Source organism: Lichenostomus cassidix, chromosome 1, assembly GCF_008360975.1.
Source record: "Lichenostomus cassidix isolate B80296 chromosome 1, HeHo_3.0, whole genome shotgun sequence".
Classification (NCBI taxonomy): Eukaryota; Metazoa; Chordata; class Aves; order Passeriformes; family Meliphagidae; genus Lichenostomus; species Lichenostomus cassidix.
Window position 1 is genome coordinate 99503934 of NC_139479.1, and position 71700 is coordinate 99575633.

The window sequence follows — 71700 nt, forward strand, 5'->3', positions numbered from 1 at the left end:
GTTAATGGATGGATACAGCCACAGTCTATGTGTGCAGTCTGCAAAGCCAAAGAGGGTTGTTTGTTCAACATCCACTTGCTTCCCATGGGGCATAAGTGCTAATGGAAAGCCCCAGCTCTGGTTTGTTGTCACACTGGTGTGACCAGTTCTGTTTTCTGAAAATCCCATGAAAAATGGTGAATGATGTTGTCTTCTGCCGATGAAAATGGTAATAATTTTGACCCACAGAAGCAGTAGAAAAGGTAATGACTGCTAAACTTTTAGATTTAGGTCACTGGTTCAGCACCCAGGGCCTGTGGAAAAACCCCACATGCACACCTTGGCAGCTCCCTACCTCCCAGGTGCCTCAAAAGCACCCGTTCTTTGCCACTAGACCCACGTCCCAATGTGTACATGAGGAGCAGGAGACAAAAAACTGCAGCATTTCAACAATGGACTTCCCTGATCCTCAAAACACTTAGATCACAATATGTCACAATATTTAAATATGTGCTGAAATAGTTTGGCATATCAGGGCCTGGGGGCTTGTCTGTGCACAGAAGTGTCTCAGATTAAAGGTTTGAAGTGGTTTTAAACTTCCCAAGGCTCTTTCCTATAAGCATGTGGATAGTCCAGAACATATTTATCCTATATCCTTTATGTATGCATCCTTCTGGTTTCTTACTCTTTGTCCCACCTTTTCACTTCTATCTCCTATGTCCTTCTGTCCTGATAAACACATGGACAAGCAGCTCTCATGTGCACTGCAATGAGTAGATATTGTACTCCAATGCCATTTTTTTAATGATTCCCCAGCATGTCAGACATGGTTTAGTGGTCGAGCTGGCAGTGCTAAGATCACTCCATGATCTTACAGGGATTTTCTAACCTTAATGATCCTATGATTTTGAGTCTTAACTAACTGTTAGAGCTCAAGAAAATGATGTAGATTGGAACCATCTCCTTCTTTCCATATTCCTCCTCCACATCATCATGTTTTGCCCGTCACCTCTCAACACCAATATTAGGACCATGAAGATCTGCTGGTAGGACTCATCTAGCTGTGTTGTTTGCACAGTTCTGAGCACAGCAGGCACCTACTGCATAATCATCAGTATTATAACTACTGTGACTTACTACTTCTACTCCTATTGACTAATAACAACTGCATTTTCCCTACTGCCCTTAAAAGATTAATGTGATTTCAAAAAAGGCTATTTATACAGAGATCAGAGCATTTATACAGCAAGTCGGACTGCAATTTTCCCATGTAATTAAGTCCTCCTTGGAGAACCCTGACAAAACCTCTTCCTTGTAGGTACACATTTTTAGGGGTCAGTGGGATGGGAGGTGGGCCAGGGAAATGGAAGTTTGGAGCAGCTTGAGTACTTCTGGGCAACTGTCACACAAAGAAAAATGGTCATACTGTGCAAAGCTGCTGGCAAAACTGGGTCTTAAACAAATTATATAGTGGCTTTGGGAATTTGGGATTGTGTATACTGGGTTCTTTGCAGTTCACACAGGACCTTTTGCAACTTGTGTGTATGAATGCAATCAGCACAGGGACACATACATTAAAAAATTATCCTATATAAATAGCTGTCCTGAAAATATACCTTAAGGAAACTGTTCTGAGTCTCCTGATCCCAGATCTAAAGGATTTATTATCTTCTTTCCTTTTACCTGAAACCCACAATTAAACCAAATGAAAAAAATTACACCAGTACTTTTTGCAACCAGCATCCATTTTTTCAGAGCCCATTGCTGACATATGTCTTAAATTCAGACTCATGAGGTCTTATGCTCAGAAGCCAGTTGTGCTTTTCTTTTTTACAGGGTTTTTATCTTAATATTTTTTCTTCTATTTTTTTTCTTTTTCTTTTATTTTCCTTCTTTTTACATTTTTGTTTTCTTTGTTCATTCATCCTTTCTCTTTTTTTTCTCCTTTGCATTTGCCTTTTTCCTTTTTATTAATTTTTTTCTTTTTTTATTTTTCTTTTATTCTTTTTATTTTCTCTTCTTTTTTCTTTCTCCCTTTCCCCTTTCTCTTTTTCTTTTCTCCTATTTTCTTTTAATTTTATTTTTCTCTTTTCTCCCTTTTTCTTTTGTCTTCTCATTCTTCTTTCTCTTTTTCCTCTTTTATTGTTTACCTTTCCTCTTTTCTTGTATCCTTTTCTTTTTTCCTTTCCTTCTTTTTCTTTTCTCATTTTATTTTTTTTTATACCACCTTTCCTCCCCCTCCCCCCTTTTTTCCTTTTCTTCTTTTCTTTATATTTTCCTTCCTCTTTCTCTTTTGCTTGCAGGCAATCACCAAGCCTTCAACCCTGAAACCGACCTGAAAGCAAAAACCAGATCTCAACATCTGCCCTTTCTACCGATTACAGACAGGTCAGAGAAGAGGTTGTGGAACCTGCAGGCTGACAGCAAGACGACATGAGCAGGAACTACTGGGCGGTGGTTCCCTACCCTGGCAGGAGAACCAAATCTACTTGACAGCCCAGAGCGTGACAAATATCCTTGTCCTTTTCCCGGGCAGCGGTCGCTCAGCTCTGAGCGCGGAGCACTTCGGGAACGGTCACGTTCCGGCGAAAACACCAGCTCGCTATTTTTGTTGCTAATCATTGCTAATCATGAACTGCTCATTAGAATAATGAGTCCCGCCGGGTCCCCGCCATCCTCGGGGGCCGCGGCCGAGTACCCCGCTCGCCCGGCCCTGCTCCTGAGGGGCTGTCCGGGGATGGAGCGCAGGGAGGGGGATGCGCGGAGCCCCGCGGAGCCCCGGCCATTCCCGCGGTGGCATCCGCGGGGCGCGGAGCCTTTTGTTATGCTAATTCGAGCTGACATCACTCCGCATCTCAAAGCCGAGGGGGACCGCATATAAGGCGGCTCCGGAGGCCACCCCGCCAGAGCGGCTCCGGTCCCCGCGCAGCGCGTCCCGGGCGGAGGTAAGCGGGGACGGCCGCGGGGGTGCGAGCCGCTGCCGGGAGCAGTGGAAAGGGGACAGCGGCTCGGCGGAGCCCCTCGAAACGCTGAAGGTGCGGGGCTGACCAAGAACAGGGGTTTGCAAGGCGTGGAGAGAGTTTTAAGGAGAAGGGATGCATCCCGGGGGAATGCATGGGAGGAGGGAGACCCCAGGGGGTTCTACGGAGAGAGGATTCTTAGAGGCTGCAAAGCAGACCTAGGAGATGCCAGGAAGAGAGGCGGCTTGGAGACTGCAAGGGAGAAGGGAGACCCGGAGGATTGCAAGGAAAAGGGAGACACAGAAGGATGCATAGGGAGAACCGGGGGAATGCAAGGGAGAAAGGAGACTTGGAGACTGCGAGGGAGAGGGGAGTACCAGCAGCTGGAATCAGCTCCACCACCCTCTATTCCTTTTCCCTGCTCCCAGTCCTCACTGCAGTTCATTTAGAGATGTGTTACCCCTAAACCAGGCTGTTGTACTCCTGGAGAAGGCTGGAGGCTGGCAGCAGGGTCAGGTAGATGTCTTTCCTTCTTGGGTGGGAAAACTGGAAAAATGTGGCTGGATACTCACAGGTTTATATACAGTTAAAATTTCCTATTCCCATCCCTGAGTCCAGAGTCTTGGAGGTGTCCGATGGGAGTGTTTTCTGTGTGCCAGAGTGGGCTGGCTGCAAACAGCCTTGAAGCGAAAAGAGCTTTGAGTCAGAAATATCTCCTCTCTTTAGGAGTCCACAGGCCACATGCTGTTGGTTTGATCCGTGACCCAGAACTCTCCAGAGCTGTAAACATCACATCTGCCCCAAAATGTGTCTCTCCCCTCTCCTTGCAAATTGCTCTTGCAAATGTGACCTGTGCTGGACTGAGTGGAAAAAGGCATTATTACCTCTCCAAATAATAGGGGTGCAATTGCAGCCAAGCTCGCAGTTCTTTGGGTGGGTATGGGGGAATTAGATCAATTCTCTTCCTCTCCAGGGGTTGGAAAAAACCCAACTGTGACTTTTTCAGGGCAGGGGGGGAAAGTAGAGAATGGTGTTGGCTGGTCAGGTTTAGTGAGAGCATTTTAGACCATCTGAGACATTTTACACCTGATTCTTGCATTGTCCAGTGGTTCACGGGAGTGAGATAAGGGATCTGAAATATCTAAATAGACACTGAAAGGCATGGGCACTATTAGGAGCAGAAGGTTTCCAGTGTGCTTCTGGAGGGGTGGGAAGAAGAGGGCTCCCAATGATTAAAAGATACAGAAATACTCTGTAGCAAGAAGTATGTATGCCTGGATGCTCGTGGGAGCACTGCCTTCAAGGAACACATCAAGCCCAAATCCAAGCAGGCATTAAAGAAAAACAATCCATGGCAGTGAAATCCTGCCTCCCTTGTAGGCAGTCAGTTTTGTCTCAGACTTCAAGAGAGTGGGGAACTCACCCACAGGGGTTATTAAAATCCTTTGTAATAACAGCATTTCTCTAGTAACCCTTTACACCAGGAGCCGGGGTTGGGATAGCCAAAAAGCAGCCTGGATGGAAAAATATGCTGCAGATGGCAGAGAAAACACCCAGAAACATTCATTCCCCCCCAGCCCAGTTGCTCCCCAAATGGGGATATTGAGGCAGAAAGCTGCAGGTGAGCAAATCTAGAGCTGAGAATCAGGTAGGATACTCTTTTTCCAGGGTAAGAGGTTTCGCAAAGTGAAGGTGACTGGTCCAGGCATTCCCAGTCCCTTCCCAAACCCCTTTGAGGGGGTTATGTGGGGGGATGCACAGTTACAGGTTGGGTATACCGGCGTGCTGTACGATGGGCTGTGGGACTCGAGAGATGCAATGTGGTGGGCAGGTTTTTCTGTTTATTATTGTCTTTCTCATGGGGTGGGAAACCACTGCAAAGATCACAAGAAGCAGCTCAGAGCGGTGTCTGAGGGGAATAAATAAAGGGAAATCCATTTACTGCTATTAATACTGCTGCTGAAATAAGCAAGCCATGCCCTGGAGACAGAGAGGACCCCTCTAAGGATTTAAGTCCTGCATCTGGCTTGATTATTTGTTTGGCCTGAAGAAGGAAAAAACAACAAAAAGAAAAGGGGTGGGGAGGAAATCCTTGAGAGTTTTTTTTGTCTCCTGGCTGCTCCCTGGGGACAAAAATGGGATTTTATGTTTACAAAGTTGCAGCCTTTTCCATGAGCTCCAGGTGCCAAGGACTTGGAAGAAGTGAGAGGCAGAGTTAATGAGGTGAGAAGAAAAGCAAAAGGTAAAGAGCAAAGCACATTTGTCGTAACAGATCAGAGAGAAACATCTGCAGGGCATGGGCACCTGCATTAAGCAAGGAAATGCACTTTTTATAGTTTGTCTTCTTTGCAGAAAAAGAGAGAGGAAAAAGAAATCTGGAGAGAGGAAAGGGAGAGATGAATAGCTGAAAATTGGGGCTAGTCTAGAGATCTATTTTTTTTTTTTTCTCATTTTTCCTGAGCAGTTACACAAACTTTTTGGAGAGGGGGAGAAAAAAACTCACTAAAGTGAAGCAGCAAATGAAGTCTTGCCATGTGTAGGGTTAAATGGAAACACACAAGCAGACCATAACTCAGTGTGTAATTCAACCCATACGGTTTGTCTGTCTGTTGACTCAAAAGGTTGTATCAAGGCTCAGCAAGGGAGGGGACTGAGAAGGGATAATCCAAACCTTTTCGTGATTCATAAACCACTCCTTTGCAATTTGGATAATAGATTTCTCTCTCACACTGACTCAGTAAACTCCAGAGTTAACTGTAGCTCAGGCTCTTTCTCTTCTCTCCTTTTAGGTTGTTCATCTCCAAGAACGAGCAATACCCAAACAGAAGGAAAATACATTGCACAAATTATTAGGAAAACTCCTTTTTATTTTTTTTTTTCTTTGGAGAAGCTGATTTCCTTCAGCAAGTGGGAGAAGGCAGAGAAAATGAAGCCAAGTCTACGATTTTTCTTAGCTGGTTTTCTGTTGTTGATTCTGCAGACAGGGCTTTGCTATGGGATAAAATGGATGTAAGTACCTGGCTATATCTATGCATTTTTAATGTCTTTGTAGGAATTGCTGTCTCTTACCCATTTGTACAACTGCTGTTTGAGGCATGCTGTAAAGCTGTTTAAAGAGCAGCAAGCACTGCAGTTCTCCAGGCATTCATTGATTTCAAGTGTGTGTACTGGGGGCTTATGCTAACAATGTATCTCCATCTTCTTTTTAAAATATGCATGATTTATGGTCATTTGGGTTTTTTCTCCTCATTGATACCAAGGGAAAGGCACACACTTGAATGCTCACATGAGCCACCTTATGATCTCTTGCATTAGCTCCTGCCATGCTGGGCAACTCTCCCACCAGGACTACTAGTTGTGCTGAGTAGGAGATGAGAGGAGATAATGCCACCCATCTCCAGGTACAGGGGATGCTTGACAGATAACATGGGGATTTTGTGGACCTTTTAACCTTCAGATTTTGTGAAGGGTGTTAAAAATGAGGTGAGGAGCGGGGAGGAAGGTGAAGAAATACCAGGGATTGTGGTCAAGTCTGGATTGAGTTTCCTTGGAGGTAATGTCACCACAAAGTAAAAACATCACTATCTCACTTCTTTGTTTAAACAAGCAATCAGTTAGTTGCTTACTGCAAAATACACAAACAAGCCACTCCAACACCAGTCTGTTTTCATGTCCTTGATGAGTGATCTGTCTTTTCTACTTGGGTTAGGAGCTGGGCACAAAATAAATAGGGGAATGAGGGTTTGCATCAAATGAGCATCTTCTGTAAAAGAAAAGGCACAATAACATACAATTCCAGGAAGCCTCTGTAGTACATTGAGGCAAGGATCTGTGGGTTAGGTGGGGAAACTGGGACAAGAGGTTCCTGTTTCGTTCCTCCTTTGCCACAGACTTCATGCTATGTCTAATTCCCATTCTTCTGTTCCAGTCATTGTCATTTGAGGCTCTACTCATGCCACCTTTTAGAAAGGCTTAAATTTGGATATCTGCAAATTAAGTATCCTGTTGGAGCCAGTGTTTTTACTGCCCATCATGCAGTCGGGGAAGAGGATCTTCCAGATGGCAATTCACCTTCTCCAAACAGAGACATCCAAGAGTAATGTTAAGTGATATCCTCCGGTGATGCCATGTACTGCAGGGAACTGCTAGAGACTGCACATCTGCCTTTTATATCCATAAAGAGAAGCAGAGTGCATCCCTCCATAGGATGTTTAAATGCATACGGTCAAGTGGGAGGAATAGTCACCTACTTCAGGGTGTCTTTCAAGGTGATGTAGTGGGTGGCATAGAGCCTGTGGCAGGAAGGTTGGAACTAGATGATTTTTAAGGTTCCTTCCAAACCAAACCATTCCATAATCTTTTATTTGCTGTGTCCGTACTCTAAGGACTGTCTTGGAACTAGAGGAGAGTCAGGATCTGATTTTCTCTTCACTGTCTTTGCTTTATATCTTGTAGTAGTCAGCAGAATATAGTTACATAGCCCAGCTGTTTCTTCCTGCCAGCCTCCTCCAGTATTTAGGCTCTCAGCTCTGCCTATATCCAGCACCTTGCACTGGGCAGGCATCTCCTTTCTACAGGACATTTAGCAACATGTCTATGGGACTCCTTTGCAACCCTTATTTCTATGCAGCACAGAAATAAAGCTGTTTTGTGGCACCCTAATTCAGCAGGGCTTTTATGTGTGGAACCATGACTCACTGGAGAGGCTTGCTCTTATGCTTGGCACTGGTGTCCCACTTAGGCAAAGTGCTAAATCATGAGTAAAGGGCTTGGGTTCCTTCAAAGGACAGAAACAAGATGAGCTCCAGAGGGAACCTGATAGTCTGATGATAAGCCATAGACATGAAAAAATGTTGGGAGGCAGGGCAAGGTCCCTAATAGCTTTGCTGAAAAAAGCAGCCTTTTGGGTACTAAGTGGTTAAGCTGCAAGGGTTGCTTTTGGAGATGGGTCAGGGGAGAAGCAGCTGGAAGCAAGATACCACAGTTGCCACACCTCCCCTTCCCAGCAGACATATCCCCCTTATCAAAAAGCGAGTGGGGAAGATGAAAGCTGGAATTAAAGTGGCATTTGAAGCATGAGCTGCATCCAGATGCACCACTGAGCTCCTCTTACACCTGTTTAAAACCTGTCTCCCTGTCCCAAATAGCACTTTGCAACTGGGATGCTGCCAGCTGGGATTTCACAAAATTATATTTGGGTTTTCTTTAATTTGCTGTTTCTCCTCATTCCCCTGCCCTTGTTTTCCTATGGAAACACGGGCCAATTTTCCCTGCTCCCCATCACTGTTTTTCTTTGGGGCTCAGGAACTGTCCTTAGAAATTGCATGGGTAAGTTCTTGGCAAATGGAGTACCTGAGTAATACCTCAGACCTCCAGTGCCAGCCTTGGACTCACATTCTGGGTGCTGTACAGTTGAAATCTGCTCCTTCCCTCTCTTGCTCATGGTTGGAGAAGGGGAAAAAGGACGGGATGAAGAAGGAGGAAAGTGCTATGTGATGTGTTCAGTTGTGGGCTTCTCTTAGCAGTCTGCCCACTGCGTTGTTTTTGTTGGCATGGTGCCAGAGGCAAGCTTCAAAGAGGATTTGGGAGGGGAAGGGAGAGATAAGGAGGTGGGTTTCACCAGCTTGGAAATGAGGGAGAGAGTGATATGAAAGGCGATAGGAAACTCAATTTTGATTCTGTGCGTGATGTAATTGCAGGGGGAGGGGAAGAAGAAAAACACACATTTCAGGCATTTAGGACTGTTCAGTAACACAGGTATCTCCTGTAAATTATTAGAAGCAAGGAGAAGGTGAAAAAACAAGTTATTTATTTTACTTGGTTTATTTTTATGTTCTGTGGTCCAGATCCCCAGCTGTTGTAAATTGATATTCTGTGGTCCAGATCCCCAGCTGTTGTAAATTGATACTGCGCACCACCAAACATCCAGCACGGTGTGTGGACAGTCAGCATCTTGTATACATGCTCTTGCTGATGGAGAAATTCATACCTTGGGCTCTTCCATCTGAGCTCCAGAGAGCTGCTCAGGTGTAAAACCATAGCGTGGCTCCGGATCTTTGCTTGATCAAGGTTGTTGTGGAGAAGTAGCCTTTCTCATCAATGCATATGAAACCCTGAGTTGTATTTTTTCAAACACTTTCCCATCCTTGGAGCAAGGTGGATATGTGGGGAGGTCACATCATTTTGTGGTGCTCAGTGTTGTTGTGTCACAGTGGCTGTGAGGTGAGGCTGCCACAGTGGAGGTGAGGCAGCCATTGGTTCCCATGGAATATGTCTTAGGGCCAATGCATCTAGGAATTCTGTCACCTTCCCTGTCTGCTTTTGCAACCCATTTAGCTTTCCCAGGAGAGCTTGGGTTTGACCAAGCAGGTGCTGGAGCAATTTATTTGGGTGGAACTGAAAAACAGATGAGCACTAGAGGGAGCTGTGTCCAGTTGTGCATGCCCCAGAGGTCTGCAGATGTTGGGATGTCCAGGCAGAGTAGCTTCTGAGACACTTCTGCCTCCACAGGGGTTGGCATCTCCTCTGTCCCTCTGTACTGAGCATCACCTTCACTGCAAGAGTGGTTGTAAACAAGCCAAATGCAGCAAGGAGTCTGGGGTTTTTTGTATGGCTTGCAGAATAAGACCACAACAGCAAGTGCTGGCATTAGGAATACCATCATTTTTAGGTGGAGCTGGGTCATTTTGGAAAGACTCTGCCCGTCCCTGTTGTAATGACCCAATCATGCCCCATATGCTATGGAGCCATTCCCAGTTATTGCTGCACAATTCCTATGGTTAAATCGCAGCCCTTCAGAAGCAAAAGGTGGCTTAGCTACACCTTTTGGTGAACTTAAGCCCACCAAACTTGAGCAGCCCTCCTGCAGCCAGCAGAAAGCAGGGGAGAAAAATGAAAAGATTTTGTGCTTCCTGGCAGCTCCTGCTTTTCTCCTTCAATCAGCAGTGGGAGAGAGCTGGGACGTGGGGATACAGGCGCCTGTGAGGGGACTGTTTGCCTGGCAAGGGACTGCTAGATGAGCTGCTGTGAAAGGACTGCAGGATGGGGATGGCAAGAGGGGAATAGGCTGGGAGTGAGGAAAGGGGGGTACCATGTCTTTGAAGTTTGCTCTTCACTCCATAGGCAGCTCAGGAAAACTTGCAAAGCTCCATGGCCTTCCTCGGTGCTCAGTGAGCCAACTCACTGCTGGCTTCGGCTTCAGCCAAGCTTGGGCTTGAAGTCAAAAGCCTTGTGCCCACTACTGCCAGCACTGAATTTGGCACCATATCTGAAAGCAGCTCTTATTTTAAGCTTTTGCTTCAGGGTAAAAGCTGAAACACACAGAGACACTTTTCTCCCTCTTCCTCCTCTTTCTTCCTTTTTTTTTAACCACATAAATCTTACTTCTCTGTTTGAAAAGGCTTAGCAGAAGCAGGGGAAGCATTTACCAGGGGATGTAGTGTCTTTCCCAGGACACCACATTCCCCTTATTCACCACAGTCCTCAGACTGGGACTGATGTAGGGCAGTGTGGCAGGGGCATGGGCTGCCTCTGACTACCAGGAACTTAGACAAGGTTATTGTAACACTCCTGCAAGCCTTTTCCAGATGAAAACTCGAGGAAATGAGGTTCCTGCAAATTAAAAACCTTAAATGAGATCAAATACTGAAAGAACCCTCAATCTCTGCCTCTCTTTGTTAACATTTACCACATACTTCACTCTCCACAGCCACGTAATTTTGTCTAAATCTCTTTGTTTCACCCAAATCCCTGCAAGATTAAGGGGTTTAGGAATAGGCATTAAAAAGAGTGCCTTTGCAGAAAGTGAAGCTGACAATTTGGAGCAGAAGTTCACGGTTTCACCAGCAGTTCCTTTGTGAGACCTTCCAAGATCATGTCACACAACGGAGGATGGGGAGATGTCTTCAGAGGGAAGATTCTTCCACCCTTTAAAGGTGTTTTAAAGGACACCAATGCTTTGCTGCTCATTTCAAGGAGTTTTTCTCCCTTTGGCTTTATTTGGAGCAGTGTCTTACTCACACTGTACCTTGTAAACCAGATAATGTATGGCTTTCATTGACATCTGCTGAGATCTGAAGGTGCTTCTTCCTAAGCTGCAGCTCCTATGAAAAGTCCTTTCATGGAGCCCATATATGCAGGAATGGGCCCATACCTCTCAAAGGACCTAACACTGCAGAGCATTAATGTTTTCAAATGAATTCATTAGCTGCCTGAGATAATGAAAAGAGTAAATGAATGTTATGCATCGTATTTCCTCTGTAATTATGTTTATGGTTTTCTGTCAGGATCCATAACTTCAACTGAAACACCTGCTGGGCTATTTATAGAGCAGGAGATGTTTGGCTTAGGCCCTATTTATTTAAAGGTGTGGGTCAAATATGTATATTAAAAAAAAAACTGAAACAACCACCCCTCAGCTGTCTGGAGAATGAAGGATGGGGTGGGAGAATTAAGGGAGAAGAGCATGATGTTATCAGGAGGAAACAGTGAAAAATAGTATTTACAGGGTGGATGCAGGTAAAATCCTCTTTTCAGGTGAAGGGTGTGAGTCCACAGAAAGATATTTCTCAGGGATTTTTTTCCCAGGTTGAGGAATGAAGGCTGTTCTGCTAACTATGCTCTTGAGGGCTGCCTCTTCAGGCTGGCCGGCATCCCTTTGGCTCCAGTTCCCCACCAGTGCTGGTGGTCAGTGGAGACTGGGTGAAGACAGGACAGAGACCTGCCACCAAATCCTACCTTGGACCTGGGGGAAGGTGTTTTTCTTTCCATTGCCCCACAAATGGACATTGTTTCCCAAGAATGTCTTTGCAGGCAGTGGGTATCCATTCCCTTAAGCTGCCAGAATTCAGGAAGCAGGGAAGGGTGGTGCATTTCCATGGGGAGGGTTTAGAGTGACATGGGGTGGAGAAGATATTCCTAAATGTAGGATAGAGACTGGGCAAACCTATGTTGTCAGGGCATGGACTAGATGACCTAATAGGCCTCTCCCATTCCTGATCTGTGATTTATAAATGCGCTTTTCAGTCTCAGCAAGTGACTACAGTAACTGAGTTTTCTGTCTCCATTATATTTTACTTTTTCCTCCCAATGCTTGGAGGTGTTTCCAATTATAGGTTCTCACAAGCAAAGGTGTGAAGTTCAGGCCTGAGAGATGTTCAGAAAACACCTTTCTGCATCTTGCAGTTTTACTTTTGGTAGGCTTCCTGGAGCTCAGCTCATTCTATAAGAAGCAGCCATTGGTGCTATTTACTGAGTTCTCTCCAATGGGAACATATTTTTCCCTCTTCTATGAAGCAAATGGCTTTCGTGTTGCATTATAAACTTGCTTCTCTAATGGTGATCACTTCAGGCCATCTATAATAACACAATCTCATTGCATCACATCCCATTTTTTCACACTGAATTTCAGTCTGAATTCAGCTTTCATCTCAATCTGTAGGTGGTTATTTCTGATGTTCATGAATTGTCTGTAATAGTGAGATAGAGGTGCCTCAATGTTGCCTTCTAGGTCCATTAAAGATGCTGAAGACCTCTATAAAGGATCAGAAAATGTGGTGCAGGACCTAGGAGATATATGCATCCTTCTGGATAGCCAGCTAAATCATCCCAAGGCCTCTCAAATGTCACCTGACACCTGATTAGAAAACTGAAAACAGCCTCTCTCAGAGACTTGGAATGTTTCTCATTTGCCTGAAGCCAAGGCTGTGGAGCTCTCTCACTTCTCCTGCTGCGCCCCGCCTCCTTTCCTTGCTGCTGGGACATGCTTTGTTGGAGTATTTATCATTTTTACTCTATTACTGATGAGCTGCTTTGGCCTCTTGCCTGATTTGTATTTCAGCCCATTCCTGGGAATTGCTGATAGGCTTTCTGGGATAAGTTTTCACTGATCCCTGGTGTCAAGTGCTAGGGGTTGGACATATCTCATCCAACTCTGTATTTACACCATCCAGATGTCTGTGTCCCTGCTCCGTGTCTGGGTTTCCTATATAGTGCAGAAAATGAGCTCTTCTAAGTCATGATGGTATCTTACTGTAGGTCTGAAAAGCACAAAAGGCGAACTACTTCCTCAATGTGGCTTTTTGCTTTCCATGGGCTAAAGAAGGCTCCTGAAGGACTACTGCAAGATCCACACTGTAGAGGTTTAGAGGTTAGTCAGATGACAGTCATACTATTCAGAGACTCATGTCTATCTTCAAGGCCATGATCTCTCTGATATACCCAGTATATCACCAACAAGTTTTGTCTCCACCAGCTCAGGTTCACATCTAAGGCAGGATGAGTTGCCTTCTGGAGGGGCCCCTCTCCAAACAGGGAACATTGCATGAACATCTGTATGTAAAGGACCAAGATGAACCGCAGAGCAGAATTTGTGATGATTAAATCATAGAATCATTTAGGTTGGACAAAACCTCTATGATCATTGAGTCCAACCAATAACTTAACACTGCCAAGTCCACCACTTTTCCCTTTCCCTTGAAATTCACTGGCGAGGACTTCTATTTGCAGTATGTTTAATGGACCTCTTAAATATGTGTATGATGTATATATTTATATAGCTAGCTTGGTGGTTTCCCTTCTAAGTTTGCCACTGATTATCAAGTGCCAGAAATGCCAAACTTCAGTCACCTGGGAATTTGTCAGTGCAGACCTACTCAGCCCCAGCAAGGATTGTAGCTTTTCCCTGATGGAAGTGTGGTTGGGGTTTGCAGTTACATGCAGCCCTGAGAGAGCTCCAACTTACACCACATCTGGTTCAAGGCAACCTGAGGGAAATGGTGGAATATAGATATGTTTTCCTGAAAACAGAAGATCAGAGTTAATACTTCCAGAATACTTCCAGAAGTTAATACTTGTTTAGGGCTCAATTTTAGCTCTGTTTCCATCCCATTTAACTCCTGAAGGACATGGATGTTACAGTAATAAACTTAAATGCACCCAGAAATGTGTTTGCTAATAAGCCAAACTAACCAAGATGGCTTGGGATGAACCTGAAAGCCAACACATTTAACAAGGAGAGAAGGAAATTTGTGTTAAAGTTGTGTTGCCAGGATTAGATGCCAGTTATTGATGCAGCCAGCTAGAAAGTTGTTTTATGGGAAGGAATAACTTTTATGACTACCCTAAGAAAGCCATGAAGATGCAAAGAGAGTTACACACCAGGCTTCTGCTGATCATTGTGGGTGCTCAGGGAAGAGCACAGCCCTGTAAGATGCATAGCAGCATTTATTCTTTTTTAACCTGGAAAAGTTGGTAATTGGACACTAGAAGAACCACCACTTTGGAGTGTTGTTCTTTTCTTCCATGGTAACATGTGCTGGTATTCATTAATCCCTTCTCAGATTTGACTGTGGTGCTCTCTCTGCACATACTACCACTGAGCTTTTGCACTATGGATTTTGGAGACCAGAGAAACAGACTTATCTATGTGCAACACTGGAATCAGTGGAGGCCCTTGGCATTAACTCTAAGTGAAAGCATATGTTTTGCAAATTTGGTGATTTTTCCCTAGGCCTCGCAGGGGATTTTCTCCATAATTAATTACATGACATTTAGCATAATCCTTCGAGAGCATGTGAGACAGATGCTGAATGCAAAACACTGATAACACCAACATCACTTCTTTTTTTTTTTTTTTCCAAAATGCCAGAGTTTTGGAGGATCCAGATTTCTTTTATCATGGAACTGATGGGTCATTTTTCACACTTCTTAATTCCTCAGCAAAAAACCTTCCCATAGGATTTACATATCCAGTTGACTTGGCATATGCCCCCAGAGCTTTGTGCAGACTCCCCTAGATAATGGAAAGAATTGCACTTTTCTAGTGGGTGTTTCTTCCCACCTAACTTAAATGCCCACTTTATGTGAAATAAATCACTCTTCATAGTTGCTCATCTTTCTCACCAGCTTTATCTAGGCACCTATTTACAGAAAGCTTCAATGAAGTCAGGTGAACACAGGCCACTGGACTAGGAGTTGAGAAGTGAATATTGACCTGAAGATTAATTTTTTTGTGTGTTTAATGCATTTTTGCATGTGCTCCTCTCCCCAGAGCTCTGTCCAAGACTCCCTCGTCTTTGGCTGTGAATCAAACCCAGCACTGCAAGCAGCTTGAAGGCCTGGTGGTTTCTCAGGTGCAGCTGTGCCGCAGCAACCTGGAGCTAATGCAGACAATAATTCAGGCAGCACGGGAAGTGATAAAGACCTGCCGTAAAACATTTTCAGACATGCGGTGGAACTGCTCTTCAATTGAGCTGGCTCCTAACTACCTGCTGGACTTAGAGAGAGGTAAACAGCCCTGCTGGCTCAGTTAGGACTGGAGTGAGTAGAGGCAGCCAGTGTGTGTGTTTGTGTGTGTGTATGTGTGTGTGCTGGAGACTGGAAGGGTCTTGCTCCTGGGAGGACATGGAGGGACTACAAAGCCTACTTATGTTGTTCTCTGAGACCGTGCTCATCATTAAGATGCCAGTCATTTCCAAGACCTGGTCTATCACAGCTCTTACAAAGCTGACCAGCATTCTGGTCTGCTATCCCACTGAGAGTCATGGGAGGAGCACAAGAGCACAAGGAGGCAGGAGAGTACAGGGAAGGGCTTCTCCACAGGCTCCAAGATCTGCTGATTGCACCACAATGAGCAAGTTGCCTAAATCCATGTAACTCCTTGCCCTGCCAGGATGTTGCCCTATGTTGAAGAGCTCACTTAGGAGATGTGCTCCAAGGTGGTGGTGCCATGGGATGTCTCATCTACAGTGAGTTGGTGTGTGGGCTGCTCTGTGGGACACAGACAGTGTGAGTCTCTTTTTGGGGAATGCTTATCTGGCCCAGGAGGCTAAGCTGAAGTTCTTGTCTCTTTCAGGCACAAGGGAGTCAGCATTTGTGTATGCCCTCTCTGCTGCTGTCATCAGCCACACCATTGCCAGAGCCTGTACCACCGGGGACCTCCCTGGCTGTTCCTGTGGTCCCATCCCAGGTGAGACACCTGGACCTGGGTATCGATGGGGAGGATGTGCAGACAACCTCAACTATGGTCTTATCATGGGGTCCAAATTTTCAGATGCTCCCATGAAGATGAAAAAATCAGGATCACAAGCCAATAAACTGATGCATCTGCACAACAGTGAAGTAGGGAGACAGGTAACAAATCCACGAGAGTTACTGTACTTGTACAATCATCTGTAGTGTTGGTCATTCTGTGAGGTTCAGTGTCTCTATCAGCTCATGAAAGGAGCAGGTTTCTCCCAGATTGCTTTGAACTCCTTTGGCCTGCTGAAAATTGTGGCTGTATAACTCACTCTGTGACTCAGGAAGTCCCAAATGCTATTATCAGCTCTGTTTAACCGTGGGTGGGATGTATCATTGCCACCTGTTGCACAGCCAAGGTTGGCTCTGGTTTGCTTACCCCAGGAGGTGTGGTGAGGATGGGTCCTGTCATGCTCTGCCAAGGGCATTGTGCAGGCGAAGTGCTGTGCAAGCATGGGGGATTATCATCAGCCAGACGCATCCAGCAGCAGCTGCCTCCAGCCATCCCTGCAGCCAGGAGGGAGGCCTTTTTTTCCTCTTTAAACTGCTGTGCTAATGATTATTCTCATATCTGGCACAAGCCGCTTTTAACAGCTTGCATCCAGTGGAGGGATAATGCTTACCATGTGCAGTGCCTGGTGAGCACCGAGGTGCAAATCCCTATAGCAGCCCTCCGTGCAGCTGAAGAAATGGATGGGAGGGCTATAAAACTGACCACTACATCCATCTTTGGGGCTCCAGTGGTTCCATAGACTGCTCCTACTGCCCAGCTTGGTCCTTCCAGGGCTGTGCACGCAAACAAAACTGGGAGCAAGTTAAGCTCATTGGTAGCTGGCTGTGTAGCTACAGGCTGAGTCCACCTTTGCAGAGCACAACCATGCTGAACTTTCCCTCACTTGGTTGCCTTTTTTCTACTATTTCTACACTCTTTGATTTGTTTGGTTGGAGTTTGGGGGTTTTTTAGAATTTAATTTTATTTTTTGTAATGTCTTGAGCTTTTGCTTCAATTGAAAAGGACAAATTTTTGTTTGGGACATTGCACTGCCATGGCTGGTGCATTTAGCCCTTCCTGGCAGCATCCTGCCATGTCCCACCAAAATGAGAATAGTGCAGAATCAAAGTAAAAGGCTATTTTGGCCCCATGACCAGCAGAAAGGCAGGGTGAGAGTGCCCTGACTTCAAAAAAGCCATGACATCTCTCTTACCAAAGCCCAAAGCTGCTGGAGGCTGCAAGTGACGTTAATAGTCTATTTATGGAATGTTTTGATTTTCATCACCTTAGGAATTTAGGGGGTGGAAATGCAGCCCAATACAGATATTTGAACAAAAGTCAAAGCACTCTTCTGTCTTCTGGCTGCAAAGGAGCCCTGGTGAAAATAGTCCTGGGTTGACAGTGATCATCAAGGAGCTGTAGGATCTCATTCCCTTTGTGAAGTAGCTACTCTAGACTGCCTATGCAGAAATGAGAACAGCAATACTTTTCTATAGCAATCCCTGCTAAGGAAGTGCCTTTATTAGCAAGCTTGTGGGATGTTTGGAGGTAAGAGAAAAGGTATCTCCTAACTCCTGCATTCCTTTTTGCAGGTCTTAAAAGCCTCTCTTGAAATGAAATGTAAGTGCCATGGAGTTTCTGGGTCATGCTCAATCAAGACCTGTTGGAAAGGCCTTCAAGAACTGCAAGACATTGCATTGGACCTCAAAAACAAATATTTATCTGCCACCAAGGTCGTTCACCGGCCCATGGGCACACGCAAATACCTTGTGCCAAAGGATATTGATATCAGGCCAGTTAAAGAGACAGAGCTGATTTACCTGCAGAGCTCACCCGATTTCTGCATGAAGAATGAAAAGGTGGGGTCACATGGGACTCAGGACAGGTGAGGACTTCTGCAGTGGGTGCTCACTACACTCTGATCCCAACAGGGGGAGAGGTGCAAGAGGGGAAGGAACATGTGTGAATAAGGGGCAGTTGGGGAGGTGGCACATACATACAGGTAAAGCACATCTCTAACATACAATATGGTCTACCAATGCCTAACCCTGTTAAATGGTGGCTGTGATGAAGACAAGGCTGCTGACTCATTTTCCATTACACAAGTAGGCACATTTCAAAGATGCATTTCAAAATGCATTTCAAAATTCCCTGGGCAGCTCACCTCCATGTAAAGATCAGGCAGCTGCTTTATACTGTGTTGAGTCTCAGTCATTTCTTTCAGTCACTGCTGATTAGAAGAGTTGTTACTCTAAGACTCCTCTAAGTAGGCAGTTGTTCACCCAGTCAGGACCAGTGTTCCTTGATTGCTTTTAAAAAGCCCCAAAAACTACAAAGATTATATTTAAATTTTTTTCTTCCTCTGCATTTTGAAGGTCCAGGTGTGCTTGTAGTGCTTATGAATCTGCAGAGGAATTTCTTTACTGCATTAGTATTAGGGATTTAAGGTCATTATGGTCAAGCCCAGCCTCCACTGGCTGGTCCCCTTTCACAGGCAGTAGACATGCCTGCCTATTCCCACTATCTATTTAATTTCCTCCAAGACAAACTAATTCAACATTTCAACAATCTGAGCATCTCTAGGTGGGCAGACCCATCAGATCTCTCTATAGCAGACCCATCAACAGCCAAATAATTGTGTGTTTCCAGAATTTTCCTAATTTTTGTTAGATGGCTGCAATGGCTGGATTTCAACCTGGCTCAATAGTCTTGCTGGCTTATCTTTCTTTTGATAGTTCTCATAATTCTTCTTTGCTTTTTCTCTTATTTCATGGTGGAAACTCAGACAAGTGGCAAGGAGCACGTGCCTGGCCTTTTTTGTGATGCCTTCCATTCAATGTAGTGGACATAGTGGTATTTGGACCATTGTGGTTCAATGGAGAGATTTTGCTGAAATGAAAAAGTAAATTACCAAAATGCATAAAAGATAAACAATATATGCCTGTGAGGATGTGGCAGCTGGGGACATGGGTTAATGGTGGGCTTGGCGGTGCTGCAGACTTGATGATTTTAGAGGGCTTTTCCAGCCTAAATGATTCTGTGATTCTGCATCAGCATTTAATTGGTGGAGCTGATCAGTAGATAAGACAGCTGAGTGAAACAAGTCCGTTCTTTTTGTCCCCTGATGTTTTATGACAGTTAATATCCTGTATCCTCTGACATCAGTGGCTGGACTGCTCTACAACAGCACTTACCTGACAGCTCTGTGGTGGGAACACACAGGCTGACCTTCATCATCAACCCAGCAGTGGAACAGTAATTATCAAGTGAAGATGTTTATGAGTCACTGAGAATAGCAGGAAAAAAGCATATAATGAAACTGGTTTCTGACGGAAAACATCATCTGAGTGGAAGTGAGGTTTTTGAGGATTTGTATGGATTTTGACATATTTGTTCCTCGAAAAGACCTCTTTGTTGTGCCTCTCTGTTTTGTACGGAAAAAAATTGGTGGTTATTTGGAAATTAGTTTTATAGGAACTGCATTAAATTAACAGGTTGTGCCAAAACAAACTGAAATAATTACAGATTTGCCAAGTAAAACATTTTCCATGAGCTGAAATCCTTTCAAGGGACAGGTAGTTGTGACTTCATCTAATCTTACTTTACAGCAGATTTCAACTTTTTATCCCATCTAGGGATGAAAAATATGTCAAGGTCCTGAATGATTTTTTTTCCTTCTGAGGAAAGGCAAATGTATATTGCAGGCATCCGTTTCTCCCGAGCTGGGCAATAGCTGTGATTGTGGACCTGCCAGATGAGGGTCCACAGGAAGTGAGATCGAGTGAGGATTTAGAAGACCAAGATATTAAGGCAGGAGGGGATGACTTTCAAAAGGAACCTGTCAAGAAATACTCTTCCTTCTCAAATGTGCAAGACAGTGATGGCCATGGGAGGGGAGGAGGATGTGATAGTACTGGGCTGAGCTGCAGGCATCACTCAGGCCAAGTTTCAAGGCTTGTTTTCATTACAATCCATCTGCAGCCTCTTGAAAAGATGCCTAGTGTCTCAAAATTGGCATGTGTAACACAAGGCATAGAAACACCTTTTCTGAACTAAATTAGTAGAGGAAATAAGTGTAAAATACACACAGTGTGTTTGAAGATTGCTTCCTGGGGGGAGCAGGGAAAGGGAGGGGATCTTCCCTAGTCTCCTTCCTCCATGGATGCATTTTTCTCTTTGCAATTTTTCTCTCATGAAGAGAGTGCCTAAATGCATTTTAAATGTGGTGGCTCTGCTGCAGGGCTGCAAAGATAATGCCTAATGGCAGGGATAAGGTAGAAGGAGCAAGAAAGGGATGCTTTTAGAGAAAGGGCATGGCAAAATGTGGTTCATGCTTACTCCAGAAAGACGTAAAAAGGCTCACATGGAAATAATTCAAACATTATTTTGTTTTATGAGTCAAGTCCTGGAGGCATTTGAACATTTTATCTTTGTGCACATCAAAGTTTTCTAGAGGTAGATCTTGCTGTTTCCTAGTAGTCTAGTTTTTAAGGCCTTTTATGGCAATGAAGTAAAATAGGGAGTTTTCTTTTCATGGTCCCTCATTTGGTCTGCTTGCTTTCCCACCACCTTCCTATTTCGTTTCTGACCTTTTTCTGGGTGCAGAGGTCAGTCCATGGGCTGTTACAGTGCAGTCCTGTATCTCCACAGCTCAGGAGACTTTGGTGTGGGCATCTTAAGCATCTTTCCAGCCCTGCTTTCTGTCTCCAAAGGGATTCAGATGGGAGAATATGCCATAAACAACCCTTTCCCCAGTTCCTTGGTTAAAATATTTGTATTGCTGCATTTTCGTGATAAAAAATGAGCAGTTTTGCAGCATATCCAGGAAAAGCCCTTTTCCTCCTACCTCACCCCCAGGTCAGGTGCTTGCTCATAGCTTGCTGGAAACAAAACAGAGGTTGATGGTTAAGTTGCAACACCTTGGATGTATTGGATTTCACTGTATGCTGTAGGGAACAATCCTGCACTGCCAGGTGGGTGGAATCTAATTGGTGATCCCTCTAATGTGAGGGATCATATTATGCAGACTTATTGCATGTTTTTCAGGCAGGAAAGGGAATTGAATTACCTTGTAGATGAACCATGTGAAAATCCACTTGGAAAATGTGCCCCCAGTTACTCAAAAGCCTTTTAGAGCTCTTTCCTGAAAGGATTTCAAAGCCTTCTTCAGAACAAGCCGGAAATGCTTTCTAAGACAGTTTGGACTTTCTTAGCTTGTTAAAACTTAGAAATGGTTTGGAAATCTGCATGCCTCCAAGTGCTTGGGGTGTATCCAGATTTCAAAGTCAGGGAACTAAAGTCAAACCTGAGATTTGAGGCCTCTTTGAAGTGCTCAAAACCTGATTAAGGAGCTGAGTTTTGCAACTGGTATCCAAGTGTCGTGCAAACAAGACTTGCTGCTACTGCATTGACTCCAGCCAAACTCCATGTGCCTATATACCACCATCATACTTTCATAACCCATTAAAAATGGTCTGGAGGAAAGTCTAAAGAAGCTGATCTGTGAAGCTCAAAGTACAACATTCAATAAAACAAATCAACCACTGGGAAAAAATGTAAATGTTCCTCTTGTCAGAGATTTCCTAATCGAAAGCACCTTTTTATCTCCTAACAAAGTAGTTCAGTTGCTCCTGCCTGAAAAATTCACTACTGTCTTTGAGTAAATGAAAAGTAATAACAGATTATAAAAATGAGATCTCTTTGGTGAGAAAAGAAGCAAAAATATGAATCTTCTTTATCAGTAGGGTGCAATTTATCACGTTTCAAAGTCTGTTTAAGGTTCCGTAATGAATCCAACGAAAGAGAAATTCTGCCATGCATGCAAAAGCATCCAGCCCCTGAAGCTTTGCAGAGATAAAATAACTGTTTATTACTGATCTTTCCCAGAGCAGCCTTTGAATCAAGCTGAATGTGGGAAGGAGCACTCTTAGGCTGCCGAAATTGGGCTGCAACAAAAAACATGCTGCAGCTTAGCCGGGTTGATCAGCCACCACTCCTCAACTGACTCACTGTGGCAAGGAATTTGTCCACTTTCTGGTGGCTGCTCCTTGCTCACATATCCTTTCTTTACTGCAATAGAGAATATTAGTCGCACATGTCTTAGACTGATATGCTTTCTTGGATATGAACATACATGAACTTGGCTGAGCATGCATCTGCTGCTCAATTTTCAGTGTTCAGTGGCAGCCCTTGATACCACTTCTTTCCTGCTACCTCAAAAATATGTTCTGCATTGTGTGAGAGTGTAGGGGTTGTTCACCTGGAGAAGAGAAAGCTCTGGGGAGAACTTAGAGCCCCTGTCAGTGCCTGAAGGGGCTCCAAGAGAGCTGGAGAGGGACTTTGGACAAGCGCCTGGAGCGACAGGACAAGGGGAAATGGCTTACCCCTGCGAGAGAACAGGGTTGTGGCTAGCACAGTTTTTCCCATGAGAGGTTTTCTTGTGTTTTGTAAATAAAGATAAAGTTTGGATGTTTTGGAACAGTGTCCCAGAACTTGGACAGTGCAGGCCTGGCCAATCAGGCCTGGGAGAAAGCTTCTGACTGACCAATCTGGGTGACTTTTGAAAACTCTATAAATGTGATGAAATCAAAACAATAAAAGTCATTCCTTCTTGCCACTAAAAACCGATGCATTCATTACTCTGCTAGCTGCTCAACAGCGACACAGGGTTAGATGAGATATTGTGAAGAAATTCTTCCCTGTGAGAGTAGTCACTGAAACAGGTTGTTTAGAAAAGTTGCAGCAGCCCCATCCCTGGAAGTGTTCAAGGCCATATTGGATGGGGCTTGGAAAAACATGGCCTAGTGGAAGGTATCCCTACTCACGGCATGGGGGTTGGAACTGGCTGATCTTGGACTACATTGTCCCTCTGTACTGAGCACTGGTGAGGCTGCACCTTGAGGACTATGTTAGTGTTGGTCCCCTTACTCCAAGGCAGATATTGAGGTGCTGGAGTGTGTCCAGAGAAGGGCTGTTGAGGAATCTGGGATATAAGTTCTATGAGGACTGACTGAGAGTACTAGCATTGTTGAGTCTGGGGAAGAGGCAGCTCAGGAGAGATCTTATCATGCTGTACAACTCCCTGAAAGGAGATTGTAGCCAGGCCGAGCTCCGCCTCTTCTCCCAGGAAACCAGCAACAGGGCAAAAGGAAATGGTTTCAAGTTGCATTGAGGGAGGTTCAGGTTCAAGATTAGAAAGATTTTCTTCAGTGACAGATTGGTTAAGTGTTGCAGTGAACTTAGCCCAGCTGAGCTTGAAAGCTGATATACCTGAAGAAGCCCCCTGGGTCTGAAGAGGGTTTTAGCTCAGGGTGACAGAAAAGTGTTCCCCTAGACACCTTGCAACTAGCCTCCTCAGTATGCATCAGGGGACAAGAGCGTTGGTTTTTGAAGTTCTCCTCTTCTTTATCCTTTTGGAGTTAATAGCTAGAAGGTTCTACTCTGTTCCTTCTACCCGCGGTTTATTATTGGTTTTCAAAGTTCTGTAACCTCCTCCCTTGTACCCCCATTCCCTGGCTTCCCTGTCAATCCTGTATCCTTTGCGTCCCGGTTGGTTCTCCCCTGCAAACTCCTCCCATCCAGCACTCTCTCTTAACCCCACGTTTGCTTCCGCTCTGCTCTCTGCGCCTTTGGATCCAGTCCCAGTCTGCTCCCCTCTGACCCATCCCGACTCCATGGACCCCGCACTGCCCCACTGCACCCTAATAAACCCTGGATTTCTAAAACACAGAGTCTGCATCTCCTGAATCACCTTGTCTCCTGTTCTTCTCTGTCGCGGACACAATCCGCTCCCATGTGCTCGTGGCGCCCTGGCTCCACCTGGTCTGGACTCGCGTGGGAGGTTCGCAGCGGCGACCCTCTTTCATGGGGTTTCTGGGGTCCTGCTGCTTTCCCCAGAGCGAGAAACCTCAGTTAAGCATTGAAACAGGCTGTCCAGGGAAGTCACTAGTGTTTTTTAAAAATGGTGTTTAAAAAATGATTGAACATGGCACTTTGTGATATGGTTTAGTGGTGGTTTGGTGGTATTTAATCCAGGGTTGGACTTGATCTTGGAGGTTTTTCCTGACCCTTATTATTCTATTCTATTCTATTCTATTCTATTCTATTCTATTCTATTCTATTCTATTCTATTCTTCTATTCTAATTATCTTCAAGGTTCCTTTCCAACCCAAACCACTCTGTGATTCTTTGATTATATAGGCAATGAAATTTCTTAGCAGAAGCACTAACATGTAGCTGGGGAAGAGCAGTAGTTTTGGGTAGACAACAGCATTTGATGTTTGGTTTGTGTTACAGACTCTTTTAGTTTCTATTAGTGAGGGTACAGGATAATATGAGCTTTGACTTTGAATAAGTTATAATGTGCTCAATGATACAGTCTTTTTTGGAACAGTTATCAAAAGCACTGCCCTTCTTTTAATGAGATCCGACAAATTCTGAGTAACAAATAGCAAATAATACTTTTGTGAGTGTCTCAGAAGAACCGGAGGAAACCTGCTCTAGCTAAAGATGTCCTTGTGCACAGCAGGTGGGCAGGTGGACTAGATGGCCTTTAAAGTTTCCTTCCTTTTAACCCAAACTATTCTGTGCTTTTTAGAAAGTCAGAAAAACAATAGTTTTCTGTTCGTCCCACCTTATTTAGGTGTTACTCCTACTTTCCCTGGGCAACATGCTTGCAGCTGGTGCTCATTTCAGTAGTTGAGCCAGCTATGCTTTTTTTCATTATTTTACTTAATGAGTGGGGAAGATTAAATTCTTCCTACTTTGAGAGACCTGGATTTGAGGATAATGTTTCCTGAATGGGTTTGTGAATAATAAATTTATTTGTGAAAGAATAATTTCACACAGTAAAATTGCAATGAATAATAAATCTAGCTCTCTTAAACGTATTTAGTCCCTCTGCATCTAAATGGCATTGGGATTAGAGAAAATTGGGACTGGGAATGATTTTCCATGGACCCTGATCTTTTCAGGAGCAAGATTGAACTGAGACCAGTTAGATTGTTACTGAAGATGTTTCTCTACTCTGCTCTTAAAAATAGTTTCCCTAAACAACCTGTTTCAGGGTTTTACTATTTTCAGTGTTACGCTTTTCTTAATTGAAATTTAAACTAAACATAATCCAAAATAAAACTAATAATTTCTTGTCCTCTTTCCTCAGCATATAAAGAACATTTTTCTCTCCTTGTAGCAATAATCTTTTATAGAGGGGAAGACATTTATTCTTACATACTTCTCTAAATTAGTTCTTTCATTGTTTTCTACTTTCTGAACTGCTCCTCTGGCTCCCTGGGGAACATTCCCGCATTTAGCTGGATCTTTCTCAAAGTGTGTTGCTTACTTTGCATTTTAATCCACTGTCACAAAATGTCCTCAACTCCTTCTCCCCTAGAATTATCCCCAGATTTTTAAGTCACTCTCACCTCCTCATTAATGAAATACAGGCTGGTTCCAGGATCCCCCTTGACATCTCCTCGCTGACATATGCTATTGATAAGTTTTTCTCATACAGTTGTTTAGTGTCGGTCTCCAGTCATTCCTTGGGAATGAGAATGCAATTTAAAAGTAGTTAAGATTCTGCCCTTAAAATTTTATATGAAGCTGTGGACTTTGATGTATTTTTAGGAATGTCCATTGTATTACATAACTCCTGAGGGATATAAATTATTTTTCTTTTTCTTTCTTTTATATACTGCTGCATTACTTGACATTACTGGAGCAAGGGGCACCAAAGAAATATATAGGAATTTAATTTAAAAGATAAAAAATATTGTTTGGCAGTACTGTATTCTGGGATTTGGGAGTGCTGGAGTTCATGAAGGCAGATGGTTTCCCTGTGGTCAGAAAGAGCTGAGGGAATCATACCGCCAAGGGGATGAGATGTCAAGGAAGGAACATCTTTTCTATCATCCCTAATGCAACAGCTCAGGTGCTGGTAACATACAAGGAAAAAGACTACAGAAAGCACTCAGATTTCTGTTCTGCTCCTGTAACAGCATCTCCTTCATCCATTGGGAGATGCATTGGTCCAGGAAGGCAGTTGCTGTGCCCCAGAATAACTTCTTTATTGTCTTCATTAAAAATCCTTATCAATAGTACTGATGGAGTGAGATTCCAGTGGATGTCTCATCCCTGTCATCATATGTCATAATTGTGGGTGACAGTACAAAGTTGGCCTCAATTTGGATCCCAAGTGCCAGCTGTGCAACTAGAAAAATATTTATATTTCTATCTGCTGATGGAACAGAGTAAATTGGGATCCACAGTGAAATTGTGTGACATTGCTAAGTTGGACTTCATGAATCTCAGAGGTCTCTTCCAACCAAAATAATTCTGTGATCTCCCCAAAGCTTTTAAAATTAAAATCCTCACTCTCCATCTGGAGGAAGACTCATAGAAGTTCTGGGATGTCCTTTACCACCGTTGCTGAGGAGCCACCCCCATGATGAGGCTGTATGTTGTATTGCAGTGCTTCTGCAAATGAGGGCTGGAAAGGGGAGATTTTGGACTGCATATTGAGTGGGATTTGTCCAGTCAGCAGTAATGACCTTCTCCCTTCTTAAAGGAGAAAAAAGTGCTCTGACAATGTGAAAGCCTGTTCCTGAGCCAGAACTTTGCCTGGGATTATGGCCAAAGCATCATTTCTCAACAGTCTTCCAAGTTATTCTAGAGGTTACAGTGTTGTGTTAAGATGCAATCACTTGCCTCCATGTTTTCTCTCTGAGGCTCAGGAGGAGGGCACTTCTCTGAGTTGCTGGAATTGGGCTGGATCAGTCCCAAAATAAATGAGATTGAACTTAACCCATCAGCAAGGAACCTGGTGAGATCACAGCCATAGGCTCTGGAAGCAGATGCTCAGGGCAGCTTCTGTGGGTAAACTCTGGTCTTTGGGCTCTTTTGTCTTCCCCCACTGGCTGTGAAACTACCTGCTTCATCTTCTTTAACAAAAAATGAATACAATTCATATCCAGCCTATGCTTTAAAACAGAAAACAAAATCTCTGCTTAGTGGCATTGTCAGGAAAGTTTTCTAGAAGGCCATATAGTAAACATATATGTGGTCAAAAGCTTTGCTTTGGCTATTCAACCCATCAATTCAGAATGTCCCTGTTTACTGATACCAAACTGAGGGAAGCTTGAGATTTTTTTAATAAGATTTTGGAGTTTTCCTTTCTTTGTTTCAGGCTGTGGGGAATGGGCAAGGTAAATGGAAAGGCATTTCTCCCACTAGATTCACTTTTTGTTTTGCAAACCACAGGTGTGGATGGAGGGAAAGGGGGAATCCCAGGTCCCAATACAGCAGGTAGATGAGTTTTGCTCTCTGTTTGAATGGGGTAAATATCATTTTTGTGTGCTCTGTATGTTTGGGGAGTGAAACATACACCTTAGTGGTGAGCTTGAGTCAGAGTGGACCTGTTCCTTTTCTTGGCCACTTTAGTGAGCTATCAGCATGAAGTGACATGGATGCACTGCACATCCCTCACCATGCTTCTGCAGACTCCCCATCCTCCCCAGGTGAACCTCTGGGCAACAACCTCTCCATTCACTAGCAAACCGGAATAAAGTTGACAAATACCCTCCCCTCTTCTAATATCAACACGCCTGTACTTGAACCTTTGCTCTGAGTATTTTATGCATTTACTAATACATTTACGAGGAGTCATTTGGAGGTTTCCTTGTGGAGGGGCCCTAACTCACAGGGGCACTAACAAGGCCTTTGGTTCAGCATTACGCAAACCAGCTCAGTGTGGCTGCAGACTTTGGCTTCAGTAGAGTCTTTCAAAGGTTTGTAAATATTTACACACACTCCCAAATAAGAGTGAGTTGGGGGGTGGCCTTTAAACACTGAATGTAGACAGGAATGTGAGTCAGAATAACAAACAGAAGGCAGAAAAAAACTAAGGAAGAGCAAGAACAAAATTTCAACACTTCCTTAATCCCATAACTTCTCCTAAAGCATTACCTTGTAAGCAATTCCTATAAATATAATGGATTAGTGTTCATCTATTAAAAACTGCTTAGCTCAAGGGTCCAACTCATGCTCCTCTCACCTTTTCCTGCCCCAAAGCAGCCTTAGAGCGTTTCTGTCCAAAACAGCAACACAGAACAAGATTTAGGAGAGATGTCAGCAATTACCCCACACAATAAACCACCTTTCTTGAAGTAGTTTCAGAACTCCATCAAGTTCACATCCCCATGGTGTTTAATATTGTCCCAGATTAGTGATAAAATTCTCCAGGTGAGGAGCGCTCCGAACAAACGCCTCCTCCGAGAGCCAAGGGCTCTGACACCCCCTCCCCCACCCACAACAGAATTTCCTAGATGGAAGTGAAGAAAAAACTATTTATTTAACAAACCCATGCAGAGTGCCCCGCAAGGCACTGCAGAAGGGGAGAACAGGGGAAAAGAAGCTATTAAACCTGACTAAAAAGCTGGTAAATTTCAGTGTCCCCTTTCCTCAGATGTAGCCTCTCCTCTCCAGGCCCCCTTGGGGAGAGCGGGGCGAGGCCGCCCCAGCAGCTCCCCGGAAGCTCCGCTGTCCTCCATGCACTCCTGGGCCCTCCAGGAGACAAAGCAGATCGAAGAAAAGAGTCCAAACGAAGAAAAATGATGAAAAAAACCCCAAAAAGATAAACAGAGCTGGCCACCTCGACAGCCTTCGCAGCACGCAGTCTCCCGAGAGAGAGAGAGAGTATTCCTTCTCCCCCTCCTCACTGCCCCGCAGCGAGGCTTAGGGAAAAAGTTTTCAAAACAACCCGCGCTTCTCTTGGCTGCCGAGTGTAGTTAAAGTCACTTTTCTGGGCATTTTCTGGGCATATAAGCCAACAATGGAATACAGGGTTATCGTAACATCACTCCAAGACAGATACGTACCAAAAAAGTGCAAGCATCTGGCCAAACATGAACATTTCCACCCTGGGTTATCTTTACAATCTACGGAGAAATGGTGTCTCTGGGACATGGTTCATCTCATCCAAAAGTCAATGCCTGGTGCACTTTCATGTCCAGTGACCCAGCTTGGTACAGTTCAGAAAATGGGATAGATGATTTTGGAGGACAGCTATGAAATGGAGATCAATGGATCAATGAAAGGGATTCCTCAATTCATGAGTGACTTCTGAAAACCCCAAGCCATTCACTGGCAAGGAGACAAAATGAGGGAACCCAACACAATAGCTGACTTATCCCATTGAGTCTAGCTTTAATTAAAAGCAGAAGCAAAACAAGCAGTGAAAGTCTGTGTGATATTTGGTGACTTGTCATCCTACCCTGTGCTCCTGTCATGAGTACTGTTCCTTGGTCAGGACTTGGGGTGTATTGGGGCCAACCACCCAGCTGCTCATGCCATGCTGGGAGTCAATCAAAGAGGAAAAAGTACACAGTCCAGCCCTGCTTGTATTGGTTGTGATTTCCCTGATAGGGTCAGTGCTGCATAGTGACTGTAACAGCCTGTTCAGGATTTTTCCCAGCCTGGGATCCTTGGCATGGAGCCTGTTCAAATACTAGCTGGCTGCAGGGTTCCTCCTCCGCCCTTTTCAGGTTAGGCAGTGGTGGACAAACACCAGTGCTTGTTCTTTATGGTGTCATCTTCTTCCAGCTCCTTTCAGACTGTTTTGGAGCTTGCCAGGGATCACAAATTACTTGGAATGATTAGGTGGAGGTATCCCAGTAGCTTTACTTGTCTCCCTGTGTGGGAGCAGCCTGGCCCAGCTGACAGGCAGCCTGAATGCTGCCAAGCCCAAACTGAAGAGTCAGAACTGGAGTTTAATGTTATTTTGGGTGTCATAGTAGGTCATGTGAGTGCAGCCCAGGGATTCCCCTGACACTCTTGCAGGTGTAGAGGGCTGTTGACTGGGTGCTTGCTGTGCTGGCTTCACCTAGTGCATTGCAGAGCTGTCAGGCCCAGAAGGACTGCAGGGCAGTGGTTTGGGAAGCCCTGCAGGAATTTTCACTCACTCACAGCATTTTTCCTCTTCCAGACAATGCAACAAGACTTCCAATGGGAGCGACAGCTGTGACTTGATGTGCTGTGGCAGAGGCTACAATCCCTACATGGACAAAGTGGTGGAGCGTTGCCACTGCAAATACCACTGGTGCTGCTACGTGACATGTAAAAAGTGTGAGAGGACTGTCGAGAGATATGTGTGCAAATGAAAACCCTCCTCTGCCTACCTGGGAGCTGAAATGGCAGCAGCACCCCAGCACTATTCAGAGAAAACATTTCCTTGACTAGATGTCATTTATTTTGTAAAGACACAGACTTGAGGAAAGATGGTAGGAGGAAAAGCAACAATCACACCAGTAAATAAGAACGTAAAAAAACTCCCCAAAAAGCAACAAACCCACAAATGTTTCCCCCCAAAAATAAAGTGCTCTCTGAGAAGACAAAACCTCATTTGGGATGGTATCTTCTTCCAAAATATTTCCTATGGTTGCCAATGATGTCCAGCCATCAAGTGCCTTAGTATTCTGAGAAACAAATATAGAAACTTTCCCTGGGGGAAGATAAGCAGCCTTTGTTTGACAATAACTATGACTCATACCTGCCTATGCCTTCTATCACAGGTACTGAGTCTCCATTAGGACCATCCCACAAGGGAAAATGCTACAATTTTTCAGCAATAACTGCCTTTTCTGCCAAAGACATAATTTTTTCACAGGGAATCATCCCCTCTGAATGATAAAAGTGGAAAGATTTCAGGTCAATCCCCTGAAATGAACAACTAATTTTAATCTTTCTTTTACACAGGTCTGTGACTTTGAATTTATTGCTGAAGGAAAATATGTCCTTGATTTGTCCAGGCTGGACAAAATTCAGCCATGAAAAAATTTCCTGGAATCCTAGTGAGAGTAGGGCAGACTGAGAAGGACTTTATGGGGTCCACAAGACAGTGGTGGAGCCATTAGGATAAAATAACAAAGTAAAGTCAAAGTCCAGTGGGATGAGAAAGTAAAGAAAAAAAGCAAGCTTCTGCTCTCAATCTCTTTGCCCTTTGGATGTGATACTCTTAGTCACTGACATTCTTCCACACTGGCTCATCAAGTCCTTGGGGAAATATGCCACTGGCTCTTTTTCCCCCACAACCCTACTGGTCCAATCCCAGGAAACTGCAGAGAGCAGAGAAGTCCTGGCTGTAGGGAGTGCAGCCATGGAAGGCAGCAGCTATTCACAGCAGGAAAGAATGGGAATGTGTCAGTTCTTCATGTGGCTCTGCCCTGACACAGCAGAGAGTCACTGTCTGTGGCTGTACATATTTTCTTTTTTTATGCGGATATACAGAAATATTTATATCTTGTGCTTTTGTCTACTTTACTTTCTACATAAATATAACCTTATATTATAAACAAGCATTAACAATAGCATTAAATAAATGCTGAAGTTACTGGTGCAATAGCATAATGTTCAAATTATTATGTTTCACTCTCCTACTTGGAAAGCAACTCTGATTTTCCTCCCAAGGATGGGAAAAGAGCATGGTTCAAGGCACTCACTGGCATAGGATAGATAAGTTCCTTTATTCCCTGCCTCCCCAGTCTCTTCATTTTGAGCAGAATTATCCAAGATACATTCAGTACAATGAAACAAAACACTTAGAGAAGTGTCACCATCGCTGTTTCGGCTGTTTTTATCAGCAATCCCTCTCATTGGTAAAATTTCCCAGTGCCCCTAAGGAGCTTAATAACAAACATGACTAATAACTCTCATGTCATGGGTGGTTTGGTTCTGGCTCCTGCACATGGAGAGGAGTTGCTGTGCAGGGGAGGTTTTAGCTTAACTCTTGGTTCACTTCTTTGCTTTTTTTTTTCTTTTGCAATGGTCATCCAGCCCTCTGTACCGATTATGAAGAGTAATATTGGAGAAGGATGCAGCTCCAGGAACAAAAGGCAGGAGAGCCTCTGATGTCTTTCAGATCATTCTTGGGCACCTGATCCCCATGCAAAACACTGTAAGCAGCCAAAAAATCACTCCTACACAAATGTGAAGGGACTCTGGCACTTTCCTAGAGGGAAATATATGTCAGTAACACCTCAATCTTTCTCCAAATCCTCTTTTTTTTCCCCACTCAGCCACTTCCTAGGGGGCAACTGCATCTGACGTGTGTGAGCAGCCCTGGGGAGTTGGAGGAGAAAATCATCATGTCTTATAAGAGCAAAATTAGTGATATTTTGTTCTCTTCAGCTACTTTGCTTTGCTGTGATGGGTTTGGTCTCCTTGCCTCCTTCCCTCCCCCAGTCATGAGAAGGCAGAAAGAAGCCTTTGGTAGTTTGTCAGTGGTTTGTGTTATTGTCACCCCATAAAAGCTGGCGGACTAAAATGTCTCTGCAGTGTGGTGTGATGAGTGGTGGGTGTCTTTAGGCTGACATGCAGACAGGCTGGTGGCAGAAATCCCACTGCTCTCCAATGCCAGAATTTGGTTTCATTTGATATGTAAAGAAAATGTCTATTCTCATTATTTTAAGGAATTTTATTTTTATTTCCAGTTTCTGATGAAGCCAACAATGCATGGATGTTCTGACTGAAGAAAAATTTGAGCATTTCAATGCTATTCTTTAATGATCCACTTTCTTTCTCCCTTGCTGATGTCATGAGTCTTTCTGCTTGGTGAAAAGATAGTGAAAAGGAAGAAATATTCTATAGGTACATCGTTTTCAGCTGCATTTTACTCCTCCCGTGTCAGACCTGTGATCCTTGTCTTGCTTTCTACTGTCAGAAGAAATGATCACCTGTCATTAAAAGAAGTGAGTAAACCAATTAGGCATCTGCAGGTCCATCAGGTGTGAAATAAACCCGCAGCAGAACTTTACCACAGTGGTACCTCATGCTTTGTCGCCTCATGCCACAGATGTTTACTGAAGATGCTGACTTGGAATGGCTGAATTGTTTGGAGTTTTGCAGTTTGGGGCATCCAGGTTCAAAATCTCTGCTGGCTCCTCTAGATAATCCATCATGGGCTTCATCTGAATTTTGCTTCTTTTGAGAAAAGAGTCTGTGTGGCCCCAGCCCATGTCTTAGATGATTAGTCTATGAATTAACAGTGGTACACTGCTTTTGCCATAACTTCTGCCTTTCAGGGCCCTTTTCTTCTCTGGAGCAGCTGCATACTGTATTAGCAGTGTGCCTAGGGTGATGTGCCTTCCCAAGGTGAGTGTCATGCACAGGGCAAGGTCTGATAAATTGCAGCCTCCCTTGTTACACAGCCCTGCTTCACCCAGCAAATTAGGGTCATCTCATCAGTTTGATGGCTTGGGCCTGAAATAAGGTAGGTTTAGATTAGATGTCAGGAAGAAATTCCTCCTTGTGAGGGTGGTGAGGCCCTGGCACAAGTTGCCCAGAGAAGCTGTGACTGCCCCATCCCTGGAAGTGTCCAAGGCCAGGTTGGATGTGGCTTGGAGCAACCTGGTCTAGTGGAAGGTGTTCCTGCCCATGGCAGAGGGGTGCAGTAAGATGACCTTTAAGGTTCCTTCCACCCCAAACCATTGTGATTCTGTGGTCTCCCTCTTGATGCTCTGGCATTGCCTGATTTTTCAGAAAATATTTTTCTATGAGCAGTAGACAGTGCTTTCTGCTTTCTTTTCCTTTTAATAGAAACTAGGAATAAAGCGAGTACCTGTAACACAGGGCCATACTGGTGGAACAATTCATGATGCATCTTTCGCCTTGCAACCTGTCTGTGATGCTTCACTCCTTGCATCAGCAGCAAAGCACAGAGAGGCCAGAAGAAAAAAGTGTCCCTTCTTTCAATTTCAACTCTTGATGCAACAGGGACCCAAAATAGAACTGCCAGGTTATTTTTGTAGTCTTGAGGAATGTGTCCCTGCCAATGGCAGGGGGTTGGAACTGGATGACCTTCAAGGTCCATTCCAACCCAGACCATTCTATGATTCTATAATTTTCTGTGCATGCGTGGTCTCCAAGATATTTGGGAGAACATTTGTCATAAACCAGTTTTGCATGAAGAATATATTATTCCTTCCCTTCCCCAGGCCTTCAGAAACCGGTTTTCAAGGCTTTGCTCTGAAAAACTTGAGATCTTTCAGCTACTGAAGAAAATGGCTTTAATTACTGTGAATGTCTTTGTCAGGTGATGCTGTAGTTCCCTTTCTTATAACATGTCTTACCACATCCCAACGGCTGATATAATTTGGCCCAGCTCCATGTCCTACTACACATTACAGTTGATTTACACTAGCTGGGAAAATACATCTGATTTATTCCCACAAATAGTATTATTTCAAAGTCTTACACTATTACCCCTGAGGGAAGGAGCCAAGCTATCTTGAATAGTATTGCGTTGGTGGGTTTGTATCATTTATTAATTTGAAAAAAAATCCATGATTTAATAAAACAGTTTGGACTAAATGCTATTTCCAAATCTGAGGTTTTAAACCCTTTATACATCTGGCTGGCTTTGTATGTTTTCCCCCATCCTTATCCCCTTCCAGTTTTATAACATTTAGGTTTCTCCATAAGGTAGGCAAATGTCATTAATTATAAAAATCTCCCATCTGATTGTGTATTTTATTCGACAAAAATAGAATCATATTAAATCATATTAATCATATGAAAGCAGGCAGCCCACAGTATTTCATGTGCAGATAGAAAAGCCCTTGGTGAGGGGAAGGGGAGTAAGGGAAGAAGGCAAAAATCTGAATACAATTAAGAGTGTCTCTGTCAGGAAAGTGATAAAAGAGTCCCTGACGGACCATCCCTTTTATTGCTAGAAAATGGATCCCAGTAGACAGCCATTATCATCCTCCAAGTGAGCTAGACTTGTGCTGCCCAGCTCTGGGCTACCTGCTTGGGGAAGATCCTGGGAGGAGGCTCAGGAGGTATTTGGGAATGTGGAGAACAGGAGGAAAATTCAGCCCTGGGATGGATTGCTGTTAGACCTCCATCCTGTGACAAAGGATTTGCCTTTCCCTTTGTCAGACGGGGGGTTGTGAAACACCATTCCTTTGCTCCAAAGAGCAGATCAGAGCTATCACAGGCACGACTTTCTCATCTGCAAGGGCGATGAAGAAGAAAAGAAGATTTGGGAGAAGGGGGAGAAAGAACACGAAACTTAAAATCCACCTGAGATTAATAACTTTAACATGTACAACATGTTTTGTTTTGTTTTGTTTTGTTTTGTTTTCCTCTCAGGACCAGTTTCATCAGTCATACAGAGTTTGATTAAATATGTAAGCAGAGTATGGTTTATTCATCTAAAGCACAAATTACCCTCTGTTCCTGGAAGCAGCACTGGCTATGTTTTCTAATTGTAAGAGGAACAATAATATAAAAAATATTAATAATAGTACACACTGTGGATTGGTTTTATTTTCTCTTTTGTTAAAAGCAAGTGGACAGTATTCTGTCTGTATTGTAAAAATAAAATGAGTTTTAAATTTTAAAGATCCTTTCAGGGCTGTGTGGAAAGTTTTTGGGTATTTTTTCTCTTAAGTGGAATTTTTCAAGCTATTTACCAGAACCACATGGGCTTGAAATTTCTGTTAAGGCAGAAGAGGGTATCAAAACTGCAGGAGCTGGGATGTAAAGGGACATGCTGCCAGGACTACAGAGCTGTCTTGGGGTGATTTTATGATGATATATTATTCCCTTATCATCTGCTCTATGCCCAGAAATGGTCACTGTAACTTTAGGGTGGGTCTGGGGGAGCGGGGAGCCTTGGTGCTTTTGCGCGGGCTTTTTTGAAGCCTCACTCTCAGGCATCCGTGATGCTGTGTGGACTTCTTTCCTGGTTTTTACTTAGTTATCCTGACTTCTTGTTAGCTTATGCAAGAAGGCTTCCCCCCCGCCTCCTTTTCCCTGGCCTTGGAGACTATGACAGCAATCCTCCAGCAGTTTTTTGTTCCTCCTGAACTGTTTGGTTTGAGTTTGATCTGAGATCAGAGAATCAATGGGAGAGGATCGTCTGGGGAGCCACAGGGCCTCTCCAACCCGGTCCCACACTTGGAAAGGACAAACCAACAAGAGAAAGGACACCAAGACCACCAGCTTCATCTGCTCTGAGGAGACCAACATCAGACACTCCCCAGATTCCCATCTGGTTTTGCCCGGGCTGCTGTGTGAGATTTTTGAGGTTTTTTCTCCCCTGAGACAAGAGCCACAGTCATTTTGTTCCTCCCCATTGTTTTTTTTATCTTTCCCTGGCATTTTGGGGTTTTTTTGTTTCGCTGTGGTGGTGGGGGGTAAGGTTCTGACAATTCAATACCGAGCATTTAGTCTTCTTTTCTCCTATGTGGTCACTTTGTCAATTAATGGCTGGATTTTTCACTTTCATCCACTAGTATTCATTTTCTCATTTGCAGAAGGGGATTGTTAGAACCCTTTTTTTAGAGGAAACACTCAGTCCAGAGTTTTTTTCTCCTAAATTTGTGTCGAAACGAAGACAAGAGCTTAGGAGAAAGCCACTAGATCTATAATACAGCTCCAGGACTCTTGTGCTGCTGTTAATGAAAAAACAAGCTTTAGACCTAAAAATTGTCATTTACTCTGTGACGTCTGCCCACTTGCATGACAGGGCGACAACTTGAACAGGGATGGCTCACAGACTTACAGCTTAAGAGGTATATAGGTGTTTTTCTGAATTAGGGCCAAAGCACTGAAAACCTCGAAACTTATAAATGCCAGTTATCAATATCTCAGATCTCTATAAGTGACAATTGCTGAAAAACAGACTTTTTAAAATAGAGACCCATGTTTCTTTCTGATTTTCTAATTTGCTCAGTCTGGGATCAGGTGTGTAGTGTTGCTCAGTGGTGATGAATGATGAACCAGAGTGAAGGTGGGACTATAAAAATTAATCCAGGTGAAGTTGGGTGTTCTCAATCCTGTGTTTGTCTGAAGCTCTAGGTGTGTCTAGCTCTGTGTTTGTCTGTGACAGCCCAATTTCAACATCCTTGAGGACTGGCTGCTTTCTCAAAATTCATGCTAAATTTCAAAGGAAAGAGGGAATCTAAATCCGTCATTCTAAGAGTCATCCTTCCTTCTGCACTGTTTCTCATCCTAAATTTCAAGTTTGGAATTAATCTGTCATTATGAAAGCCATTAATAGCAGAAACTGTGCCATCAAAATAAATCCACTGGTAGGCGTATCTCAAATCATAGAGTGGTTTGGATTGGAATGGACCTTAAAGTTCATCTCATTCCAACCCCCTGCCATGGGCAGGAACACCTTCCAATAGAACAGGTTGCTCCAAGCCCATCCAACCTGGCCTTGAACACTTCCAGGGATGGGGCAGCCAAAGTTTCTCTGGGTAACTTGTGCCAGTGAGGTCCATCATGCACAGGTGGATCCCGATCCTTCCCTGCTGCCTGCAGACACTGAAAACACACCCCACCTGCATCTACTTTCCACTCAAGATGCAGTTAATTTTACAAAGTGCTGCACATGTTGACCAGGGTCAGGCTTGGGCAGGAAAACTGTTTTCTTTTCTAAACTTCTGTTCTGCCCAGGGCTGCTCTCCTCATCTGGCTTGGACAAATTGAAACTCCACCTCAGTGCTCACCTCTGCAGGTGCATGCTTTCCTGCTGCCAGCAGCATGTGAGCTGGGGGGAGCGTGAGCAGAAAGTACTTTTGCTTTTGGGGAAAGTGTGAGATGACAGCGTTCAACTCCCTGTGCATCCACACTTGAGAAGCAGCTTTTGGGTATGATATAAAAGCATTGAGATGACACTCTCAAAGAATGGCCTGATATAAGACAGCAATACTTCCCAGCTCGCCCTGACTCCCACAGATAACTTTTCCTCCACTGGATGGAGGGCACCTCTCAGCAGTTTGCAGTGAAGCATTTGGTGTCATTTGAGGCACTTCAGAGTGACCTTGTCCTCATGGGGAATTCTCTGACCACCAGGCTGGAAAGGGAACATCCAAGAGACACCCAAGGGCATTTCAAATAGTACTCACATTTAAGCACTTCAATTCCCCCCCTGCATCTGGTAATACAAGGACATGAGGACAGTTTCATCCCTTCACAGTACTGGTCCCAAGGGCTCTTCCAAGTCTACCATGGACCAACAAACTGGATGACACTCCAAAATTAGCTCTGTAAAGCCATCAGGCTCATTCTGCCTCCTAAGTGCCACTGACACACATAAGCCAGGTTGGTCTTATAGCCCCAAATCACCAAGAGAGGCTTCTGAGTTAAAAAGGACATTAGTATAGAGTCTCAAGTTGTTAAATGAACTGCCCCAGCAGGAATTCATTGGGCAGGTTTTGGAGCAAGCTGTCCTCAGCTCTCTGCAATAAAGATATTATCAGAGTGTAGAAACTTGGCATGCCTCCAAAGAGGGGATTGGGACAAGATGAATTATGTCTATTGCGTGTTAGTACGACCCTTTTCATATAGATATCCATTGAGCAGATGTTGGAAGTCAGGTGAGGCTTATTCTTAGCCTGATGCTTGTCATAGTGATCCTTTTGTTTTGATGTTTGGTTTTGTTATAAACCAAGCTAATTAGTCAATAAGTGTAGCTGGACTATTAGCATGAAAGAATGAGACTATATAATTCCTATGCCCAAAATTATTACAGCTGTTATCTATTAAGTTACATAAATTGCTTAAAGACACTTCCAAATAAAACAATGGAACTCAATGAATGAAATCAAGCATTGTAAACATGTGAATGTAGCTGATTAGATTTACTTTTTCCTTTTCTCTCTCTGAGAGGGAACATTTTAATCTTGGGATTTGCACAGAATTCCAAGGAAACTAAAAAAGTTTCTTTTCATGGACTTTGTAAAGAAAATAAAACCATTAAAGCACACTGTCCATAGCTGCAATCAAACATCAGACTCAAGGCCTCTGAACTTGACTCATATGGATAATTGCACTGGTACAAAATAACATCTTCTTTTCCCCAGCCATTAAGGAGGATGTTTCAGATAATGAAGCATAAACAAAGAAACTTCAAAGAACAAAATGAGTGCCATACAGCGACTGTGTTTTACATGAACACTGAATTGCTGGCAGAGGATTTCTCCTTGCAAAATATTTTCCATTACTCTATACCATCTGGTTAATAGCCTAAGTGCCCCGTCTTACCTTCAGGAGACTTAGATAAGCTGAGAGATCTTTCTGCATAGAAAGACACTGACCATTCTTTCAACATCTTGCTTTTTCTCCTCAAAATGACCTTGGCCAGTCTAATGTGATTGACCCTCTTTCTTGTTGATGTCTTGCTGGTACTTCTGAACATTTCTGTCAGTGGTGTGTGTACTGGATGAAATACACGAGAATATAGAAATCATGAGGAATCATTATATACTCCAAAGGCAAAAAAACCCCACAGCTGTAAGGGGGAAGATACTCCAAAGTGCCTCTTAGATACCTAAATTCAATAGTGAGAATTGAGTCCCATGGTGTATATTTTGACTTGGTTTAATCCAGAACAAGTTTTCTTTCCCAGATTTGTAAGTAATACAGATGTATAAATAGGCTAGATATAAAAAATTTTATCTGGGAATTCACCAACATTTTTATTAAATAATACTCACACCCTGTTTTAGCAAAACTAAATGTTACTCCACAGATCTTGAATCCCACCCATTTTCTCCTTCTGCACCATACCCTACATATTTTCAGATGCTCTCATGCAGAGAGGCACCTGGAGTGAGAACCATCTCATCTTGGACACCCGACATCTGAGCTAACCTAGCTCTGTTTCCATGATGGATAGGTGCAAGGAAGGAATGAACCAGCTGTGCTTCCTCTGCCATTCTACCTTTTAGCCCAGGCTGGAGCAGGAACATATGATTTGTGTTTTACCTGGTTTGCCTCTGAGATCTGGCCAAGTAGTTCTGGGTTATAATTGAATCCAGGACTGGTTCTGCTGGGTTTTATGCTAAGGAGCTTTTCTCTGCTGTAGCTGAGGGTAGGTAATGGAGTTATGTTAGAAATATGGTGGAGGTGGGTTAATATTTATCATCACCCTGTAACTATGACTGACACAAAAAAGATTAAAGCAATAAAACCCGAAATAGAACATCTTCTTGCAGTTTTGGGGTTTTTTTTAAAGGCCCAAGTTTTCAACTAGGATTTGCCTTGACAGGACACTTTCAAGGGCTACATCTGCTAATATGTAGGGCTTAATGGGCTACATCTGCTTAATGTTATTTTGCATCGGAACTGTGTGTCTTGTCAGATGCAAGCGCAGTTAGAGCTGCACTCAGCAGTACTCACTTTGCCTGGAATCTGATAAACTCAGCCCAATAAATTAGTTTTACTGCTCTTGGTATCACCCTGTTATCATTTTGAGTTATCATTTTGAGTTATTTAGTCTGGGCTTTCCAAACGTTTCCATTCTTTCACAATGATAGGAACTGAACTCCCAAAATGTATAAATAACTTTCTCTCACTTTTTCTTTCTTTCTTTCCCTATTTTCTTCCCTTTTTTTTTCTTCCGCTCTCTCTTGCTTTTTCTGGCCTTTTTTTCCTTGCATTCTCTCTCTTTCCATCAAATGGCTATACAAAGTAATTCAAAATTACACTCTTATAAAGTATAGCTTTCTGCTCAAAGAGAAGCTATTTAACTAGGCAATTGTGACCTGCCTCTCAGCTGGTGTAAATCAGCAGCAATGATTTATACCAGCTGAACATATGAATTCTGGTACTTGGTAGCAGATTTTAGAGGGCCTGCCTTGTAAAGTGCATTGGACTTTGTATTATATTAGCTAGAACATTTTGCAAAAATACGATTTTTATGCCCTGTTTGGTTTTTTTTTATTTTCCCTTATCCTTTATGTTTCCACATTGTTTGCATGATTAAAAAAGCAGAAAGGTGGACTTGTTGCAGAACAGACAAGAGTTGGGTGATAATTGTCTGAGCTCCCACCTACATCATGGCCAAGCTGAGGTGCTGAATATCCCATACAAAGTATTGACAGTTGGAAGGCCCACTGGAGCCCACAGCACTTTACAGGGATCTAAGGGCCCTCCAGAGGCATCTGGAACTGTGGTGAATGCAGCCGACAGGCTGGATAATCAGGTGGTAAGAATGTGGAAATAGGTGTCCAACCAGCATATGAAAGGATGGGAAGGACAGTACAGTATGAAGAAAAATTGGACGTGGCATTTAGGATATTTAATTTTTTCACAAAATTGATGGATCAGTTCCTGGGACAAATGAATTCAAGGCATCAGAATCAATACGTGTACCACTGCTTTGGAGCATCGGAGAACCCATGAGAATTTTCTGCTCCTCTCTTGGGGTAAACTTAGGCCTGGCAGAGAGTTAGGAAAGGAACGAATGATTGGGAACAGCAATATCCTAAATCTCCCAGCAAACTTGGCCAGAGTTTGCTGCAGAGCTGGGAGCTGCAAGAGAGGTGGCAAGTTCTGGTAAGGTAGAAGAAGTGCATTTTGGACCCTAATTTGCTAAGGATAGGAGTATTTTTTAACATTCTTCTTCCACCTTCATGAATGTCTGTTTATCCAACCTCCATCCTTTCAGATGTTGCCTTTTCTCCATGTTCAGTTGCAGCAAACTTTGGCAGTGAGTTAAAGTTTCAAGAGCATCCAAAGTGGACAGTATCTCCTCTGCCTGGATATGCTAGCTCTGTCATTGAGCTACTTCATCCTAGATTCCCTTTAGAAGCAGTGTTTAGAAATTGGCATCAGAGACACGTTTCATCCTTGTGTAAAATAGCCCACATCTTCTCTGATTAAGGTTGCACACAGACAGAGTAGCTCAGCATAAGTCTACTAAATGATCTATTATACGGGGGATACTTAAAAAAACAAAGTAAATGTATTCTTTGTGGAGCTAGGTGAATTAATTTTAGTGATAATAATCCCAAACTCTTGGACTTGATAAATTCAGGTAATTCTGGCTAAGTGCCTTAGGTTACATGGAAGGTGTAACAAAAAGAATGTATTCTATTGCCGTCCTTATAAGCTGTTAAAAACAGGTGGGGCAGCGGTCTTTATCTTCAGCATGAGTCAGCCCTGATAACACCCTCCAGGGGCCATCTCCGCTGATGGGCCATCAAGGTCTCCGGGAATGACTCATAAGACTACATCATCCCATTGTGAGATGCCCTGCCCAGAGGGGAAGAACTGAACATTCTTCCAGCATATAAACTGAGACTCTGGAACACTGGAGGATGACTTCCACTGGATTCCTAGAGGAGAAGATCTCAAGAGTCACCATTGGACCTCCAGAGACCAGCCAGATTTTTCTGCAGTAACACTGCTTCAATAAGACCTCATCCATCACTCCAATGGGACTGCAGCCACCATTTAACTGGACTGCTACTACCACCCTGACCAAGAGGGTGTCAGGTTGTATTCTGACTTCGTCAGTTTAAACTGTTTTTTCTGTATTATTGCCTTGTATAAATACTAGTAAAAAACTATTATTCCTTTTCCCATATCTTTTGCCTGCAAGCCCCTTGATTTCAAAGTTATAATAATTCGGAGGGAAAGGCGGGGAGAGTGGTCATATTCTCTATTCCAAGGGGTGTTTCTGCCTTCCTTGGCAGACACCTTTCTTTCAAACGAAGACACTAAGTCACCTTTAAAACATGCTAAATGTATGGGCATAATAAGTCAAAGAAAGTAATTTCACTGTGAAACATCAATTAATTTTCCTGCTGTCCTTTGTGCTTGGTTACTACAAGGACTTCAAAAGAATGGGCTTGAGAATGGAAAACAATAATGTCCTTTAAATATGGTGTCCTAGCTACGACTGAATTTTCTGTTTGGACTTTGACCAAGCTGCTGGGCTTATAACCTAAATAATGGAGCTACCAGGTGGACCACATTATTCTTACTTGCAGAAACCCCATCAGACAAACTGTTTCTACCAGAACAGGTCTGCTGGTCATGGAAGGTGTGAGGTACTAACGGGACACTGTTCCCGTCATGGGTGCCATATTCCTTTGGGTAACGATTTCAGCTTCTATTGCACTTCTTTTTAAAACTCCTTGGATCAGAGAAAGGCGGAAAAGTCTAGTGGAGACACAGACCTGCTAGCAGATGGGGCAAGGCTAGATGGACATGCCTAAATGAGGACCACTGGCATCTCAGTATCACAACAGCTTGAAGTGTTTCACAGGGGAATGTCTCAGAGCAGCCAATAGGCATGGCCAAAGAGAGAGACATGTTGGAAATCACACTTCTTTCTTGGAGTACAGAGCCTGTGCACAGACCCAAGATACCTGCATCTTTGGCTGCCTTTGACTAGTAAATAAACCAGGCTGGAGCCTGTTCACTGGCTGCCCATGGCAAGTGGTACAGCAGAACTTGCAAACAGATGGGTTTTATCGCCCGAACAGATTACTTCATCCCTACTGGGTTTTGTCACTGATCTTTGCCCTTTCCTAGTATGACAATGCCTGGATGTTGTCTGGACTCACCAGGGCTCAGCCATTATGGGAATTAAGCTAAGATTTAAGCAGTGTTTGTGGTCATGGAACAGAGCTGGAACATTGCTCTGGCTCTAGCTGACTCTTTAACACAGAAATAGCCTTGAAAGCTTAAAGCATTTTGTAACCCTTTCATTTCCCTTTCCCGAAATTGTACATTCTCCCTCTTGGGCTTCTGTAACCTTCTTATATCCCAACAGATGTTGGCTGAAGAGCTAACTCCTTTGTTCTGAATCTGTCTCCCAGCTGCATATGTGGTCCCTCAGTCCTCCTTCTACAAGAGAAGATTCTTGTACTGAAACAGATCCCTCTTCATCCCTCCTGGATGTTCCTCCAGAACATCCTCTCATTTTCATGTAGCTATCAGCCTTATAATCCTCAAGGACGTGTAACAGAGGCAGAAGAGGGATAGCCTGTTATAGCTGTGGCCTGAAGTCAAGCAACACACAGGTTGTAGGTCTCTCCTTTTATCCCTCCTCGGGGAAGCTCTGGACCTCCGCTGTGCTTGCTCCTCCTCTATGAAATCCTTTATATGCTCTTCAGAGAGCGAAGCACACAACGAGGACCAGGGATTGATCACAAAATGCTTCAGAAGTGGGTAATTTCCCTGTCTCCTCAGTTCAGCTAACTTTGGGAGCCATGAGTTTCATGAGCCATGAGTTTCATTGCATGAGGTTCACCTGGGCCACAGTAGCCTGTGCCTCAGCCCCACCTCTGAGAGTATGGAGAAGTTCAGGTTTCCCAAGATGAAGTCTGCAGTGGAAGCAGAGGCCTACCTGTCTTGAGAAACTAGGCAGGAGGCTGGTGAATCAGTCCACAAGATCTTCATGGCACCACCAAACCCTGTCAGTTTCTAGCAGCCCTCATTCCTGCTGCACGGATAGGAGGGTGAGGAGCTGAGCTCCAGAAGCATCTGGGAAAATGCAAAACCAACTGTTTTTTCTGGGTCCACGTCAAAACAGAAAACAGATGGGATCCTTGTTACTGTGGTTTTCTTCCTCACTGGCAAGCAGATGTTCTAACCTTTTCTAGAGCACGTTGGAGAAATGGGCCCTCTTTCTCTAAGAACTGGCCAAGCTCCCTGCCAGGAGAAGGAATATTAAGAGATAGAGACCTCTCCTTGGCCCAGCTCACAGCCTGCAGACTGCCTGGCCTGCAAAGAAGGTGCAAGAGAGTGTGTGTGAGGGCACAGACACTGACTGCATCACTGATTTGCATCCCTGGGAAAGGACCTGCAAAGACAATCCAGGAGTGTCAGTGGACTCAAGGCAGATTTCCTCGCCACAGCCTGTGTGGAGTTTTGCCAAGCATATATGGTTAATTGTAATGTGGTTGTAGAAATTAGTGGCAAGTCTGAGTCCTTTGTGTGCACAAAAGGATAGGTAGTCTAGAAGGCAGAGGATTGGGAACCATGGAGAAAAACAAGTGGTACAATTAAGAAAAAGAAGGGAATGAAGTCACTGATTGCTTCTCAAGGCTGTATTTTAAAATGTCACATGATTGGTTTTCAAGTAGTGGTGTGACACATGATATGTTTCTTGGGGTGGCCTTGTGCAGGGCCAGGAGTTGGACTTCAATGACCTTTATGGATCCCTTCCAACCCAGGGTAATCTATGATTCTATGTTTTGCAAAAATTCATGTTGTCTTCACTGATCTATATATCTTACCTTATGTGCGGAAACAGCCTTTTCACAGGCAAAGTCCCCAAAGTCACATGTCCTGAACCCCAGGAGCAGATTGAGACATTTACAAGGAAAAAACCAAAAAAACCCCTGCAACCTTGACCACTTGAAAGAGAGCATTGCAAAGTGCATGACCATCTTCCAATTGATCTGTGCTCCATGAGCTGGAGCAGTGCAACCACAGGTCAGGGGCTGTTCCAGTTCTGCTTTCCTCCACCCACAGCTACTGCCAGAGCAGCCCACAAGGTGTGTGATGGTGAGGTTCTGGAGCCACCATTAAGCCATATCACTGTATCAGATCATGGGCAATTCATTGCAGAATTTTTACTGCACCACCGAGTGAAGAAACTAGAAACCGAGAGGAGGAATTAATGGGCATCTCATCTCATGAATAAGAAGACAAGTTTAGATTAGACATCAAAAAAAAATTCTTCCCTGTGAGGATTGCCCAGAGAAACTGTTGCTGCCCCATCCCTGGAAGTGTCCAAGGTCAACTTGGATGGGGCTTGGAGCAACCTGGCCTAGTGAAAGGTGTTCCTGCCCATGGCGGGGGAATTGGAAGGTGATCTTTAAGGTGACCAAACCATTCTGTGATAACCAGAGAGCAGCAAATCACTCTTGGCACTAAAACACACACTGGAACTGTGTCTTGACCTAAATCACTTGTTAAATAAGTTGCAGTCAGGCCTGGTGTTTCTTCCTTTCTGGAGAAGAAAATCTGATTTCATCATGCTATTGATGCCTTAAAAGCTGGTAAAAATGAGAGCCAGACACAGCAATATAGGGAAAAAAGGGTACTGCCTTGGTCTTAATAGGATCCCACGTGCACCCTCATCAGAGGTGAAATCACGCTGAGGAGCACACCCCTGTATATGCATTGTGTACAATACATATACAGTTTTACGGACCTCACAAGTTAGCATATCCATCTGAAATCCCCCAATAAAAAACTTAAAAAATGAAGTAATTGCCCCCCTATTTTAATTATTCCCCCCAAGTGAGACTACAGTCTAGTTTACAAAATCATGTTCCAGAGAGCAGGCCCCATCCAAGGTTGGAGCTTCTAGTTCTGAGATAGTAGGGATGTTTCATCTTCCCCAGAGAACCCCCAAACTAGGCTAAATATCAGAATACAGGGATTATAGAGATGTAGGGCTAAGGTACAGGGAGTGAAAGGTACAAGGAAAGGGAAAGGGTATAAAAATTGTATAAAAAGGGTATAAAAGAGTATAAAGAGAAAAGATAAAAACCACCAGGCATCACTATCACGTATCAGAGAAGGAATTGTGAAGCGGGTTCCCAGGGGTATTCAGAAATTCAAGATGTGCAGAGCCAGAGTCAGGGACAGAATTGCTGGAATAGAGAAAATTTCATAACTTTAGCCTGGCGGCTTGATCCAACTCCTGGAGACTCCCATGCAAACTAAGTGGAGCAACACCACATGTGCAGACCCTGAAACAGTGGGAATCATCTCTTATGTGCTTAGTGTGGAACGGATTGCAAGGCATTTGCTGAATCCAGCTTAATCTCCATGTGTATTCTGATGAAATCTGTATTGAAGTCATGATAGCACAGACTTTTCCATATGTGACATTAAATGTCTGCAGGCACACGTTTTAACAGTCTGCAGGGTTGGGAAGACATTTTATGGTCTAGGTGGATGAGGCTGTTTAATATCTGAGCAAAAAAAAAAAAGGCAAAAAGCTGCCTAATAACAAGCCTTTTTCTGAGTGATAACTAGCCAGGCTAATATGTATTTGGTCATAAAACATCTGGAATATTTGGGATTTATCAGCCAACTTTTGCATAGCATAGGAGCAAAGATGCTGAGAAGATATAACTGGTATTTTATCATGTTGTTTAAAACTATTGAGTTACACAGTACAAAATTTGAGTTTCTTCAACAAGGTGACTTTGTTAGTGGTGTGGACGGGATTTAATTGAAAGGCACAGATTATTGATGTGACATTTTCTTATAATATTTTCTGTGTATTTCCCTTTTATCCCCTACTTGCAAGGTAACATTTTTGCTTTCCTATCAGCTTGAGGATCATTCAGATATAATAGGAATGAGAAACAGACGCTTACCTCCAAGAAAGTGGGTCAACTCTGTTTTAGTTGCAGGAGATCAGTGACTTTTCTCATTGTCTGAGAAGTTCTGAGTCTGATGCTCTCATGTGAAATTACAGTCTTTAATTACAGCCTTGTTTATTAATGGCATGGTCTGTGTGAATGGCCTGTGGAAAGGGCTATCAGAAGAAGTGATGGTCTCTTCTGGAGTGTCCTTGTACTTGAAGGCGAACAGTGTTGCTGCTCTTTTGTTTGATGAAGGAGAGCTGGGCAATCATTAAGTTTAAAATCACATTTTATAATATAATCTGAAGTCCTTAGCAGTCCCCTTAAGAAGGTCCTTGCAGCTTCTAAGCCATAGAGGAGCATCCCTGAACTAATTCATGGGATTCAGGGAGTATTTTCGCTGCTAAGTAGGAGAGGTTCCAGGGCACAGGCTCAGGTCTTGGAGCACTAGCTGTCCAAGTGGCTTTGCTGTTAGCTCACTCCCAGACCCTGCTCTCAGGAGAGAAGAGCTGAGGTGTTTGGACACAAGCCATGCTGTGACACTTGGCCTCAGGGCCAGCAAATTGGCCCTGTTCAGCTTTATTTAGTAGAGTAGGTGTCGCTGAAGAGACCATACCACTTTTGGCTCCCTCTTGCCCTGCACAGTCCCTCAATACTGTCCCAGCAAGCTTTGCTCCTTCAAACACCCCCACAAGTCTTTATGCCACCTTTTAGAGCGCATAAGACCTACCCTGAATTTCTTGTTATAAAAATATTGCTCTGGCAGGCTGCAGAACAGCCCACTTAATATTTCAGACACTTTGAACTGAACCTCCTCTCCCCACTCTCCTTCAATAATTACTATGAACTGGAGCCATGGGGCATCACACAGGATCTGGAGGAGACTGAAGGCCAAATGCCACGTGCTGTGGACCAGGCGGTCTGCTGGCAACCCTCAGCTGTGTTTGACGATAAAAACCAGGCTGTACTTCAAGGCAAATGAGAGCACAACCCTCCTTGCTTTAGCACTACTGAAGAAATTATTTTGGATTTAGGGGAACCATGTCCTTAGAAGGCAAGAAAAACTTTTGCCAGTAAAGACACTGGAAATAGTTTGTGAGATGTATATTTATCTGAGTCCTCACTTCCCTTTTATGTGATGAAAATTGTGGCTTCAAGTAATCTCCCTTTGGTAAGACACATGGCAACACTCCAAACCCAACAAGTCTCCCCAGAAAATACCCCTGGTTAAGTCCCCAGCACAGCAAATTTGTATAATAGGGTTATCAAATACAGAGTAAAACATGGCAGCCAAATGTGAGGTCGTTCACATCAGCCCAACTTACTATGGCAGAAGTGTCCAACTTCTGCTTGCCTTGCATGGAGTGTATGCATTGGGATAGTTCCTAGAACTCAGTCAACGTGTGGCAATGCCATATGAGCTGCCATAAATGGGTGGTGACTTTGAGCCCCAGCGTCCAGCTATTCACAAACGGTGAGCTTCGTCTCCATGAAGGGGCAGTAGATGTGGACTGTTCTTCAAGAAATAAAACCCAGCTTGTCTTTAAATCATAATGCATGGATTTGACATTCCAGGTGTGTCTTGACATTGCTGCAGGTCTTCCAGCAAACCTCTGGGCCCCATGCAACATAAGCACAGATATGTTATTATATATGTAAATGGACCTTCTGCTACAGTGTTTGTGATCCAAAGCAGTTCAAAAGCCTGGATATGGTCTACAGGAAAATGAGTGACTTGACTATAAAGGGAGAGGCAGGTAGGAAGGTAGGAGCCTCAGGCAATGGACTGGTATAAAAACATGGACACAATTTGGGCTCTGTTTGCTTAATGACCAAGCAACTGAAAACTCACTACTGGAAAGCAATCCAGGCTTTGACTTGAGGAAATCGCATCTTTTGATGCAACATTCTTGCTGTTGGCCTGGAAGAGCCTGCCAGTGGAGGTGTGAAGCCCAACAACACATCTCCCAGTTCAGTCTGCTCCATAAGCCTCTTCTTTCATCCCTGAAAGTACAAGGACACTGCTGTCCCATTTCTGCAATTGCTGGGACAAGATTCCTCAGACTTGCATCTGGCCCACCTCAAAGAAGACAGCTGTGCCCATATTTTCAGACATCCTTGTGGGAAGTTTCTCTGGAGACTGTTGGTCAGGTAGGGTGAACAAAGCAGTGCTTCCCAATTGAGTTCATCTGCAAGGGCTGGAGTGCTGTGTCTCAGTCAAACAATATGAGAGGCTTTATATGTCTTCAGAAATAATGTGAAAGGGGAAAAGCCACTCTTACAGTGAGCCTGGAGGTAGCATCTCCTTCAGCACCCATCTCTCTGCTGACAAGGTGCTCATACACGGCAACTCTGGCTTTTATAAAATGGACATATGTCTCCTTACTGACTTTATGTATGGCTGTATGGCTGGTTTTCACTACTGACAAACCAGGCTGGTTTTGAACGAGCATTCAAAACATATGCCAGCAGGCTTACAAGCCCCTGAATGTCTGCCTTCTGTATAGTTCTCTGCTCTTGGAGGCCATGTGTTATTACTATAATAAACATTGAAGTTCATGCTCTATCTGCCAGATATGTTGCACTTCAGAAATGACACACATATTCCCAGCCTTTGGGAATTCCTCAAATCCTACCCATTCAAAACAGATCCCACAGCTGCTTCCCCTACAAAAATCCAGCTGCATCTTCTATTGTGCCTTACAGTGATTATCAGATTTGCCTCCATTTTAGCAGAGCTGCAGCTTATACAGCCTTGACCTCTGAAGCATAAAGAGAAAGGAGATAATAACAGCGCACAGTCTTTCTTTTAGCTATTATTCCACCAAGGCCAGCCAGGCTACTGAAAGGGAAATCCCTGCACAAATGAAGGAAATTCAGATATTTCTTTCATATTAAGAGGCATTCTCAACAGAGCCAGGGCTTGTTTCCAAAGACATGACTGCATTCTAGCATCAAAAAACTTTATTATGCAAATATTGACCAGTGTTGAAGGAAACAGCAATAAAAAGCTGACAAAGGTGACAAAAGCTGTTGCGCTTGAGCTGTAACATTTGAAGCCAAATTTTGGGTGCACTGTTTCACTGATGAGATGGCTTTTGGAAATAAAGGGTAGGAGTGGATGGTTTCTGTTTTTTCCTTTTTTTCCTTACTTTGTTTTAATTGGGGTTATTTTAGTCCTGGAAGTGACGAGAGAAACGTTAATGAATGCACAGAATTTTGTCATTATCCAGGACGTAGTCACACAACCATCCAGACAATGATCTGACTTGCAGAGCAAAGGCCTACCTGGCAGGAGCATGAAGCATTATGTATTATGCGCTATGGACTGGTCCCAGGAATTACAGAGCTGAATGGAAGAGTATTGGAAAAAGACGGGAACTCCACTTCCAGTGAAGCTGATGGCCCAAGAATAATGGGACAAGAAGTCAGTAATTATATACTAGTTGTAAGGTTTGAGGCAAAAGTCAGGGGTCACACAGATGAGGGTTTAAGTTACACATCAGTGAGGGATAGCCAAAAAGTCTAAATATTTGCAGCTTATGTGTAGAGGGGCTGGAGAAGACATGAGGATACGGCACACCCTGCTGTGTAGGTGTGAGCTGGGGCAACATCTTGCCCTTAAACTGACTAACTGACTTCATCTGCCTCCACAGGAGAATGAAATTAAATCTTCACAAGCTGAGGAGAGTCACTTTAAAAAATCATCTCTACACAGAACCTTATCCTTAAGAAAGTAATGATCAAAAAATTGCTACATAAGACCCTATATACACAGTTAGTGTCCTACCCAGCTGATGTCAGAAAGAATTGTTTGAAAAAAGCAAGTAATGACTTTTTCCTTAGCAATACCATCCTGGCTTCTGACATAGGCAAATCTAGGGTATGGTTTTATTGTATTCAAATGCAAAAATACCAGATCGACATTTCATTCTCTGAAACTACTGCTGAAGGAGCTTTTAGCCTTAAGATAAGAGCTGTTTGGGTTTTTTTGCTGCTCATCTCCCTCTGCTAGACATGTATTTCCTTATGGCTCTGTAGGAACCCTCAGAGGGTTCTCATTTATTCATAAAGAGACCTCTGCCTTTTCCCTTCAAGCTCCCCTCATCATATATATTATAAACAGCATGGACACTGTGAAAAACAGTTTATACCACATCCCTGAGCTGGCATATAAATGAGAAGCCAAGGACAGGCACTTCTCAGCACTGGCATATAGACAAAAATGTTCTCCACATTTGCCTAATATCTCATCTTCACAATCTGTCCATAGTGAATAAACAGTCCTCTTGCATTGCCCATCTCCTTCCATTGACTGTAGAGGCAGTGTAGTTGGTGCTGCACCAAATTTGTCATGACAGTCAGCAAACTGGTCCAACTTTCACACACCTTCTGAGACCTTCCTACACCTTTCCCACACCTTAACAGAGGACCCGAGTTTTCCATGACCTCTGTACTCCCTGTGTGTGCATGGGTTCAACTGTGTGGTGCAACCTTGGTCAACATATGATAATTCTCTTTTGGGTTTGACATCTGGGAGTGTAGACCTGGGGGATGGGGCCAGAGCTGCAGGACCCCAGGTGTGGGCTGGTTCAGCGGCCCTGGCTCGAAGGCTCTCTGCCAGTCTTTGGAGGGAGTGTGCTGGTGACGTCGCACAGCTCTCTTGGTGGGTTTTTCGTTTCTGCTAGTTTAGAAAAAGGTTTGGGGTTTTTTTCTTTTTTTTCCTTTCCTTCCCCTGGCCTCCCTACCTTCCCTCCCTCCTCTCCAGCCCGGAGAGCCTGCGGGGTGGTCCCAGTGGGCCTGCGGGGTGGCCCCGGCCGGTCCGAACCCCGAAGAAGGCCACATCAGTGAGTGAAGGGGCAGAGGGTCACAGGAATCCACCAGTTTCGCCTGCTGTGAGTAGGAGGACCAGTGCCTGAGAGTCAACAGGCTTTTTCCATCTGTCCTTCTCCAGGCTGCTGTGTGCACTCCCCTTTCCCTTCCCAGAGACTGGGGTGACCAGTTGTTGGTTCCTTGCAGGCAGCCTTACCCCCTTTTTTTCTTTGTTTTCCCAGTTTTGCTCTGTGTTAATAAATAGTTCAGGGCTTTTTTCCACTTTCACCTGCCTTTGTTAATTTGTCTCATTGGTGGAGGAAAAGGAGAAGCCCTTTCCCGTGGGAGGAAGCGTTTATTCCAGAGCGTTTCCTCCTGGAATTTTGTCTCCGAAAACAATGTATTTGGCCAATGCAATACCAAGGGTATATAAGGGGTGTTACTATCGTTAACCAGTGTGCCTCTGGCTGCAGCTATGCACCCAGTGCTGTTAGTTCTGCTTTATTGACTTTGTCCCCTATTGTCCCTTTCTAAATTTTTAAAATTTCAACTGAGGAGTGGGCTTTGTTTCTCACACCTTCTGTCCCCTCCCCTCTCCTTCCACTCCCCGTCCCCTCCTCTCCCCACCCCCTCCCCACCCCCTCCCCACCCCCTCCCTTTCCTCTCCCATTCCCCTCCCCTTCCATCCCCCCCCACCTCCTCCATTCAACCCCAGCTCTCCCATTCTGTCTCCATAGGAGAGGTGTTTCACCCCTCTAGTAATTTTTGTGGCCCTTATACTCCCCCCATTCCTTTTTCTTCCCCAAGTTTTATATGCTGAGGATGACACCATATGGTCTGGGATATCCGTCGGGTCAGTTGGAGTCAGCTGTCCAGGCTATGTCCCCTCCCAGCTCCTTGTCCACTCCCAGTCTCCTCACTGGTGGGGTGGGGGGCAGAAAAGGCCTTGATTGTGTCTAAATCCTGCTTGGCAATAATGAATATATCCTTGTATTATCAACACTGTTTCCAGCACGAATCCGAACAATAGTTTGTACTATGATGAAAATTAACTCAATCCCAGCCAAACTCAGTACGTCATGACACAGGTGCCTTTGCGCAAAAACCTGAACCAAGAGTTCACCCCTGGAAAATCCTTATCTAGGGCTGTGCAGTTACTCTGTATTCAATCTGCGTATTAAAGAAAGCATTGGTCTGTCTGGACTGGTGCTCAAGTGAGATCTGTGTCTTGCAGTACTGATTATCTCAGGATTCAGGGAAATGTGGTGACAAGGTCTAACAGCTGCAGTAAAAGAAAATAAGTATTGGTGCTTCTTTTGCAACTTCCAATATTTTTCACTGCTGCACATTCCAAGGTGGCAAGCGGAGACCACATGCCAGCCCACCTCTTCACAGCTCTTCCGCCCTCATTTTGTTTATTGAGGTGTAGGGGGCTGATCTGGCTCCAAGGAGAACTCTGTCTAATCTGATGTGGTCTCAGATGGGCAAAATATTTTACTTTACATTTGATGGGAGGCAGACACTGAACAAAATTCACCAGATGACACCTTCTCCAAATGTTTTGCAATGACAGTGGGCTGCAAATCGGCAAGCATATCCCCAGGAAAATGGGATTAAGAGGGGAAAAGGTTATAGTATGGGTGTTGCTTCCTCCTATGTACCAGGCACAAAGTGGTCTAGGGAGATTTAGCAGTAAGAATAGTACACATACACACACACACAAAAGAAGCAGTGGAGTCTAGACTTGTTAAATCTTTTTCTTTGCTGTCTCTGTCTGGCAGAGCCTGAGTTTTAAAATACCAATGCCTTTTCTTGTCACTCTCAGCTTTAATTTTTTTTTTTTTTTAATCAATAAATATCCTTCCACTCCTCCATCTTCATCCCACCACTGCCAAGCTGATCAGAGCCACCTATGCAATGCCATTTGATCCAGGACATATTTCAGTCTTGGCCTGTTCTGAGCCTCATAAATTCCTGACATGATTTGGGAGGTGTTTCTGTTGGAAATAGCTCTCTGCTCCACTGTTGGATTTAGAGTGACTGCTGCTGCCTCTGATCTGAGGCCAAACATTAGGAATAATTGCAGCAGGAAGCAGGACAGAGTTCGACATAATGTTTGTCTGGATTGTTTTAAGAGTGTAGAAGTACCCTCACTGATGTTAGAAGCAAAAAGAAAAAAATGACAATAAAAAAAAGAGAACGTTGTTCAGGAATTTTCTATTTCAATTTTTTTCTTTTTATTGCTTTTGTTAGAGGCAAAGAGGGAGTCATTATACTTGCTGCTCAGGACAGGGAGGTGAATTAGGTAATGGTGACTTATTAATTCAGGAATTCTGTCCCTGAAGATCAGACCAGAAGTTCCCGCTTTTTATTGTCTGCTTGTTGAAACAAAGCCAGGAAATGCACATGGCTCTGCATACACATATGTGTGTCTGTGTGTGTATGGCAGGATAGAAGGGGGTGCACAGCTATAGGTGGGCCTCCAGAAAACTTGCCCACATGCAGCTTCAGTCTTGACTAGCCCAATCACATTGTTGCACTGACCAGGGTTAAAGTTACATATGGACAAGGTGTTAATGCTGGCAGTTTGGATGGAAACACTCATTCAGCTAGGTGATGGCCTGTACTCAGGGTGTGAAGTCCTTGGCAATGTGGCTCAGAGCTGAGTAGCTTTTGCTGCAGGACATAGGTGCCAGGAGCTTTCAGATGCACTGTGTCTGAATGGAGATAGCCGTGTTTGGAAGTGAGAGACACATGCATATACTGGAAGCCTGAGCTGAAGCCTATTGAAGATGAAAAAAAAGCATTACTTCAGTAGTCTTTGGACAGCATTGGAGGTTCATCTGAGAGGGAGGATGGTGAAAAGGATAGTAGAAGTCTCCCCACTACAAGGATGCCAGGTAGTATGTGAGGTGGAAACATAGGGCTCCTGGTGCTCAGAAACCTGATTGTAAACATCTCCTACCCCTGTCTGACCATTGACAAAACTGCCAGGTTATCTGGGATGTCATTGAAGCACAGAGTGAGGAGATGAATTGGGACCCAAAGGGGGCCTACAAAAGAGTTGGAGAGGGACTTTTTACAAGAGGGGCAGGACAAGGGGGGATGGCTTCAAACTGACAGGGAGCAGGGTTAGAAGGGATATTGGGAAGAAATTCTTGGCTGTGAGGGTGGTGAGGCCCTGGCACAGGTTGTCCAGAGAAGCTGGACCATCCCTAGAAGTGTTCAAGGGCAGGTTGGATGGGGCTTGGAGTAACCTGGTCTAGTGGAAGGTGTCCCTGCCTATGGCAGGGGGATTGGAAGGTGATCTTTAAGGTCTCTTCCATGATTCAATGACTATGCAATGATTCTATGCCCTCACAGCAGAGAAGCAAGAGGGTTGTCTTCTCTCACTGCAGTGTTTTCTGGGTGACATTAGTCTGATACAGCAAGGATTTAACCTTGCCTCAGTCTTACTGCCTTCAGAAGAGAGTACTTGAACACTTGCTTAAGTACCCATTATTCCAGTAAAACACTTAAGAGCCCTCCTTAGGTACACGTTGAAATATGTTCATGTGTAGAGATCCGGAATTTGCACTTGTGACTCCTGAGAAAGAAAACTGACTGTGAGTTCATTGCTGGGTAAGAGCTTTGGGAAAAGGGGACATCTCTTCTGCCAAATTCTGTGTTGTGCTGGTTCAGACCTACCCCATTTTGCTGATTATGAGAACTCTTAATTGCGCATGATATGGGGTAAGAGCTGTCGTAAAGTCAGAGGAGAAAACTGCTTCCATACATTCAGCAAGAGCTACAATCATATAAGCCCAACACAAGGGGATAATAAAGGGTTTTACTCATAGAAAAAAAATAGCAAGAGCCAACAGCTGGGAGCTGAAGCAAAAAACCCATTGGTATGAGCAAGTGAGCCTTGCAAATTGAAGGGGGAGGTTGACAGCCTGAGGCGGTCTATCCAGGAGTGGTTAAAGTGTTGGCCAATCATTACAGTGCCTTCAGGAAAAGATACTTTAAACAAATCCAGGTCACTGGGCTCAGTCCAGTTTTGGGGTGAAAGCATCTGTTTTGCACTATGCTCGAGTTCAAATTAGGAGGTCCATAGTTTCTGCCACTCTCAATTCTGAACAAAGAAATGCCAGAAGCACTCATGCACTTCTTAAGGTGATACAGAAAATGGAAATCAAGTGATCTCACATTGTTTCTGGGATTGCTGCTGATACTGCGCATTTGTATTTTGCCCCCAGCAACCTGTGAAATAGTTCAAACACAGTTTTGGAAAATATCGCAGTGGTAGAAAAGAGATATGGAACCGACTGTACTGTGTGTCTGGCTTGAAAGGAGCCAAAAGAAACTGACCTATCTGGCTGCTGACGTGAAGGTACCTTTGGGATTCTCCATTACACTTCTTATGGCAGCATCCAGAAAAGAGTCATAGACTCAGAGAATATCCGGAGTTGAATGGGACCCACAAGAATCATTGAAGTCCAACTCGTGGCTCTGCACAGGATAACCTGAAAGTCACCTGTGTCACCATGTGTCACCACCATTTCCTCAGATGTTGAGTCTACTGCCTCAATAAAAAAATGTCTGCAACAAAAGGAGTACAGAAAATAAATGTCTTTTAAAGTCCTGGAACAAAATGAGGGCAAGACCAAAATAGTTCTTGCTGTATTCATGCTTCATCATTTTTCCCATGAGTTCCTATATCTTCTTAGAGGTAGGACAGAGAGGATACCCAGTGCAGCCTTTCCTACGTTAATATTTATGGAAAAACTCATGGATATGCAGTAAGAAGAGTAGATGAAAGGGTGGAAAAAGGGTGGATTCTTTCTGATTTTCATCCAGGGAGGTGAGACAGAAAAAGCTATAAAGGCAAGCTCTAGCAAAAGGGGGAATTAAGCAATTATTTTGAGTCTAACCACATCTCTGTGATTCCAGTAGCACCTTCGCATAGAGTTGACCACCTCAACCCAAAGCTGTGGCTGGCAGCTATGTTGCCCTGGAGTCTTTGCCACATTTATGCCACAATAACCTCCCTCTGGGAAAAGAAGTAGCCCTGAAAAAGTTAACAAGCTCAGCATAGCCTTGAAAATTCTTAGTGACTCCTGACATGCTCAGTCTCCCTCAAAATCTGATGCTGCTAAAAAAATATTCTTTTTATTTGAAAAAAAAAATAAGGATAATGGAAAAGTGAAATAGCAGAAAGGAAGACTGGGACAGATGCCAGAAGATTTAATAGTAATCAAATCAGACAATGTCCAAGTCCAGTAATCAGATAATGTCCACGTTCCCTGGGGACAGTACCCAGGCCACAGTGCCAGGAGAATGTCAGTGCTGAGACTCCAGTGCTTGCCTGCACCATCAGGGGAAGGGAATCTGCAAATATTTACTCTGCCAGAAAGACTATTCCATTCAGTGGATGTCAGATCAAGGCTTGAATGATTCTGAAACATGTAAAGGCTTGGACAAGGTTTACCCAAGTCACACAAGGGCCACCACTTACTTAAAATTATTAGTATTTGACAAGCATGTACATCTCCAAGCACTTAAACCAGAAACTGTTAAATTTACACTAACAGTCATGGGATGGATCCCATTTAGCTCGAATTTCTGTGTCCCCAAAGAGCTGAGCCTGAGCTGATTTCATTGCTCCTTGTCCTCTGTAAATTTGTTTATTCATAAATTTCCACCATTCTCATCTGAAATGAGGGAAGAAGCCTTTATCACAGAAGACAGGGTGTCATCACTAGCTGTGTCATTGCTAGCTTCAGTCTGACCACTGTCCTAATATGGTTACAATTAATGCTTTCACCAACAGCTGCAGACAAGCCAGGACTTCTTTGGAAATGAAGGGAGAGGGGCCACAGAGCCCCATGTGAACATTCAAGTGAAGAGAGTCATGTCAGCAGATGCAGAAATGCCAACATCATGCTTGTGGGAAGGGTGCTCCTCAGACCCTTTGTATTTTTCAACACTGCAGTTGTTTCTTCTCCTTCAAGTAAGAGGAGGGTAATCTTGCAGATCAAGAAAATGACCAACAAAGAGGCCAAGAGCAACTGGCAGGGTAGTATTTATGTCTCAGCCTTAAGTATATACATCAGTTTAATCCCTGTCCCAGGTCCAGAAACAGTCAGAATGTCATCAGCCATTACCCATTGTCCTGTCCCTCCACGCCCTTGTCCAAAGTCCCTCTCTAGCTGTCCTGGAGCCCCTTTAGGCACTGGCAGGGACTCTATGGTCTCCCCAGAGCCTTCTCTTCTCCAGGCTGAACAACCCCAGCTCTCCCAGGCTGTATCCAGAGCAGAGGGCTCCAGCTCTTGGAGCATCTTTACTGGCTTCCTTTGAACTCACTCCAGCAGCTCCATGTCTGAGATATCCAGTAAGGATATAGAATGCTTGGTGACATCAGCCCTTGATTTTGCTATTATTGTCCCAGAAAGGGAATGGAGATGAAGCACCTTGGCCAAGGTGACCCTTGAAGTGAGTGTCAAGGTGAGATGTTGAGCCTGAATCTTTGAAATACCAAGTTGGTCTTCACACCATCCTAGATGAAGAAGGAGAGCACTGGAAGGATGAGAAACCCTCTTTTGGTGGTGATGTTCTATCCAGATTAAGGACAAGTCCAGTGTGTGCTCAGCTTGCTTTCCAGTCACTGCCTTTCAGGCAACTCCTAGCCGTGATATTTAAAAATAGAAGTTTTAAACAGGCTTATACCAAATGCCTGTTATGAAATATGATTTTTATGCCTGAGACTGGAAGAAAACCATCCAAAGGTGACAGCAGAAACTGTTCAAACAGAACCAGACCAGGGTGTGGTTCCATAGGCAGCCATGCAACCTCCCTGCTTCATATCAGCTGGGAATATGGACCACCTACAGACTTCTGCAGGTGGCCACCACCAACTTCTCCCAGCTCGGAACTTCTAGAGGTATTGTCTTAAACCTTAACAGGCACAGAAGTGGACAACACAGAGTAACTTAATTTTTGCCCATGTCAGCATTGTGTGTAAGTCAAAGTAGGGCATATGTGCATTTCTCATATCCTTTTGGAGGACCTCTGGCTTTGAAAAACATGAAATTTATGGGCTAAAGCCCCACCAGTTTCATAAAAAAAAGAACTCAATTGATCCTTTTTGCCAGATAATGTTTCAAAATATTTCACTCAGTGGAGTTGCATGAAGTAAGTGTTGAAATGTCAGATCATTGTTGTTCAAGACGATTTGGGGACTCCTGGATGCACAGGACTGCCAGGGAAAATCCCTTCTACCTGGCAAGCATTGGGAATGCCCAAAAAGCATCACAGGAAGCCTTACTTTATAAAGTCCAGCTAGACAAAAACAGCAAGGCAAGATGGATGACTGAGAAACATAAGTTTGACTGAAATTAATAAATTAGCAGCAGGTAGGAAACAATTTCATTCCTTGCTCACTGAAGTCAAACCAGGCTTTGCAACTATCTGTTGTATGACATGGGTTTCATCGGTGCTGCTGCCCTTTGGCATATGTTGCCTGTCAGAAATAAAAAAGTCATTTTCAGAAGACTGGGTTTAGATGCAAGATGTCTTCATTATGTGGACTTAATTGAATGACACGAATAGAACCAAACTGGAGAGACAAAACCACTGCTAACTGAAGGTGCATCAAGTTGCAGGGGCTGAAACTTCCACTTTGCACCCTGTAAAAATCAAAGCATCTTAAACGAGCATGAAAAATCATCACTCTCGGGTTTGCAGACCCTTGCTGCTTCAATTTCCCAGTGGAGTATACACAGTCCTACGGGGGAGGATTTTCTGAACACAATGTTTATTAATGAAGCCCATCCTAGCTGTGTAATCCTCATGCCAAGTAACAGCATAGTTTCTTTAGGTCCCTTCACCAGGTAGGCTTTTGGTGTTTGTGAAAATGAGACATCCTGAAGAGAAATTTTCATCTGAATTTCCCAGCAGATGAGACCCAAATGTGTTTTATGTTCCATTACCACTAAACACACATAGCCAGGATGATGGATTCAATATCCTTTCTGGTCCATCAATCTAACAAATTGGATAAGAGGGATTTTTTTCAATGTCATGCAGCTTTCAGTGCCTTGCAGATGATAATTTTCCTGTGCACCCCATCCTCCAACTGAATAAAGGAATGCTATTTAGATCTAAAGACCATGACTGACAGTCAGGCAGATACATGTATTTTCTAGTATACAAAAACCAGACAGAGAGTTGGACTATTTTTCTACACCAGTCTCCAAAAACCTGCAGTCGGAATAAGTAACTTCAGGGAAGGTATCTGTCAAATCTCCTCAATCTTAAAATGCTAGCAGTAAATTACTCCCAGCCCATACATTTTTCCTCTTCTTTTGTACTGTAACCCTCTTCACTTGCCCTCCAGCATATCTGCTGTACCAGATGTCAGATTTTAAGCATAAACAGGGAGTTTCAATAGTCAGACCTAATCCTTTTTTTTTTTTTATATTGTAGTCCTCCCCTATCTGACCATTTCCCACAGTTAGGGGTCCCTCCATTCCCAAAACTGCTTGAAGTATAAGCATATTATCATGTTGCCTTCCCCAGGGCAGATGTTACCTTTGGTAAAGTCCCCTTTTCCATGTGGTTTTGGAGGGATTTTTGGTGGGTTTTTCGTTTGTTTGTTTTCTTTTGGGTTGGTTGGTGTTTTTGGGGGGTTTTTTTGTTGTTTTTTGTTTGTTTATTTGTTTGGTTTGGGGTTTTTGTTTGTTTGTTTTGCGGGGTTTATTTTGTCAAGAGGAAAATTGAAAATATAAATGGGCGATAGTAATAAATCTCTTCTCATACTTCACATTTCACCATGCTCCCTTATGATCTCTGTTTATGCTATGCATTGTTTACAGCAACACCTTTTGTAGGAAGATCAGCCAAATAGTGCTTTTGAAGCACTATATGACAAAATGTCAAGTTCAAAGAGGTTTCTCTGTCTCTACCTAGTCTGTAGTCTAGTTTGTAAACATATAGGTAATGTAGGGCCCATAGCTTGCTCACAGAGAAACAAAAGACAGAGGTAAGGTCTAGCAGTGGGCTGGACCAGAGATTTCACCCCTTGATGCAAAGACCTTGACTGTTTTCATGGATGTCTTAAAGGACCTTTGCTTTTAAAACAGGAAACTCTCCAGAATGTATTTCTTGTGGGGGTATTTTGCATATATTTCTGTATCTGCTGCTACCTCATGGCCCATCTTTCCTTCTGTGCCTCTCTGGTGCACTCTCAGCAGATCTGTAATCTTTATATCTGCATCTGTAGCTTGTATGGGCAACATGCAAATATACTTGTGGCTTCAAAGAACTGTGTTCTTGTATGCCTTTCACAAGTCAGTATATGAAAGTCTCTTTCACATTCATGTTTTGTTCCAAGAAAATACTCTGGTCCTGGAAAACACCCCAAAAAGACATTCTACAAGGTCTCTGGCTTGTGAGAAAGGTGAGCTCTGGGTTTTGGCTGTCTTCATTCCCATCTTGTACTTTTTTCCACTCTCTTTGGTTCCTTCATGCTGTGCAAGTATTTGGACTCTGATGCTTGGATCAGAGAGTCATGCTGCTTGCTCTTCAATAAGAGTATTTCTCCTCTAGTGAATGACTCACCCTGCACTGTCTTTGCCTCCTTCAGCACAATCTTAGCAAATAAAACTGCTGGTTCAGCTTTCCTGTTTGGTCATGGTTGAAGTGCAACATGTCTGGACAGGATTTCTTTTCTTGGGTAAATCATGCCAAGTTACTTCAAGTCAAACAACATTCCTGCTGAAATGCTCCTTTGCTTTATTGTGTTTCATCTGACAGTTCACCTATTGCCTCTCAGTCTGAGCACTTATCTGCAATGAGGTAGTTGGTGTGGTTTGTGCTGAAAAGGTCCTTTCCTGCTTTCTTCCAAAATCTCCTGGAGTTGCTGTATATTTTCATTGTCTCTGTTTGTTGCTTGGCCAGCATTTCCTTGCCTGTATAGTAACATCTGCTCACCAGACCTCAAATATCCTTGATTGCATTTGGCCAGCATGAGGCACCTCTAGCTTTCTGATGTGTTCTTGAGAGTAAATCTGTTCACAAAGATCTGGGTGAGATTCAGCTGTATTTCTGTCTGAGCCCCCTATCACATACAACTAGCTCATCTCTGTATTTCCAGCTAGTAGCATCTTTCTGTCTGTTTTTTTCCATGGTTTTTTTGTCATCCTGTTGGCATCTGGTAAACTTTGTGTCTCTTCTGCATTTTCACATAGGTGGGAATTCACTTTTCCTGCTCTCAGAGCTCTTGGTAGAGTTCTTATGAGAGCATGAGGGTTCACAATTTAGAAATTTAGACAGCTGGGGATGGCTGTGAAGAATTGTTCTCCTCTTCATCCAGGAATTCACTAAAGGAGCTTTGCCTCCTGTCTCCTTCACTCCCCAGCCCCATGATCTTCCTGCCTTTGACTTCTATTCTATCATTCCACTTAGGACTCCCTCCTCCTCCAGCCAGTCAGTGACCATTTCCACTTCCTCTGCTCTACCTCAACTTCTTCTTTAGTCTCTCTGTTTAGATCTGTGGATTTTAGATTTCATTTTATACAAGCTCATGTAGCTAACTGAAGTGAGAAGCACCCTTGACCCAACGGATACAACACCAGAGGACATTTCAGCTCATACCTGGAAGTACATCTTTCCATGAACCACAAAAGGGACTCTCCAGGGATGCAGTCCTATGGGCTTTGCTTCAGTGCTGAGCATCATAGAGGACAAGCCCAGTCCCTGTGCTGCACTGTATGTCAGAGAGCATGGCCCTTGATGCAGCAGGCAGAGTAACTTCTTTCAGTTTCTCTGGGGCACCACCCTCAGCTTCTTCACCTGTTTTTTCATAATTCAGAAACTCTTCTCTTTACAAATTTTATGTTCTGGGGAGCAATACTAAAATCTAAACAGACCAGAGAAAAACCTGACTGTTGGTAAGTGACCTGAGCCTTTTCATTGAGACTTCTACATCTTTCATTTCTATTACAAATTTTATGTCATTTGGCAGTGGTTTGACTGATTGTTTCTCCAGATTTTTGACCTGTGTCACAAATATTCCATACACATTTTCTATGTGCTGACAGTGATTTTGAAGCACAATAAACTTTTGTTTGGGTCCTCTGCTGAGTTGTGGATCAATCCAGATAAGAGCTGAGCATGTGACAGCCATTGCCTACTAGAGGCAGTGTTAGAGCAGCTGTATTTTTTAACCATTGCAATGCCAGGGCAAAAAACATCAAGGTACTAAGCAGGGTTTCTTTGGGGCTAGGGCCATAATTCAATGCCAGGGATATGATTTCTCTCTCCTTTTCCCACTTCATATTTTCTAGATTTGCTTTTAGGACCACAGTCATAATCTAAGTAGACAAGTAGCAAGCTTATACAGTCTGATATTATTCCTCCTGCCTCAAACACAGGCCCATCTCACAAACTACTTCCCCCAAGCAAAGCTGCCTGCATATTTAGATGTTGTCTGAACATAAGTGTGCTGCAATGGCCCTGTGGGGAAAAACACCATAACCCTCCAGATGTGATTTTTCCTTGCCTGGCCTTTCTACATCCTGACATCACTACTCCCCTGTGCATAGCAGGGATTGCTGTGACTCCTGAGGGTTAAGCATGTGTTGGAGAGGTTGGAAAAAGACATCCCAGGAAACAGATCTGGGCTCTGGCTGGAAAGCCAGTCTACAGATCAACTTGTAGCTCTTTGGAAGTGATGAGGAAATGCAATTGCACCCTTCTGTCTAGCCCTCTACCAAGAAGTAGAGGCCATGAAATTGAGTGGGTCACTGAACTGGACCCCAGAGAACTCTACTTATTGCTTGATCTAAGGCAGAAACCAAAGATGAGAGCAAGAAAACCTCCTCCACCTTTTTTCTCCCCCCACTTATTGTATGTCTTTTCCATTTAGAGATTACCTCTTACTATGTGTGTGTGCATGATGCCTGATGGTTTTTGTTTTTTCTCTTTATACCCTTTTATACCCTTCTTATACAATTTTTATACCCTTTCCCTTCCCTTGTACCTTTCACTCCCTGTACCTTAGCCCTACATCTCTATAATCCCTGTATTCTGATATTTAGCCTAGTTTGGGGGTTCTCTGGGGAAGATGAAACATCCCTACTATTTCAGAACTAGAAGCTCCAACCTTGGATGGGGCCTCCTCTCTGGAACATGTTTCTGTAAACTAGAATGTAGCCTCACTTGGGGGGGGGATAATTAAAATAGGGGGGCAATTACTTCATTTTTTAAGTTTTTTATTGGGGGATTTCAGATGGATATGCTAATTTGTGAGGTCCGTAAAATTGAATATGCATTGTACACGGGATATGCTCCTCAGCGTGATTCCACCTCTGACAAGGGTGCACCTGGCATCCTATTAAGACCAAAGTAATACCCTTTTTTCCCTATATTGTTGTGTCTGGCTCTTATTTTTACCAGCTTTTAAGGCATCATGCAGTACATGAGGAGCCCATGTTCCCTACTTCCAAATTCTGCTTAAGTACAAAGGAAAGAGTAGAAATCTTTACCCAGTACCTGGGGTTGTGTTTCTGTTTTTCATTGACTTCAAAGCTCTGATCAACAGCTTGCATTGGGGTTGAATCCCTTTCTCCTTTGCAATATTTCTTTCTATGGGATCATGCTTTATTGCTTTTTTTTTAAGTGTTTTATTACAAAATTCATTAATGAACCACTAGGGGTAGCCAAATGTGTTTGGTTGCATGCAGGACCTCGAGAAGGGATCTCCGAGCAAATTCACTGCAAACAGCCTCAGCTTGCTTGCAAATGAGGAAGCCTAACTAATCCTCCTTCCTGCCTCAATAGATGAACTCTCAAGAAAGATTAGCTCTCTGAACTCAGACCTTGGGAAGACCTGGAAGGACATTAAATGCTCCAGAGCTGAGAATTTGGTGCAGCAGCCTGACGCCACCTGGACCTAGCACACATCCAGCAAGATAAATAAATGGTGCTTGCCACACAGCTGTCACACACCTCAGCACTAAAGCCACCAGTCCACCACTGGGGCTATAAAACATGCACTGGAGAATACTGGGAATGAGAAACCTTTCCCTTAGGTATACGTGAAAATGGTGGAGAATGAACTTCAGAAATTATTGATGTGACCATCTTCAAGAAAGCTCTCCTTGTGAGGTGGTGTTGTGGTTTCACCCGAGCCAGCAGCTAAGCGCCAGGCAGTCACTCGCTCACTCCCCCATCAGCAGGATCAGGTAGAGAACTGAAAGGGTGAAGAACTCATGGGTTGAAAGACGGCTTAATGGGGAAAGCAAAGACCACACACACCAGCAAAGCAAATTATTAAGTCACCACTTCCTTTGGGCAGGAAGGTGCTCAGCCATCTCCAAGAGAGCAGGGAGGGCCCCATGACACATTACATTTACTTGGGAAGACAAACACCATCATTCCAAATGTCCCCTCCTTTCTTCTTCTTCCCCCCACTTTATATTTGGAGTATGATGTCATATGATCTGTAATATCGCCTATGTCAGTTTGGGTTACCTGTCTCAGCTGTCTCCTCCCAACCTCCAACACACCACCAACCTCCTTACCAGTGTGGCAATATGAAAAGGAGAAAAGGCCTTGAGTTTGTGTAAATTCTGCTCAGCAGTAATAAAAACATGTCTATATTATCAATTCTGTGTTCAACACAAATCCAAAGCACAGCCCCATACCAGCCACTGGGAATAAAATTAACTCCACCCCAGCTGAAACTAGCACAGATGGTAACTTTGAGGAAGAGACAAAATCTTGTATAGCTCTGTCTTCCATCTTCACCCTGCTTCAAGCTCTGCTCTGTGTGCTGCTTCTGTATACTCATTAACTGCTGTTAATGACAGAGTGCAGTAAGGAAACAGCAGCTACTGTGGCAGTGCAGAGCACTGATGGGGAAGCAACCTACACTTATTGATTGCCTGCGGTCACAAAAGAAGCCTGTACTTTGGGCAAGAGATGTACCAAGGTCCTCCAGCATCCCACTTCAGTGCCTTGGTGGGCTTCTCCTTTCCACATTTCACTGCTTGCACAAAACCTGAGAGAATTAAATGGAATGAGCATTACTCTGTTCTGCTGGAAAACCAGACCAAAGGCAAGTGGCTCTTATGGTTTCAGTCTCAGTGGACTTCCAGCTGCTTGCTATTAGCTGGAGGTGATGTGCAAGATATTCTACCTACATTCCAGCTTGTGCTGCAGGTCTTGCACAGAGGATGTGCTGATCTACTTCAGCTTGAGTTTGACTAATGCAGTCAGAAATCTGAAGCTTTTTTGTGATGACATGGGTAAAATGCAATCTCCTGCTAGAAACGGAGAGCTAAACACTGCCCCAGATACAACTCTGCCACTTCCCTGCTGTGCCAACTAGACTTGAAGGAACCCAACATGCAGATTGGAAGGATGAGAAATGAGTTTTTTCATTTTCTTGGGGTCTGAAAAGTTATGAGGGAATAAATCCTCCGTATGGGAAAGATATGAACCTTTTAGAGTGGGTCCAGAGGACACTAAGATTATCAGAGGGCTGGACCACCTGTGCTATGGAGACAAGCTGAGACAGTTGGGGGTATTCAGTCTGGAGAAGAGGAGGCTTCAGGGACACCTTATTGCAGCCTTTCAATACTTAAGGGGGGCTCATAAGAAAGATAGGGACAAACTCTGAAGTAGGGTCTGTTGTGATAGGACAAGAGGTAATGGTTTTAAAGTCAAAGAGTGGAAATTCAGACTAGATAAAAGGAGGAAATTTGTTACAATGAGAGTGATAAAACATTGACACAGGTTGCCCAGGGTGGTAGTAGATGCCCCATCCCCAGAAACAGGCTAGGTTGGATGAGACTCTGAGCAATCTGATCTAGTGGAAGATTTCCCTGCCATGACAGGGTGTTTGGACGAGATGGCCTTTAAAAGTCCCTTCCAACCCAAGCTGTTCTATGACTTTAAGACCAGCACCAGACCAGCACCAATATTCATCTAAGGCTCTGAGGAAGTGTCTACCAAAACTATAGAGTACCCTATAAGAACCAGCTTCCAAAATAGGAATTTGATGGTTTGATAATGCTATGTCTAGTTATTCAGAATATTTTGCAAATTCTATGTGAGTCAATGTTGAACACAGCCATAGCTGTTTCCTTAGATCACTTTAGAGGCACAAGACACTGTGCACTGAACAGCTTAGTGCGCGACCATGCACAGAACACATATTTTACATTTGTACATGTGTATTTTCTCCAGAAACATATGCTTCTGATCAGCCCAGCAAGGGAACAACCCTTGATTTGCTGACTGATGGTAACAAGAGTAGTAAGACTTGCCTTTATGAATCCTCGTCATTTACTTCTTGACACAACACCTTTCTCTGTTCTCAGCTCCTGCACATGTGAGATGTGGTTTGCATCCAGGTCTGAATTCAAACCCCTCCAAGGTGTGGGAGAGTTCAGATTTCAGATTACACCTATCTCGAATGTGAACCCTTTTTAATAAACCAGAAGTCTCCAGTTGCACACAAACAGCTGTAAACCATCAGCAAGCAGTTTTGGAGGAACATCTATGGTCGCCCTTACTTTTCACCTCCCTGGTCTCCATCTTGCTTCTCCTCTAGTTATCCCATGTAACTAGATCATTGCTTTGTATCTTGCTCATGCCCTTCACCTGACACAGCCCATTCCCACTTTTCAATAAAGGTGAAAACACAAAGGATGTGCCCTGTTCCCAACTCATCCCATCCTTGGGGCCCCATCCAAACCATGCTATCAATCTGGCAGTCTCTGATAGTGGAACCCACATGGGAACCTTAGGTAATAGATTACAGCAGAGAACATGTATTTTCAAATGTGTTTAAGATGTCTGGCAGTTTCTTAAGAAGCAAGAGAGGAAAAAAGTCAAGTTAAGGGGGGAGAAATGTACCCCAAATCCATGAGAGATTTTCAGAAAGGGAACAAGCAAATTTCTCCATCATATTGTACTGCTTCACCCATCCCAACACTGGAGGTGAAAGGTGAAAGTATTCTTAAAGCAGAACTCCCACAGCTGAGGGCAAGGAGACAAACATGGTAAACTTTGCACATGGTTTAAATTATCATTGGTAATAACACCATTCATCATCAGCCTTCATGCTGAAGATTGCGATAGGGATTGTTCCTGGGGATTCAGTGACTGAAAGAATGAAACATTTGCTTCTCTCTTGCTCTCCTATTTTCTCTGACTTTCATGGCCTTGGCTCAAGGTCTTGCTGCAGAATGCCAGGTCAGCTGCTCTGAGCTCAGTATCCAAACATGATAGCCTAGGATTCAAAGGTACTCATCATCACTGGCGTGTCTTTCTACTCACTGAAGCGGGGGCTTCTCTAGCATGAGGACTGAATTAGTTCTCTGCAGCAAAGACTAATCACTCAGCTTCATAGCTGAGAGAGAGATGGAGATGTTCTATGTGTGACTTCCCCAAGGTCTGGTGGGGATGGCAAGTCCTAGATAGACCTCAAAAGGTTGGCACATTGTTGAGGTTTCCTCAGTTGACTATGAAAATTCTGCTTTATATGGTGTCTTTGTGTATCACATGCAACATGAGCGTTGCAGTGTCTGGGAAGCAGATTGAGACTCCCTCCTGATTACCTCTGTAGATGGATACAACCAGCTTCTGCTCACCCTGCATGGTCTCTCAGAAGCCCAGAAAACAGGGCAGAGTCTGTGTTGTCCACTGCTTAAGATCAAAACTCAAAAACCAGCCATTAAAACCAGCACCCCCAGAAGTGCAAAGGAAAAGTCTCGCACACTGATCTCACAACCTAAGGATTTTGGGATCCCTCCTGTTGTGAATGAGTAAACAGTAAGGAATGTTTTTCCATTGCCTCTTTGAAGATTGAGGTTTGAAAGTTAAAGTTTTGAAGCGTCTGTAACAAAAACTTCAGACACTGCTTTATTTTAGAACCCTGTTTGCAGGTCATTAAAAGAGACTGTAGTTGATACATCAGGTCACTAAGCAATAAATTTTTGATACATCAGGCAAACTTCACCTGCATACCAAAGTGCCAGAGAATGAGCTTTAAGGGAGCAGCGATGAAGGTCTCCATGGACATGCTGTTACCCTGAGGAGGACATGATGTTTCCATGTCAAAACCCTCCGTAAGCAAGTGCACAACATGCTACATGGTCTACAAAATCTACCAAGTGTTGGAGTCTTTGCTTTTTGTGCTGTTTACCACTGTCCTGGCTGCTCCTGGGAGGCTGCTCATGCCCCACCCTGCTGGTCCTGCTGCCATGGCTCCCTTGCTGGCTCACTAGCCACCTCTTGGAGGCACTTCACTGGGGAAAGACCCGTCACACCCAATGCAGGTCTTCCCCATCACACTCTATAAGCCAAACTGGACCCATGGTGGAGGTAACCCCTTTCCTGTGCTTTTCATAATTATTCTTGGCATTTTCTTACTTTTCTATTTTCTCTCTTTGTTTCCTCCTTTATGAAAAAAATACAGTTGATTTGTTGCTTTGAATCCCAACATTTAAACTTGTTTGTGTTTTAATCTCACTTTTGGGTATGTTTAGAACCTAATTCCTTTCAGCAATTGTGGATTGAGGCAAAATGTGCCTCTTTTCACCTTCAGTGGACTGGAACACCTCCCCAGCACTGTCCAGCTCCTCATCTCCTGAATATTCCCCCATCACTTCTCTTTCAAACTAATTGTCTCCACCCATAAATCCACGTATTCATTTCTCCTTTCCAGCTTGGTGAATTTGTGCTTCTCTTCATGTAGGATTGCCCAAAGCAAAATCCTTCTGGATTTTACACTCCAACATGGAGTGCATGCAGGGCTCTCCTCAGTCATCAACCCAAAGTTGGCCTGGGAAGATCACAGTCAATTTGGTGTATGTGTTCTGTCAAGGCTGGAGAGGGAATAAAATACTTGCCCCTCTTGGTCTGGCTGGAACAATTTCAGGTTCTTGCTTCATGGAGTACTTTCTTTAGGTGGTATGGGACTCTTTGAATAATAACAATAGCAGGTTGCTGTGCCAAACTTCTTTCTGCAGCCAGTAATGGTCTTTGGGTATCCTCTTACCTCCTTGTCCATAGACGAAGGCTATACCCTGAGCCATGTTGCAGAAAGGATGATGAAAAATGTGGTATTTGGTTGCACCATGTGAAGGTTAGGGTGCTATATAGCAAAAATATTAAGTAAAAATAAAAACTGGCAGTAAAATAAAAACTGTCTGAAAAGAGATGCAGGTTGTGATAAATACATATTATAGTATTGGCTTTTCACAAATACCAATATGGATGCTATGTCTATAGTGTTGTTTCTTATAGAAGTATCTTTGTTATAAAGATATAATAATTACTAAATGCCTTTATTTTTCTTTGCAACTAATTTAGATATAGCGGTAAAATAGCTAATATAGTTAACTTGCAAAAATTAAATCACCTGCTTAAAGTGGGCCTCAGTTGGGGTGAACCTCGGTATCAATCCAGGTGGGATATGAACACATCCAGAGCAGCCCTGGGAAAAGGATTTTGGGATGCTGGTGGGTGAGAAGCTGGACAAGCCCCAGTCATGTGCACTTCAAAAGCAGTGTGGGCAGTAGGGCAGGGTGAATTCTTCCCTTCTGCCCTGCTCAGGTGAGACCCACCTGCAGAGCTGCCTCCAGCTCTGGGGTCCCAGCACAGGAAGCACATGGAAGTATTGGAATGAGTCCAGAGGAGGCCACCAAGTTGATTAGAGGAATGGAGCACCTCTCCTGTGAGGAAAGGCTAAGAGAATTGGGATTGTTTAGCCTGGAAAGGAAAAGGTTTTGGGGTCACTTAACTGCTGCCTTCCCGTACCTGAAGGGAACTTACAGGAAAGATGGGGCAAAACTATTTATAAGAGTTTGTATGTCAGAACAGGGCGAAATGGCTCCAAATTTAAAGAGCAGGTTTAGACTGGATATTAGGAAAAAGTTCTTTAGTGTGAGGGTAGTGAGGTCCTGGCACAAGTTGCCCAGGGAAGTTGTAGATACCCCACCCCTGGAGGTGCTCAAGGCCAGGTTCAATGGGGCTTGGAGCAACCTGCTTGTCCCTGCCCATGGATGTGAGGTCGGACTAGATGGCCTTTAACTGTCCCTATCAAGTCAAACTATTCTGTGATCTGTGATCCTCATGTAGAAAGACAGACAGACTTCCCAACTGCACTGTGATGTGCCTGACTCTACATCAAAAATTCCCTTGAACCCAAGTCACCTGCAATGGATTCTGAGCTTGGCAGAAAATGCAACATCAGCCAGTTTCTGTGGCATCATGCACGTGCAGTAGAGATGCTTTCATGCCCTGCTGCACTGATAGGGGAATTTTGATGGCAACGAATGTTCTCACCGTGAGAACAAATGCACCTGCTGTAGAATAGGAGTGAGAGGGTAGAAAAGCAGTGTACCATTCAGTATCAAGAGCACTTCTCTGGTTAGTGTTAAATGAAGGGGTCTGCAAGCACACAGGCTCAGGGCTTTAGCAGGTTTAGTTTCCAGGTAGATCCCAGAGTTTCTCCACAGCATGAGTCTGTGGCAGGACATTCCCCCACCACAGGAAGGCTTATCTGTTCTGCCTATCAGCTGATGCAATAGCTCAGGGCATCTTCCCCCTCACATGAATTTACCAGTTGGTGAAATAACTCAAACCAGGACATCTGTCTGGTAGTGGATTATTTCTGGTGTCATGGAAGTGACATTCCCAGATGACAATAAACATCTTGCCTTGAGAGCAAGATTGAAGGAAGACAAGCTTGAGTTTCTGACTGATCACCACTTCACTTTACAAACTATAAAAGCTACACAAAACTTTCACAAAG

At 43.8% G+C, this 71700-nt stretch overlaps 1 protein-coding gene across 6 annotated transcripts; it reads left to right on the forward strand.

Moving 5' to 3' along the window:
• Nucleotides 1–2423: 2423 nt before the first annotated feature.
• On the forward strand, nt 2424–35348 carry WNT11 (Wnt family member 11). 6 transcript variants are annotated; one of them, XM_085074375.1, is made up of 7 exons: nt 2428–2924; nt 5729–5948; nt 14989–15224; nt 15793–15906; nt 15991–16070; nt 17541–17833; nt 29927–35348. In XM_085074375.1, the coding sequence occupies exons 2-7, from the start codon at nt 5866–5868 to the stop codon at nt 30099–30101; spliced, it is 981 nt and encodes a 326-aa protein (XP_084930501.1). In that variant the 5' UTR covers nt 2428–2924; nt 5729–5865; the 3' UTR covers nt 30102–35348. The 6 variants fall into 6 exon arrangements, with proteins under 6 accessions (XP_084930506.1, XP_084930514.1, XP_084930501.1 ...); XM_085074380.1 differs by having other exon boundaries at nt 2424–2924; nt 15793–16070; nt 17541–17807; nt 29927–30064; XM_085074388.1 differs by lacking the exon at nt 29927–35348 and adding an exon at nt 19087–22356 and having other exon boundaries at nt 2424–2924; nt 15793–16070.
• The last annotated feature ends 36352 nt before the right edge of the window (nt 35349–71700 follow it).

Bases quoted from the DNA above. Each gene is read 5' to 3' on its own strand.
- WNT11 (XM_085074357.1), top strand. From the start codon at position 5,866: ATGAAGCCAAGTCTACGATTTTTCTTAGCTGGTTTTCTGTTGTTGATT. The intron at 5,949-14,988 runs GTAAGTACCTGG...TCCTCTCCCCAG, and splicing joins TGCTATGGGATAAAATGGAT to AGCTCTGTCCAAGACTCCCT. The intron at 15,225-15,792 runs GTAAACAGCCCT...TGTCTCTTTCAG, and splicing joins CCTGCTGGACTTAGAGAGAG to GCACAAGGGAGTCAGCATTT.